Consider the following 72,089-nt stretch of genomic DNA (forward strand, 5'->3'; position numbering starts at 1 on the left):
CCCCATTTGCAAAACCTTCACCAAGTGTTGTGCCTTATGAACCATTCATTAGAAAGCCCCTTAAGCTCATCAATTGATAAGTAGGAGATAATTTCCACAGCTAGTCAAATTGTGATATGAATATCAGGATTTAACTGTGTGATTTTGAGTCAAACTCGATGACCCATGTTTCATGAGTAGTGATTCAACATGAATCCATCTCTCATGAGAATAAATGGAACACTTAGCACTCATTGGATCTAGGTGATGCTCACAGGGGTGAAGCACTGGGACTTCCCGGGAGGTCACCCATCCCAGTACTACTCCAGCCTGAGCGCGCTTAACTACAGAGTTTCCTCCATAGTTAAACCCAAAGCTTGCAACCCCATTTGCAAAACCTTCTAATGAATGGTTCATAAGGCACAACACTTGGTGAAGGTTTTGCAAATGGGGTTGCAAGCTTTGGGTTTAACTATGGAGGAAACTCTGTAGTTAAGCGCGCTCAGGCTGGAGTAGTATTGGGATGGGTGACCTCCCGGGAAGTCCCGGTGCTTCACCCCTGTGAGCATCACCTAGATCCAATGAGTGTTAAGTGTTCCATTTATTCTCATGAGAGATGGATTCATGTTGAATCACTACTCATGAAACATGGGTCATCGAGTTTGACTCAAAATCACACAGTTAAATCCTGATATTCATATCACAATTTGACTAGCTGTGGAAATTATCTCCTACTTATCAGAATATTTAATTTTCAAAATAGTAAGGGATATGATTGATTAGTAATTTTTTTTAATACGGTGAAGTGGAAATACTGTACATGGACATGTTCATGAAACGTATCATAAATAGCTATCAATTTTCAATAATAAACAAATGTGACGAAATTTGTGTCACATGAACATCATTCTTATAAACAACTATACATAATATTAAATCATATCAAATACTATTTTATCATCTTTTTAAAAAAACGAAAGGTTTTTATGGAAATCACGCCAAACACAACATTTTTAAATATCACCCTATGAAGTTTCCCTGACCTTGACCTCAAAGCTATTGAGCTTTAAGTATAAATGATTCATAAAGCTTGTCTAGTACTAATTAGAAGCTCATTATACTCACTAATCCACTTTGCATACATCATATTGATTTTCTATTATTACAATTCAATCCATTTGAAGAATATTTTTGTTGTTCCAAATGAGCAATTGGTAATAATGTAGTTAAGAAGGGGCTTGTTTTAAGCTTGAAATGGAAGCACCATCTTGCCTTTAGTATTTGTGTAGGTAGCTAAATATCTCAAGAAGATTGATGTGCTAAGTAATTTAATGTTGGCAATTCATTTGTATTACCAATATATTAGAAATTTGACACTAATATGTTAGATCTCATTAACAACACTATAATTAACAACAAAATTATTCTCATGCATCTCTTGCTCATAATTTAATTATTATAATATTCAAACTACAAATAATAATATAATGTACACCTATTACAATCTCTTCAACAATATTCTACATATATACCGAATACATTTTATGGAATGATTTGTAGTGTTTAACATGCTCAAACTTAAAATAATAATACAAATATTTACCTCTTACACTTTATGTTGTGATTGGTATTGTTAAGCTTGAGGTAATGTAGTTGGTTTCAATGGATGATGAGAGGACAAATTTTAGCCTTTTCTATGGGAAATCACATGATAAGTTATTTTTAAAGAGGGGTAAATGCCTTGACTTGGAGCCATGAATTAGTGAGACCACAAATGAGGGACCTTATCCCCAATGAGATTTGAATCTTGATGGCAAGAACAACAACATGACAACTTAATCATCACATCATTGACGTGCAATATTATTTTTTTATAATTAGATCACTTTGTGTGACAATCTCAAAGGACTATGTCAGATTGCCATGCTATTTTTATACTAAATTCACAATCCTATTCATTGTACATTGACCCTTCTCTTTCAACATGAATAAACAATTAAGAAATTTACAAAGACTATTATATTTTTTGTTATATATTTTCAAATTAGTTGAATGGACGTGTCTATTTAATTGTGCAAATATGATAAAAAATAATAATTAATTAAAATTTAGAACATATTTTTTGTTATAAAAGCAACAATAAAAAAAGGGTGCTAATTCGAGGTACAAATTCACAACATACCAGAATCTAATTAACAATGTATTAATCACAACTAGCATATCTAAGATGCAGAAGATATACAACATCCATAGTCCACCTCTATCAAAAACCATAATTAAAAAAATAATTAACCATTTGCTAGAGTTATATAACTAGTCATGAGTAGGTGTAAAACTACTAAAATAAGCCTTAAACATAATACTTAAACCATGCCATATAGGGCAATGCCAAAAACATTTAAACACAATATCAATGCCAACAACACTTAAACAAAGTATCAAAGTTATTGGAAAAACTACTTGTCCCATTCTTAGGGCTAATGGAACTTAAAACCTAAAAACTAGTAATAAAACTTCCCAATCTCTTGGATAAGAGAATGTTGGCCCATTCCTCATTGAAGAATTTAAACATATCTCGATTTTGAGCATTATTAGACATCTTCCCTCTAAGCTCCTTCTCCTGCAACATATAAAGAATGGAGGCAAAGGCATACATCACTTTGAGGGAAAACTTGTTAAAATTATCCAACCTATTGTGCAACTTCTCGACAATCTAGAGCTTAAATACTCATGATTCCCCTAGTCCTAATTTGTAGTAGGGGCAAGCTTAGTCTATATGTCTTCAATAGGGGCAACCTTGATCTGAACCTCTTCAATAATGGTCACATTACTTAGTCTCATATTGGAATAGTAAGAGTGTGGGGAGGGGTGGAAGAGGGATTGCAAGAGGGAGCAAGGGAAGTCTTTTCTAGGACTTTTTGAAACCTTGTAGCACAAACCTCTTTTTGAGTCTTTCTTTGACTCCCTAGACTACATTGTTTAGGTTTTCAATTATTTATTATTTTAGTTAAATGTACATTGAATATATACATACATAATGTACAATGGAATGCATGCCGATTATTGATTTTTTTAAAATAAATAAATATAGAGGACTTATAAAGCATGCATGTGCTTTAATCTCGAGATATAGAGTTAGGGCTGGGTGATAAATTTAAAGTTAAAATTTATTAAAATAAATATTTAATACTTTGTAAAATTTTGGGTGGAAGAATATTTTTATTGAAGAAATATGAATTGAATTGTAGTCACACTAAAATTATAGTATTTTTTGTGCATAGAAATGAACCTAAACTCATGGAATGAACTAGCAAGAAATTGATGACTATTGCAAACATGTCTTAGTTCATTGTACCTAGGTTTAAAGTGGAGTGCTACCTAAAGACATTATTTAGGAATATATTAGGGAAATAATTATTCTCATTTGGTCAAGCTCCCATGAAAACCAATTTAGTAATTTAGCAACTCTAATCAAATGCAACAAATAATCATGTGCAAGGATACCTAAGATGATGTATGTTGATATGTGCTCTAATAATGTTTATATGGTTATGGTATGAATGCTTTATCATAATACTCTCCAATAATTCTTTGATGATACATGAGTAATTAATGCTCTTATATATGACACCAAACACACATACACATAAATGTGTGCTAACTTGACCCAAAACAACTAGTAGGAAAGAGTTAAAAAAGTGAGGGTTGAATTTAAATGTACAATGCATAGATTTGAGACCAATTCTTAGAAATGAGTGATGACTAGATGAATTGGGAAAATGCCATGAGCCAAATTTCACAAGGACATGCCACATCTAGAATTTTTGTTATATAAATACCCTAACCAAAGTAGGCACAAACATGAGGTAGAAGGTCATAGGTAGGTGATATCCATCGTATCATTTTGACCCAACTTTGAATGGCATGTGGATTACTTTGAGAATGTGTGATGTGTTTACCATTGGGCCCAAAATTGACTACACACTCCACTTTATCTAGCTTCTAAATAATTGAGTTCAAGATAGAAGTAGGGATGATGTTAGTAGGAACATGATAAACATAAAACAATGAGTAAATATGCTAAGAAGAGTGGTAGGAGAAGTTAGATGGGTATGGAGTGAAAATAAATTACAATATGGAACTAAGAGTGGAGTGAGGAAAATAGATGGATGATGGTAATAGTGGAGGTATAGAGATGTAGCACCAATGATGGAAGAAATATCTAGGCTATGTGTATAAATAACACTATTTAGATAATACAAAAAGTAGGTAAAATGATGATTTGACTAGAGAAATTACTAGTAGCTGTATAAAGCTCAAGATGAGTAATAAGTATAACAATTTTATTCAACCTGGTAAAGGAGGGGGAAGTGGAAAAATGATGTAAACCAAATTGGAGAGCAAATATCACATGAATCAAAATATGGGTGTTGTGTGAGATCCATTGAGGTTGACTTGGGTTGAAATTCTGCATGGGTTGATGTGGGTAATTGGTAATTTATTAGTAGCTTGGGATGTGTGGACGTATATGCAATATGCCTAAGGGAATGACTAATGTTATATCAAGTTTGGAGGAAATGTGCAACCCAAAGAACATAGGATATAACCCATGTTCTAAAAAGTTTTGACAATGCAAATCAAAGGTGACAGATGAGATGCCAGGATGTAACCCCAAAGTGTACTATTAAAATGATACTAACAAGATCAAAGGATCTAAGTGCAAACTAAGTACAAGGTCAAAATGAAATAGATGATCAATAGAGAGGATACATCTAAAATGACAAAATAACGAAAAGGCTAAAGACACTAAATGAAATCTAGGGACATAAACTAGGACAAACGAAATGAATGACAAAGAAAGGTTTGATCTTATGATTTAAGACAATGATCAAATAATGGTATCATGAGAACTCAAAATCTAAAGTGAACGAAGAATATGAAAGTGATGCAATGAAAGGGACACATCTATATGGAAATTTAAAATAAAGCTCAAAACTTTTTGTTTTCTTATCTTTGCAAAGTTTTGATTTGGGTAAGGTTTGATATGACAATTAGTTTTGGATGATTGTTTAAAGTTTTGGGCAAGTGGTTTTTTATTGGAAAGATGTTTTGAACACTCATATAAGACACATTTGGTCATTTTGAACTCCAATAGAAGTGAAGGAATATGAAAGGGCCCATGCAAAACCAAAGTCTTATTCACTAGTCTCAAAAAATTGAAAACACTTAGAAGACAATCATAACCTAGAGTGGAAATGGATACACTTATCGAGGCCACCTCTGCAAAAAATTAACCTAGATGAAGTGGACAAGTAGAGCATTAAGTGTCACTAGAAATCCCTTCTACAACACGAGAATCACTTGACCTCTTACTGTAAAGGTCCAAAGACCTTGACAACTTGGCCAAATATCCTACAACAAACTCATTAGTAGTTTCACATAAAGTCTTCACCCCACATTTTCTAAAATATTGCACATGTTGTGATCAATATCACAAAAATCATAATTATGAGCCAATTGTGCAATAACATCAAATAATTTCATAAAGTACTTGTCAAATGCCAAAAGACTCACATTAAGCAAGTGTACATGTTTTGTCACCAAGTTCACAAGAAGCAGACCAAGTGCACATAATCAATTCTGAATGTAAAAAATAGAGAGACCCATATTGTAGAAGGTTAGAATTAACCAAACTTAGAGGATTTGATTTAGAATGATTGACAGTACAATCAAAATGCTCAATTTATGATAAATTTGACCCCTAATTATGCTATGTAGAAATTGGAACCAATATGAACCCCTAAGTAGGATATATGAAGCATTTTCAACTCATTGTTAGATCACCTAAGAATTTGTTATCAATTTGGACCTCCTAATTAGCCTAATGAAAAGTTTTAGATTACGGTAAAAGCAGGTTTTGAAGGGACCCCAAAACCCTTTAACAAAAAACAGAAAGATAAAGCAAGATAGCCCAACCAGGAAAAAACCTGCAACAAACTGAAGAACAGTATCAAAATCAGGTTTTACAGGGACCTGAAACCACTAGAAAAGTCCAAAAACAAACTAACCCAGGTTTTACAGGGACCTGGAACCACAAACAGTCTAAACTATAAAAAACCAGAAACCAAGACCAGAGTCCCCAACCAACGACCAATACCATACAGGCACCAAACCAGAGAACCCACCCCAGTGCCACTATTGCAGCTCCAGGATCAATTTAGCTGCTTCCTTACCAATTGCAGCAGTCTCTTGAATGGAAACAATATCCATAGTAGCAACAGCTTTCATAGCACTCTTCCTCGAGCTCTGCCTTGTTCTTTTGCTCGGACCCTCAGCCGAAATGATATCTTCATTCGCCCTTTTGCCCAGGCTTGCAGCGGCTGCACAAATACTCGAGGTGACCTGTTCCATCTTAGTGCTACTCTCCTTGATTAACATTGTGAGGTTCTGCTCATAGTTGTTAAGTTTGTTAGGGATGTCTCCCATCTGTCCTTCCATATGACTAAGTTTAGCATTGATAGTATCCAGGTTATGTTGCAAAATTTCCACCTTTTTCTTCAAACCCATTATTTCATTGTAGATCCAAGAATCAACCTTGAGACTGGTGTCGGCTTTCTCCTTAGCAGAATGCAGGAAGGTAAGCATGGTATCCCTCTGCATAGTGTCACAATCATCTTCAACAGTCTCGTGTGGGGGGGAGCAGACATTGTCATTGATATCCTCCATTTCCGTTTGATCCTCCTTTTGACCCTCGACATAGTCCTCAGGATGAGCAGAGTCCTTCCTTTTTTCTTCCTCTATCCCCTTAACAGGAGAAGTAGTAATAGCTGTATGGTCCTCCTTATTCTTCTCAACAGGATTCCTGATAGTGTTATCTTCCACTTTAATACCCCCACTAGAAATAACCTGGTTACCCTCATTGTTAGATTTACTCTGTTCAAAATTACCTTCACTATTGTTTTCCTCTTTTCCTTTTTCATTATTATCTTCAGTCTCCGGATACCCGTCCAAATTAGAACTTAACTCTCCAGTTTCAGTATCATCCTCATCCTCAAGTTTCCAATTCTCACAACTTTTCGAATTATCAGTCTCAAACTCCTTATCCTCAAGAACTTGAGAGGCAGAGGGTTTCAAATTCAGGGCATTTTCTTTACCTTTAACAGAGTCACCCTTCTTGCTCTTAATGGGCTCTTTCTTCTTTTCGTTAGAGGGAGTAGAGGCAATGTGCTTATTTTTACAATATCCCTCAATAAGAAGGATCAGACCTTCATGAAGAATGGGTCTGGATTCCTTTTTCTTATGGGCTTCTAAACTATTAAGTAAAGAAAATCGCAAAAAGAAGGGGAAAGATATTCTATCTTTATATCTGAAATGATTTAGAAAAACAAAATGACATTTATGAACTCTTTTATTTCTTCCATCAAGTATGAAATAGTCACGGATGCAGCATAGAACATCCCTCCAGATCTCCTTTATCTAGTTCGCATCAAAGAAATCACCATTCTTTTCCAAAAGCTTCTCCTCTTCTTCCGTTTTCGGAAACTTCTTGTAGGCTGCATTTGAAATACTAGTTTTCTTAGTGAATTTTATGCCTACCATAGGAAGCCCCGTGATCTCAGCAATAAACTCCTCCGTAAGTTTCACAGTCACACCATGGAGAGTGACTTTGTCATTGGACCAGTTCTTAAAGAAAGCCGTAGTGATGTGTGGCTTAAAACCATTGAGTCGCTCCATGTAACGAGTCACTTTTCCTTTCTGCAGAATTTTCCAAACATCCTTGCGAGCCTTCCATGCCTCACAGTTTTTTGGTTCTTGTTTGCGCGGTTTGCCCCCCATAAGCAGAGAATAGTAAACACATTCAAACCAGAAAAACTAGACACATAGAAAGAGAGGGTTAGAAAGAAATCTTTTTTTCTTCCCACCAAAAGAGACACCTTTGTTCGGAGAACGTGCGAACACCACGTCGCATTCATTTGAGTGTACTTCATAGGGGATGAAAATCTGGCAATAATTTGATCACTCCACGAAATCATTAACTTTCCAATCTTTTCAAATCTTACCCACCTGCGCATGGATAGCTTCATAATGAATAATTGCTTTGAGATCAACTTGATTAGTTAATTCATCGGTCCACCTCACCATTTGCCCCGTTAGGACAACATAGTTGGCAACCCAATCAGCAACACCGTTGGCCTCCCGAAAGGTATGAGATATGACAACTTTTTCAAAATTTTGAATAAGGTATTTAATCTCCTTGATAGTGGCCTCTATCTACCATGAGATAGCACTTTTATTATTAAGGATATTAATAATATTTAAAGAGTCACCTTCCAACCATAATTTTGGACATCCCAAATCCACTGCAATTTTCATAGTATAAAGGCCGCCGTAGTTTCAGCAATGTGAGTATTAGTCTGACCTATAGGGATAGCTATAGCATCTTTAACTATTCCCATATGATCTCTCAACACACCTCCACAACCCGCACTCCCTGGATTTCCCTTAGCAGCACCATCAAAGTTTCCTTTAATCCAACCATTCGGAGGGGAACTCCAAGTGACATTCAACCTTGGGTTATCAGTTTGAGTCTTAGGGTTTTCAGGAAACATAGGATTATCAATAGGAAAGGTTTGATCAGATATTTTCAGAGATCTGAAATTCTCCTTACAAGCTCTGATAATATTCTGACCAAGCACCCATCCAGGAACCTCTCTGTTTCTAAAAATTCTATTATTCCTTTCTTTCCAAATACCCCAACAGAGATGAGGTAGAGTAATTTTCCATAGAAATTGAACATCAGAATTCTTAGACGGGCATTTCTAGCTTTTAAAAGAAGATTCCACATTGTTATGATGAACCCAAGTCAAGTTCCAATACATTAGGATCTCAGTCCAAACCATTTGGGAATAAGAGCAGTTCAGAAACAGGTGGTCTCTATCTTCAAAACCATTCTTACATAAAATACACCTATTCACCAAATTTATACCTGTTTTCTGCAAGTTATCAAGGGCCAAAATTTTATTTTGAAGCAGGACCCAAAAGAAGAAATTAGTTTTAGGAATAAGACCCTTAATCCAAGCCTGAGACCACAAGGGATGATTTTCCTTCTCCTTAGAAGCAAAGAGAGAAGAAACCTTGTATTGCCCACTAGGATCAACATACCAAATAATCTCATCCTCAAAAGAAGGGTGGAGAGAAACAGCATTGAGAGATAATTGGATGTGATAGAAACTTTGATCAATGTCCTTCAAGTTAACCCAGGAATCATTCTGCCAATAATGACTAACAAGAGTGCCATATCTCTGCTTGCATAAGTCAACTTGATTCAGATCTTGAACATCTTCAATCAGGGGGTGATCCTTAAGCCAGACATCTTCCCAAAAACTCACCCTAGACCCATTGCCAATTTTCCAAGAGCACCCTTCTCCAAGCATTTTCTTAGTACCCTGCACAGCTCCCCAAATTGAGGAGGGATGAATAACATCAGCAGAGGAGAAGAAATCAGGAAGAGAAATAGAATTAGGGAGGTACTTGTGTTTCCAAATGGTACTCCATTCTTTCTTCTCATGGAACACACACCATCCTTGGTTAGCTAGAAGAGCTTGATTCATGCTTCTGATTTTTCGGATACCCAGACCACCTTCCCTGACCGCTTTACAAACATGATCCCAGGCAATTAAAGGTATTCTCTTTTTTTCCTCTGAACCAGTCCATAAAAAATTCCTTTGAATTTTATCAATAGCCTCAGCAAATTTAGTGGGGATTTTGAAGAGACTTAAGGCAAAAGTTGGTATACTTTGGAGAGAAGCTCTAAGAAGAATTAATTTGCCAACCTGGCTTAAAAGGTTCCCTTTCCAACCTGCCAACTTCTTGCTGAATTTGTTAATGAGGTCTTCCCAGAAGGAATCCGGAACCTTCAAGCCTAAAGGAAGACCCAGATAGGAAGAAGGGAGAGAACCAATATAACATCCAAGGATTTTGGCAATTTTATGTTGTCTAAGAATGGGGGTATTGAGAAAAAACACAACACTTTTATTCCAGTTAACCAGTTGACCAGAAGCTGAGGAAAAAATATTTAAAGCTTGCTTCAAATTTCTGGCTTCCTTGACTTTGGATTTCCCCATAAAATGGTATCATCAACAAATTGGCCATGAGAACAAATAAGAGGATGGGAAGAGGGTTGCAAACCCTTAATGACTCCTCTACACACTAGATCCCCAATGTACCTCCCCAAACAATCAGCCATAATAACAAATAGGATGGGGGAAAGAGGGTCCCCTTGTCTCAATCCCCGAGAGGGATTAAAAAAGAGAGAAGAGCTACCATTAACCAGGACATCAATAGAAGAAGAAGAGATTAACTGATGAATCAGTCCAACAACCTTCTTATCAAAGCCAAAGGCAAGCAAAATATTAGAGAGGAAAGACCAATCAACTCTATCATAAGCCTTAGCAATGTCCACTTTCATTACAAATCCTTGATTGTTAGAACAAGATAAGGAATGAATATTCTCATGAGCCGAAATAACAGAGTTGAGGATTTGTCTACCTGGAGTGAAGCCATTTTGTTGGTCAGCAATGAGCAAAGGGGTCACCAGAAGCAGTCTTGAAGTAAGAACTTTGGATATAATTTTATATAGAGAATTACAAAGACTGATCGGCCTAAACTGGTCAGGCGAGTCAGCTCCAATTTTCTTAGGGATCAGGCACAGGAAGGTGGAATTATCTTCCTTCAGCATTTGTTTTGCCCCAAAGAATTCCTTCACCGCATCACAAACATCTTTTCCTACAAGTTTCCAAAATTTCTAAAAGAAAAACATGGGAAAGCCATCAGGACCAGGAGCTTTATCTCCTCCTAGAGAACAAACAGCTTTGAAAATTTCATCATTCTTAGGAATTGAGCTTAACAATTTGTTCTGATCCTTAGAAACCAGAGTGGGGATCACTCTGAGAAACTCAGCCTGATGTTCCAAATTGATGAAGGGATCCACTGTCATTAGCCTTGAGAAAAAAATCACCATTTCGTCCATGATGTCCTTATCCTCCTTAATCTTCAAATCTCCCTTCATAAGATGTGAAATGTGAGATTTGGCTCTATGCTTTAGCGTGGATAGATGGAAAAATTTGGTATTTTTTATCTCCTTCAGTCAGCCATATCAATCTAGATCTTTGCCTCCAGTAGATCTCCTCTTTTGTAATGATGTCATGGTATTGAGACAGCTTATCATTTTCTTCTAAAAGAAGGTCAGGGGTGTATCCCTCCTTCTGAATTTTATCCTGAATATTTTGGATCTCCTCTTTCAAAACAGATTTATTCTGAAAGATGTTCCCAAAGCAATTTTTGTTCCAAATTTTAACTTTCTTTTTGACATTTTTAAGTTTAGAGGTCACTCTGAAGAGAGCAGTACCATCAATTTTGATATTCCACCATTCTTCCATTTTTCTTTCAAACTGAGGGTGCTTCATCCACATTTTTTCAAATCTAAAAGGAAAATTCCTCTTCAAACTAAACTTGATAGTAGAGAAGATAAGAGGGAAATGATCAGAACCAATTTTCTAGTGGGCTTCCAGTTTGCAGATGAAATCTTTAGACCAATCTGGAGAGATAAGAGCACGATCAAGCCTAGCCTGAATACAATCATTACCAACTCTCTTATTACTCCAAGTGAACTGAATGCCATGAAGATCCATATCCAATAGGCCCTCTTTGTTAATAAACTCCCTTAGGTCCATTCTTCCTTCAAGTTGGGTAACATTACCTCCCATTTTTTCATGATCATAAAGAGGGACATTAAAGTCTCCCATGATTATCCATCGTCCAGAGTAATCTATACTTTTAAAGTTGGATATAAAATCCCAAACCTTCTTCCTTTGGCTTTTCATGTTGGGTGCATATATATTCACAATATACCAGTCCTCATTTTGATCAGCACTGGTAATTTTAGCAATCATAAAGTATTATGAAAGGAAATGAAAAGTTAAGTGGCAAACAAAAGGACAAGGTAGAAGAGAAGGCAACGTGAAATAAAAATAAAACAAAGGAAAAGTTGAGTAGAAGATGAAATGACAAGGCTGAAGATAATATAATATTTTTTAAAATGACAAATGGAATAAGAAAATGCAAATGGAAGTAGAGTAAAATTAATTATTTTTTCATTATTTAATTCCCCCCACATTAATAATCAACCAACTAAATAAAAAACTTTTTAATTGTGACAAAATGGCTGATTTATGCCATGGAGGACATGTTAGGGCAAGAGAGAAGGGTCAGGGGGAGTCTAAGGAAATTAATGACATTAAATAATTGTCAAAATTATTTAATCAAACCAAATGACAAAGATCAACAAGGGATACAATAATTGTGATTGAGGAAAAAATTGGTAGGACATGACGAGATTAGAGGACATGGTTAATAATTAATTAAATAATTGACATTAGTTAGTTAATGGACAAATTACACAAATTTGATGAATGATGAAGACTAAATGTGTAATACAAAAGACATGTCAAAAAGGGGAGCGTGTTGACCAATTTTAAGTTTCTAGAATGTAGGTATGAAGATGCAATACCAATGATGGATGAGATATGTAGTTTGTGTAGAAATAACAATTTTTGAATCATATGGAAAGTTGGTAAAATGATGATTTCACTAGAGGAATTTGTAGTAGATGTATAAAGATCAAGATGAGGAATAAGTATAACAATGATATTCGACATGGTAGAAAATGAGGGGGTAGTGGACAAATGAGGACATTGAAACAATAGTTGCGACTTTGAAGTTGTTATTGCTCCTAATGTTTAACCCATAATTGAATGCAATGTATCCCTTAGTTTTAAAAGAAACCAACACATGATGCTATGTCATTTGCACAAGTATGAGTGTCCCTTTTGCACAACTATTGGTTTCACATTTTTTTTTTGGTTGAGGATGTTATGGCCTTGAAACCTTAGTTATAAATAAGAGACTTGCCATGTAGCTATAAAAAATAGGAGTAAATTGAAATTTCCACCTAAGATTTTCAAAGAGTGAAAGTAAACTACTAAGTTACTTGACCCTTTCCCTACCATATATATCTATAAATTTTTGTTGTCTTTTTATTAGTCCTTGCCTTATATAAGGCAGGGAACATATGTTTTCATTATACCCCCTCTATTAATTTACTTCCAAAAATAAAATGTTAAAACCTAAAGTTTTTAGACATGTATTTTTTAATTCAATTATCACAATCAAATTCTTGATTTTTGATTGGTCAAGAACCAATTTCTTGGGTATATACATCTTTTTTCGAATAGAGAACAACCAAAAAAAAAATGGTAAGAACGCATTTAATGCTTGTCATAGCATGCCATCAACATTTTGGTTTTCATGGACCCTCACTGCCATGCTCTTGAGGAATAACGAGTCAAGTAGGATACCATTGACTAATATTTACCCAACACATTCTGACCGAAACACACCTGTACAAAATTGTGGAACGCATATTATATTGTGGCATCTGGTGTTGATGAAAGCCACGTACCATCTTTTGCGCTTGATTGAATCATAGTGACTTGCAACGTCAGAAATTGCAGAGTAGACAAATGATTTGGCTGTGTTGATACAAACAAAATTTCATTCTTACCAAAAAATGAAAAAAATTATACAATGGTAAGAAATATATCACTAAATTAAAATAAACCACAAAACACCTTTTTTTCACTAAATTAAAATAAACCACAAAACACCTTTTTTTTTTTTTGGTTTAGTTCAAAACAACAATAAACGAATGAGTCCTTAAAATGTATATTGATTTATTTATAAACACTTTGTTTTATTAGCTTGTGTTTATTATTTTATAGAAAAAAATTATATTCAATATTCTAAAGTTTGTTATTTCTAATTTTATTGAGTTTTAACTTTCAATTCAAAATTTTAAAAAAATTCAATCTAGAGATAGACAGTATAATTGTAAATTAATTTGTCAGTAAACACAAAACAAAAATTGATTTTTAAGAGCATTTAAAAAGAGTAACTACAAATTAATAATTTTTGATAGGTTATCAATATTGTAGTTATGAGATTTCCACAATCCATGAATTATGCATCTATTTTTTTGGGTCAAGATTGTGTAATTTTTTTTTTATCATCAACGTTTTGGATCCATGATCCATTATCAGGATGAGAAAGTGAAAGGATTACAGAAAGAATATAATTATTTTTGCTCAAAATATAATTATTTTTAATATAAAATTTAACAAATAGATAAATAGTACACATAAATAATAATTAATTATAAATAGTTACAAACATTGTCTAACCCAAATATTAGAGAATGGAACTTTTCACTTTTATAATCACACAATTAAATTTTTCTATCTATAAAATTAATTAGTCTTACTATTTCACATAAAAATGATTATTTACAGAAATATCAATTTTTACTAGATCTAAAATAAAATTAAAAAAGTAGTTAAGATTCAACAAAATATAATGAGATTTTAAGGTATTTTATTTATTTTTACTCTATTATCTATCCACTTCACTTTAAAGTTAATAATATATTTATTATCCATTCTATTTACAAACTTTCTATTACTATATATTTTAAAGTAATTTTTTTGAATTTATTAGTACATAGCTCTATGCAATTAACGTGCTAAATATCTTTTCACAAAATATAACATTTTTTCATTCTAATTTGAAAGGAAGGGACTCCACTCACCAAGAACTCTTGTTTAAAAATTAAAAAATTCTAATAAATAAAAGTTAACTAGCTTATATATACTTATACATATATATATAAAATGCCGAGAGTCATCCTTCTCGAGACACCTATTTTAATTTAAATCGTAATGGTTTTTTTGTGTTGGATTCGATTTGAATTAAAATAGGTGCCTCGAGAAGGATGACTCTCAGCAATATATATATATATATATATATATATATATATATATATATATATATATATATATATATATATATATATATATATATATATATATATATATAAGCTAGTAGTAGTCGCCGCGAATATGAAAGATATGATAATAATTTTAATATTATAAGTATATATAAGCTAGTAGCAGTCGCCGCGAATATGGAAGATAAGATATATATATATATATTCTAATTTTTTTATTTTTGATAAAATTAGTATCGATTTATTTGTTTATATATATGATACTTAGTGTTATGGTTAGGGTTAATGAGTGGTTAAATGTTACACTAAAATAAGGGACAGGGTTAAGGGAAGTATGAGATTTAGGTGTAGTGTTGGAGTATTTGGAGTACAACTATGGTCAAATTTGGGATATATGTTATACAAATGACTCAAATAGTGGAAAAATTAATTCATGAAAGGAAAGTTATAAGTCCCAACACAACAATTCAGATGATGTTAAAAGTGTGAAAGAATATATAAGAGTCAATTTTATGAAAATTATTTCTCCATGATGATGTGAGAACATTAAATATTGTTGAATTTTTAATAATGCTAATGCAATTTTTATTGCAATGATTAAGAATTGTAATCAATAAATCTTCCTATCATTAAGGAATCTATTTAGACTTATGATTTTCTTTCTTAATTAATATATTTAGTAGCCACATATATAATCTAATTCAATAACGACAATATAAACTAAATATATGATTCGTTTATTTTAAATTAATCACCAACTTTAATAAAATACAAATTTTATTGATAAGGTGACCTTCTTGAAGTTATTTCAGCCCTATTTTCTTGCGTTCTATTTTTTTGGCCTTATTTTTTCAGGTTCTATTATTTCAACATCCATTTGGCTTAATATTATTTTGGCTAGCTATTATTTTGATAATTTTATTTTATTTTATAATTCAATAATCTTAAAATATATACTAAATATATGATTTATCTACTTTAAATAATTCATTAACTTTAATAAACTATAAATTGTATTGATATGGTGGCATTCTCATCCAGATTAATGATAAAATTATGCTTTGAAACATGAAAATATAAAATACTTAGAAACATGCAAATGTAAAACTATTGTGAAACATTCAAATCTAAAACATGCAAACCAAAACTATTTTGAAATATGAAAATCTAAAACTAATATGAAACATGCAAATATAAAATTAATTTGACACATGCTCTTTTAAATTATGTAGATGAAAATTATTATAAAATATATAAATCAAATAGATTTTGAATACAAATCTAAATTTAAATCAAACATGCAAGACTAAACTATTAAATGCAAGCCTAAATAGTTATGAACAGAATTCTAAATCTAAATGAAATTAATTAAAATTGAAATCTAAATCAAAGTAGAATATTATAACTAATTTTGAATTTCAATTTACATCTACATCTAAATCTAAATGAAAATGTAAATAAAAAATAGAAATTTCACCTGCAAAAATGTTACTCCAAAACTTCAATCTACTCCTATTCAAAAACTCCAATCTAATCCTCTAATAACCTCCACCTCTTCCTTCCTGCAAAAACATAAAGGGCCCGTTTGGTGAGCGGACTAGGAATACGTATTCTGGAATAGAACGTATTCCTGTTCTCCGTTTGGTTCAGCGAATATTTGATGGGAATTCGCGGACCCAAAAATTTATGTTTTCTAAAATAAAAAAAAATGGAATAGGAATATGTATTCCAATACCACCTATTTTGGTGGAATTGCAAAACCCCATTTTTGGGCAAAAAATGGAATACGTATTCCTATTCCACTCACCAAATGCGCCCAAAATGAAAATGAAATGGTGAGTCTTGGTTTTATAACTCCTAAGAGGCTCCTCATATTCCCCAACAAATGTCTCTTCACATTCCACGAATTTGTTTCAAATTCCCCCACTCCCCACAAAAACAAGTATAAATGTGCATGCAAAATTATATTTAACAAAAAAAAAAAATCATATTGAAATTATTTTGCTCCTATTTTTTCAGGCCCTACTTTTTCGGGCCCTATTTTTTCGAGTCCTACTTTTTCGGGCCCTACTTTTTCGGGCCCCATTATTTCGGGCCTATTATTTCGTTTGTAACTCTCACCAAATCTTTTTGATTGCCAAATGGCATTCCATATTTTAATTTCGTTTTTAACTCTCACCAAATTTTTTTCCTTACATGGATTATTCTTTGGAATATTCTTTGTACTGGGAAGTGTTTCTCCCATTGTATATGCCTCTCGGCATAATTAGTTATAATATTCTTTAGGTATAAAAATGTATTTATTTTACATTTATATTTGTTTATATTTTATCATACATCTAGAATTCAATGAAATTCAAACAAGTCATTCATACACTTATTTATATTTATTGCATAAATGTTGTCATAAATGTAAGGATGGTCAACATTTTTGTCAATTTCAATTTTGCATTAATGAGATTTTCAAGAATGAAATTAATTTTAAAAATTTCATAATTTAATTATTTTATTTTAGATTTAGAAATAATATTTATTTCTTTCTCTCTTGAAAATCTTATAAATACAAGGAAAATTGAAATTGAGGAAAATGTTGACCATATCCCTATATTTATGCCATAAATGTAAGGATGGCTTATTTTTATCTTTTTTAAAAGCGTTAAAGCTATAAAGTTGTTCATTTTATTATCCTAAAGATGGAAAGTATATTTTAAATAATTTTTCCCTTTGTTTTAAACTTTTATTTTAAAAGTAATAATATAAAGGATAATCCAAAAAATATATGATAAAGCAAATTCAATGGAGACCTCGGACGGTATGTTGGCATGCGCAGGAACAAGCCGAAAAACACACGTACAATATTGATTGACAGACAATATCTGGGGATTCCATTACAATACATTTTCTCCCCACTTTTCCACCAAATCAGTCCATTACCCATTTACAGAAAACTGTGAAGGGCTTGTCTTCATCTCGCACCAGAGATCTGAAAGCACCTGAGTGAGCAATTTGTACTGTTAAAATGACAATTACAGGAACTTCGAGAATAAACTAGTCTCTGCAATTGATCCAGTGGGACCGCTATCTGTCAACAATTTCCAAAAGGTTTTGGAAAAGACTTTTCTTGCAGCTCTTGGTTAAAGATATTGTCGTTTCTCTCCAACCTAAAAAATTGTTTTAACCAGTAGATTGATCCGTATTTGCTGAGTTTGTTGAGTTGCTTATTAAGCTTGAGGTCGACAGTTCGAAACTAATCATTGACTTTGTGGAAGAAAATTGTGGGGTTATTATAGTTGCTTGCCGGAGTTGATCTCTTAATCGAGTTGCGAAATGACCAATTCCACTCTTGAAATGGTGAAGGAGCAATCATTTTGAGGACCGATCACGGCGGAGTAGATTAATTATAAACATCTACGTCAGCTGACGCGGTCGACAGGGTGTCCTCACTTCGTCAAACGGCCCGGAGAGATGGAATGGGGACAACGGGAAGACGGTTGAAATTCAGGGTTTTATAGTGGTTAGGAACCCTAGTGCAATTTCCAATTGTTTGGATCGCAGATTTCCTCTGTCAATGGTAGCTGTGTGTTAAATTGCGCGAACAATTTGTTTCTGTGCGTTGGATTTTTTTGGGATGTGGAAATTAAGCTTCGTTTCCAGGCAAAATTTCTCCGGTTTGTTTCGAAGGCGGCTTAAAATGTTGGGCTCAGGCGCTTGAATATGTTGAATTGTTTGGGACGAAGGTTTTGAGTGTAATCTGATAGAGCGAGGAAGATGAACGAGCCTCTGTTATCGTCAGGATATGTTCCGAGCCCGAGGCGCAGGGCTTCTATAACGGAAAATTTGCTTTGGAGGCTGCCGGAAGATGAACAGGTGGATATTCCTGTTGCTCCTTCTTCATTGCCTGATAGTTTCTCTGCGGGCCTTTTAAAGGAAAGGCTCATATTCGGCAACGTTGACGATGTGCCGCCAGATTTATTAAGAAGCCCGAGTTTTCCCAGTCCCAGAATTCGAATCCCTGACGATGGGGGCGACATAGGCAGGGAAGAAGAAGACATCTCAGCTCGTCATGTTATTGAAAATATTGATTGTAGGGCTGAGCCTGGTGGATGGGAGGGGGGTAGTAACAACACTAACAATAGATTACAGTATAGCGAGGAGATATTAGGTTTAAATTCTGGGAAGAAGAGGAGTTTGCATAGGTCGAGAACTGCCCCTGCCATGTGGAATGCAGCCAAGGCGAAGCAGAGTCTTCAGAGGCCCGAGTTAGATTCGGCAGCTTCCATAGCCAAGCAGGCTGTTATTTATCTGATTCTTTATCTTTCTGTCGGTGTTTTCATTTATTCCTTCAACAAGGACAAATTCTCCGGAAATGAGACGATTGCCATTGTCGATGCCTTGTATTTCTGCATAGTTACCATGTGCACCATTGGTTATGGAGACATCACTCCCATGACTACTTCTACGAAGCTGTTTTCGTGCTTTTTTGTGCTGATCGGCTTTGGGTTTATTGACATCTTGCTGGGTGGAATGGTGACATATGTTTTGGACAAGCAGGAAAATCTTTTGCTTCACACTGTGGAGGGCAGTCGCCATGATCTTGCCAAGACATATATTGTGGATGTTAAGAAAGGTAGAATGCGGATTCGGATGAAGGTTGCACTTGCTCTTGGAGTGGTAATTCTGTGTATTGGAGTTGGGACCACGGTGCTGCACTTTTCGGAAAATTTAGGGTGGACCGATTCTTTTTACCTTTCGGTAATGTCGGTGACCACAGTTGGGTACGGAGATCATGCTTTTAAGACGTTGCCGGGGCGGTTGTTTGCATCCATTTGGCTTCTTGTGAGCACTCTTGCTGTTGCGCGTGCTTTTCTCTACTTTGCAGAGGCGAGGATTGATAAGAGACACCGCTTGATTGCAAAATGGGTGCTGCATAGAGATATGACCATTGAAGATTTAATGGCCGCTGATATTGACAATAATGGTTTTGTGAGGTTTTTCTCAATATGCCCTGTTACAGCTTTCTTGATATAGGAAGAAGTTTGATGATCTGTTCTAATTTTGAAGACATCCTTACTAATTAGATTAACTTTGAATTTATTTGTCTATGCAAGGTGAACGTAATTTGCTATAAGTTTTTTTAATACATGTAAGCCACCATATGCATAATCGCTAGAATAATTTGCTTACTGAAATTTGTGTCAACATGGATTTCTATTACAAAAAATATTTAACTTCAATAGCGAAATGTGTGCGCTGGTCAAGATCCTGTGTTCACAGAATTCATTTTCGCCTTGAGCACTTATTTTGAGTAAGAAATTTTAAAACAAAAAGAATAGCCTGAAGCTGCTTAGTTTAGTCAAATTGTCTTTTTTATAACGATTTCAAGGGATCGACCCCATGCTTCTTTTAAATGGGCGGTCTGCATACAGATAAGATGATCATTCAACATTTTGGAGGCAGGGCAGTCAACCAAATCGAAAAGTATATTTTCCATCTCTATTTCTTTGAATTGGTCCCAACACTACTAGTCCACTACCCACCAAATGTTGATGCCAAAACTAACTGGAGAAGCTAAATGTTCTTTTGCAGGTTTATGCATATGAACTGTATCCTTGCAACAAAGACTTTTGGGAAATTGAAATAAAAAATCAAATATATTACCATAATTGCCTTGACAGTATACTTAAATAGGAGAAACTATCTCATTGACTTACCAATTGGTGTCATGCTATGTGTAGTTTAAACTCTCCATTGATTGGTTAAAGTTGCTGGAGGAAGCTTTTATCTTACATTCTTCCCCTCCGCTGTTCCATCTGCTGACATCCTATCACCTGCTACCTGATTTGAGATACAATCTAACCCTCTGGTACCCACTTAAGATCTTGTTCTTGTTGCTGCCGTTAACATAAACTGGCTTAAGGGAGATCTTTCAGAACTGTCTACAAATTGTGTATTATCTCTGTAGTGCTAGCTATATAGCCTGTGAAATTAAAGACGTTTGCTAATTTCAGCATCCATAATTCCCTTGGAAGTCTGTTAGATCTGAGTTGGCATCCATACCTCCTTAGAAAAGTATTGTTTTTCCTGTTTTTGATATGTAAACTTATTTCAAAGTTCTTGAAGCTTTGATCTAGATTTTGACAAGATTTGCAGTACCGTTTTGTATTCAAAGTGGTGTCCCTTTCTTGAGATTTTTCTGATTACACTCTAAAGAAGTGAAAGAAAAACAAATATGCTTCAGATCCTTGTCACTCCTTTTAAGCCCTTTAAAGTTAACATTGATATTTCCCACCTCTCAATTTGTTTCTATAGATTCCTGTATGAATTCACTTTCTCTTTAGAAATGTGTATGGTATGCATAAGTACTAACAAATATTACAATTTTTTATCAAGTGGTTGTTCACAATGTGTGGCAATGAGTGAGTTTCATAGACCCAACAGTGGTATTTAATTTATCATACATTTCAATTTTCTTTGCAGTATCCACCATCAGGACAAGAAAGAACCCAATATTGCAAATATATGCATCGTTTACATACATTTCCTTTATGTTCCCATTCCCACATCATTCTAAAATAGCCACATTTTTCAAATTGAAGTATTTTTAATGGGTAACAGTGAGATGCACATCTGACTATGCAGAATTTATCATACATTTCAAGGTTCTTCTCAGTATCCATCATCAGGACAAGAAAGTAGTCAATATTGCAAATATATGTGTCGTTTACGTACATTTCCTTTATGTTTCCATTCCCACATCATTCTAAAATAGCTACATTATTCAAATTGAAGTATTTTTTATAGATAACAGTGAGATCCACATCTGACTATGCAGAATTTTATACTCATAATGCATATTACAAATACCGAAGTATGATTGAATCGAGAAACAAAATGTCAAATATCCTCCAACATCCCAGGCAATAGACATCATTTTAGAACAATTTTTTTGATTTTCTTCAAAAGCAAGTGGCATGATTCCCACGTGCATCATTAAAATGTCAATATCAGATGGTGCTGCAATCCTCATAAGCTATTATTCTCAACCTGTCAGGGGATAAAAATAACAAATCAAATTCACCCTCTCTCTGAATTGGATAGCAATAAATGAACTTTGAAATTGTTTTTATGTGTGGTACAAACAGCAAATCAAATTCACCAAGGACATCTAAATAGTGCTCACTGTTTATTTTAATGTTTTGTTACCTGTTTCCTCCAAGTTCAATTTTGTTCAGTGAAGATGAAACCGCTAGTTGTCATCAGGTGGGGTAGTGTGGAATGCATGTGGTAGTTTTGAGATTGCTGTGGTGGTTTAGTTTTGTGATCACCTACTGTCATAAAGTCTTGTAGACTAAACCATGAGTTTTGTGTTGCTTAAGTGATTATTTTGTGCATTCTCCATGCTGATCATTCTTAGTTGTTGGATCCTCATGAATCACACCTAAGATACTGGTGTGCTCAAGTTAGCCCCGGATGCTGGTGCACATGGATGCCCGGATGCCCTTGGTTTCTGCTTGGGTGCTCTCTCGGGATCCAAATGCGATTGCTTCTCCCTTGTTACTTTCACTAATCTCTTCTTTTCTTTGGCATAGTAAGCTTGACCCTCTTCCACGGGCAGAACTGAATCATACGCCTCTTCCCTGCTCAGCTGACGTCTGAGAAGTGTCTGACCGTATAAAAGTTCATAAATCATATATACACTCACAACCACTGAAAATTGGGCTTAAGTTTCCAGTCAGGAATTTGAAAGGAACAGCTGTGCCATAGTTTTCATGGACAGAGGAATGCAGTATTCACACATTAAATCTCTCGCACAATGATTATAGTATAGGGTATTTTTATAACACGCCTTTAAATATATATGTCTATATAATATATATATTACATATATATAATATATACTTGTGTATATATATATGCTATGTGTTGGCTTCACCTAGATTTAGATCATATATATAATATATACTTGGGTATATATATATGCTATGTGTTGGCTTCACCTAGATTTAGATCAAATTTCTTTCTTTCTTTCCTTTTTCTCCCCTTCTATTAACCTTATTACTTGCAATTGTGTGGTGCCTTCCTGGTTAGTTCCCCCCTGCTTTAGTTTTTAGTTTATTATTATTGTATATATAATTATTAACTTTTTTATCTTCCATTGGTGCTTTTATTTTGTATGAATGTTGATATCGTTGGTTGTGTCCCCCCCCCCCCCCCCCCCCCATTTTTAGTCTTAATTTTATTATTTTTCTTATTTTTCTTGCTTTGGGGTGTGTGCAATCCCTCTCCTCCTGGTCTCCTTTATTTGGTGAGCCTGTGCTAAATCTGCAACTTATTGTTTTACACCTCTTGCTGTCTCATCCTGATGATGGATCATGTAGTGTGATTCAAAACATTGATTAAAAGAAAAATCTTTACACAATCTAATCCAGAAACTTAGTACATAAATATCTCACCAGTGCAAGACAGACATGGTATTAAAGAGTTTGGCGTCTAAAGTGCATTCACTGCCGAGCATATTGGGAGGCCTGGTATTTGTTTTCTTTGCCTAGCTATCCAGGCAGGAAATTTTGCACTTCCCTCCATTGTGATAAACGGTTCAATCTGCATGCATAGTCATCTAAATCTCTCTCCTCATTTCTTCCTGTTAAGCAGTTGCATTTGGATTCCAGCTTGGGCGGTTGGGGTGTATATTTCTTGCATTTCTTTGCATATATATATTATAGTATATATATGTGTGTGTGTGTATAGATGCATCCAAAATCCAAAAAAATAATCGTGCATCCACATAGCAGAACCCTACACCAGCATCACAACCAGATCCAGAATCGGTAACTTAGGATCACACCTTACTTCTTTAGTTTGGCGCTACACAAAGCTTATGAGACAATAAGTGGTGAAAGAGTTTCTTACAGTTTCTTGTTGGAGTGCAATCTTGCTCATTTCCCCTTTCGGTGTTTGATTCCCCACTTTCCAAGGCTTGTGGATTGTGTTAATGGTTTTCCTTGTCTTCCACTGTACCACTACATCTTCTGAAAGCATTGCTTGCTTGTCAATACTTATGTCCTCAGAAGAAGGTAGCTCTTTTTGATATACTCTTTCATATCCAGCATAGAAGGCTCACAAAAATATAAGTATCGACAATTCTCCCCTATATGTATCTTCATGAAATGGGCTTTGATTAAGTCTAAAAGAATGATAACAAATAGACATGACTATGGTAAGTGTCCCACATTGAAAAGGCTTTTCTTTTTGGCTTGTCCTACAATCTCGTTTTTTGCCTAGGGATGGCCACTTTATCTCACACCTTGGGTTTCTTTTTTGTGTTATGCTGTTCTTGTCTATCTTTGCACATATCTTATGTCTTCCTTAATTGTTCTTTCGACCGGAGTTGAATTTGTCTATTCTTCTCAATAAACAGAAGCCTTTGTACCATTGAGTCGCATAATTCCTGATTTCCAGAGAAACCCTCTTTGAGATATAAGTCCTATTCACTTTTAGCATCTCTTTGATCTTGTAGTTCTTTAAGCTTCTCACCAAAATCTGCATCTTGAGCATATTCTTTTACATATCTCTTTTGTAGAAGGTTCTGATTCAGTCACTGTAGCCATAGCTGAAACTCGTTTTGAGATTGGTGGCCTAAATAGCATATCCACCACCACATTATTGCCCTCTTTTTTATGTTTGTTTACAAAAGGAATCAATAGTGATTTACCCTCAATTGGTTATCTGTCTGTTCTACCTTGGAGGCAACTATAATTTAAATGACCTCGTTCAGCCTGACTTAACTCTATCCGACTGCAAGCCCTGTAGGTGGGATATGCAGTTCCAGTGAATTGTTTGGGTATCTGTTCCATTGGTTTAGTGAAAAGTCAACGTATTTGGCACAAAAATTCTATCCATATATTCCTTTTCTTGTTATGCTTCATTTTGTGCGTCCAAATATTGTAGATGTTGGTGATTAGTATGGACAGTAGTTTCTTCACCAAATAAATAACGCCTCCATTTCTTTATATATTGAAGTGGTGCATATAAATTTCTATCATATACTCTTCTAACTGTTGGAGTTACGATTGTGAGTTATAAGTTAGCAAACCTCATTGAAGCCAAACAATACCCATAGCATATTCACTTGCATCTGGCTTTACCTCAAAAGGATTGTAAGTCAAAAAAGAGGAAGCATTGGAGTAAGACAAATCTTATATGTTAATTCTTCAGGTGCTTCATCATATTCTTTACCCAAAGAGAATTTCTTCCCATGGTTGCAAGTTGCAACTTATGATAGAGGTGAAGCTATAGAAGAGGAGGCTAACAAATCATATCATATATTAGTCTTCACATCTAAATAAAACTGCTTCTTTTTGAAATAGTTTCATAGCATGGTTGGAACTTATTGTTCAACTTTTACCTCGTTTTGGTGCCCCCATATGATGCATTTTTAACATTTATGGTAGCTGCGAGAGAGCTACTTCATAGCTGTGTTACTCTTCAGCCTTATCAGAATATGTTATAAATTATTCTTGGTTCTCTGTCGCAAGTCTTCAAGAACTGCTTATCATTTCTTCAGAGAGTTCTTCATGTGAATGTTTGGGTCTACTGTTCTTTACTTCAGATGCATTGTATCATTCTGAAAGTGAATCAGTGTCTTTCTGTTTTAGCACCGCTCAGCTAAAAGCCTTCATGGGCTTCCTATCGTGGTCAGCTGTTTTGTTATCATCCATTCTCCTTTTATTTTATTCATACCTATTTATTCATCCTTCATAACTACTGAGTATGTGATGACTTGGCAGTATGTACTTGTTGTGTATTGCATTCAATGGTCCATGTTTTGGAGGTGCCGTCAACTTATGTTAGCATTTGTCGGTTCATTGTGCTTGTAACTGTTGTCCTTTGGTCTACTGTGTGAGATTCTTCAGTTATGATGTGATGTGATGGAGAAATAAAACAAACTCTCTCACGGCATTTTTACTCCTTCGGACTGTTTGGTCATATTTCATATAGTGTGCTTTCTGTAAAGTTTGGGTGTGTAATTGATGAGAGCAATATTGGTGCAGTATATGCAATCTGTGTGGGATCTTAAGAGTATTTAGCTCCATCCTTGACCTATCTATATTTCATAGCCCTTATCATATAAATGTCTCTAACAAATAAGGGGTAGGACATTTAGCTGTATATAGAAAACATTAAGAGGAATTATATTTTCATCTATATATTGTTCATTTACTCGAGACATTTAAACTTATTTTTAACTTTTATTTTAGCACCCATTTTCACCCATCTGAATGAATATGAGAAAAGATGATCATATATCATTTAGACCAAAAGTGTTACCATGTTTAGCAAAAACTAACTTGCACTATGAATTGTTACTGGTGCATCAATCCTCACTTTCTTTGTTTGCAACATCAGCAAGAAAAAAATGTTCATCTCATTAAGTTGTTTATCCATGTTCTTTGTGTTGGTAGCTATGCATCTGAGCTTATCTTCGACATCACAGTTATACTTTATCTTATAAAGTCCTTTTTAGTTTTGATCCTAGGATTTGATTTCCAACATTTAGAATCTACACAAACATTTGTGTTCCAATGAAAACAATAATTCTGGGGATCCTTACAAATATTAATCTTCCTACTTTTCTAATTACCTTTTTCAATCTATTGCATCTTGTCTTTCTTTGGGTGATTTTGGTTCTGTCATTGTTCAGAAAACTCTGCCTCACCTCTCTTTTTCTCCTCTTCTATATAGTAAGCTTGGGCAGAAGCTTCATCCAATTACTGTGGATCTGTAGTGATTAGCCTCCTCCAGACATCCATGCCCATTAACATGGCTTGCTTTTGAAGTTTATTGCTATTGTCTTGCACACTTAGTCCATTATCTTGTCAAGAATACATTGACTTCTTTGATCACTTGTATGTCCAATTGGGTAAAAATTCCTTTGAAGCAAACCTTCAGATTCTGTCTAATTAGATACTGTAGGATTTTCCTTTCGTCCCAAATTAGTTATGTAACTTTCTTGCTATACAAGTGCTTGACCTGACTTTTTGATTTATATAAATAATAAAAGAAACCTTTTGTGCCACTCATATTATGAGCAATACAATAAATCTCCATTTTCATAATCCAAGAATTGAAAAAGTCAGCATTAACTTGTTGTTCAAAAGATTTATTTCAGCTTTAATCTCAACCTCAAGTGGGCTTTCCCTTTTATCTTCTTCACCTCATATTGCTTATCTTTCAAGAACATCTATCTATTACTTCTTCACTGTCCTGGATACTGAATTTCTTATAAAGAGCTGTCACAATTATATGAATGAAGGTGGATTTTTGGATATTTTCCTTTCTTTTCCTATCACGTGCTCTTCTAGTTGGCATATCCATTGTTGTTTTTGTTACACCTTTGATGTGAATTTCTAAGGCAGACACAAGTACATTTAAATCCTCCATTCTGAGTTTTTTATTCCATTTTTGGGCCTTAATTTCCGGATTGAAAGGCAGCAGCCTCAGCTTTGAAGATATAGTAACTGTCCCATGAAAAGCTATACATTTATCGAACAAACTGGCTAAAGTAGCAGCAACTTCTTGAATGTATTAATATTATGAGTGATCAAGAACAAATACAAAAGTTGGATGCAACTTAGATTGCTCTATCTTACACTGTCAAGTTCATAAGTTCACTTTGAACAGTTGAATTCTTGTTCACTGATCTTTACTACACTGATTCTAGCCTCCCATGATTGAAAGCATGCTCTTCACCCCTATTTATGGATGTTGGAGTGTCCCCTTCATTTACTATAAGGATCCATTAATGGATTCAGAAGTGGAAGTGTCAGCTGTTCCTTTAAGGTCCTATTTTCAACTAGTTGTGACAAAATTGGCAGTTGTCATCAGGCATTGGTTCAGAATTGCCATGGCAGTGGTTTCATAACCACCTCCTGTTGGGAAGTGGCAGTTTTATGCCGATTTCAAAACTATGAATTTTCTGATGCTGATCACTTATAGATTCTTCCCACCAATCACAGTCTTCTTCAGATCGTTATGGATCATTATATATTACTGCTGTCCTAGCAGAATTCTCAGTGGTTCATTGGATACATAAGTTTCAAAATGTGTATCTGTTATCATGGATTTGCATATTAATGTTTCTTTATGAGGATTCTGAATAGCTTGTTAGGTATGAAAATTTCTATGATCTTTGCATGCCTTGCATTTAAAAGATGGATTTGAAATGGTTCTGTTTTGGATCTGCCTTTGGGATGAGAGTACACCAAAGATAGATCTGTGCTACTATGATATACCAGATTATAGAATTGTTGATTATGATGATTATGATCATTGCAACATTTAGTGAAAAGAGAACCCTATTCTATTATGGTGGTTATGCTGTCAACATTTGTTAATTACAATCATTTCACCACATTTATTTAGGTTCTAGTTTAAAGCTGGTGGTATTAGATTATTACGTGTCTGTTGGATGCTTGTCAAAATGCTAACTTTTGTTGTTTATCTACATAATTCATATTTTTTTCTGTGTTATTTCTTTTGTGAAAAGTTTGTTTTTCTGATGTTAATTTTGTAATTTTTTTTGCAGTAAATCTGAATATGTGATATACAAGCTGAAAGAGATGGGGAAAGTGGAAGAGAAGGATATTGTTGAAATTGTCAAGCAGTTCAATCGCTTAGATACTGATAATTGTGGAAAGATCACTTTATCACTTCTTAGCAGTCATTGAGCTAGAATATCATTCCATTCTACACAATTATGAAGGTATTTTTTAATTGTGGCTGATGCAAAGGTGGTGTCATCCTGTGTATTATATCATGTTTATTGATTAATCCATTGTTCTATCATTTTGAAGATGACTGTTCTATACCAATGGCAATGAAATCAGATATGCATCTTTTAAGTTCATTTCCTATCTTTTGAAATTAATACAAGCATCTACTTTTTTGCTGTGGAATCAATATAAATGGGGGAAGAAATTGCCTTCCCAGGATGCTATTTGACCCTTGGGGTTTTAAAAACTGTAACCTGAGTCATAGAATACAAAAAATATACAATCTCAACTAGTCAGCAGCATGAAATGAAGACTGAATATTCACAAAGGCTGTTGGGTTCTCTGCCACCATTGCTCCTCTTAAATTTTAATCAAGCAATGATAGATAATATTTCTCACATGCATGTCTGATACCAGAATACTTTAACAGCTACTGTTGTTTTGAGGCAGAAACTATTGAGGGTGAAGGATAGAAAGTGCAACTAGATCAGTGATTGTATCGACATGCCAAACATGTGGTAGAGCACCATTTTTGTGGTGCAATATTATCTCTAGATAGTCTTTCGTCTCATATGTATGCTTACCCAATGTACTGCAAATATCCATTTCTTTTATTATCTTGGAAGAATGTGTATTGAATTTCAGTCAAATTGCTCAAGAACTATGGCAGAATATGGTGGAATTTGGCGACACCTTTCAAGAGCATCTTTAGCTAAGGGCTTGGCAAAGTACTTATAGGCCATAAATTCCTATTACCGGTCCAATCCTTGTAATGGTTTCTAGATATATTTGAAGCAAAGTTTAGGTTCCTTGGAGCTAACATAGGTGATAGGCTTCTTATAGCTTTGATGAATTTCACATGATCTCTTCTATATGTGGTCAGCCTTTGTTATTTTTAAAATTATGAAATAAACATGTTCTGAAGAACTTGATACAATTGTGCATTACAGTAATAATTTTTTTTTTTTTTTAACATTGCTTGTTGCACAGATGGTTAATGAAAAACCTGGCATGTAGAACAAACATCAGCTCTAGACCCTTTGACAAATTTTTGTTTTATTGGGCACTTTCTGTCTGATTAAATACATGTAATGCATATCAAGCATTTAATGGAAACACAGGATTGATGCCTTTTTATGGTAATTTAGACATTAATTCAAAACTTTATTGCTGCAGTGCTTCTTCAATGTAACTTGATGGTTGGGGGATTTTCTCTTTTCATATCTCAGGGTTATGAGGTTGTATCTGTGGGTAATATACAATTAGTAGGATTCCTCAGGGAAAAACTGTCCGAGTTGTGTCATAATATTTTCCAATTTAAGCTGTTAGGGAGGAACTCTATGGTGAATGCAGTAGTTTCATTCACCGGAAAATTGTCAGGTGTCTGTCAAAATGATTTAGCTGCAGGTGAAGATAGGATGGACTATATGTTGGATGCTATAACTTTAACTTTAGCCGACTTTTTTTTTGCCTCTCCATCCATTAGCCCCAGGGATGTGATAATGAATTTCACATAATTTACCCTTTGATAATAAAAATTATTTCTCAATAAATAAGATGGGGGATGTTTGCAGTCCTGAGATTTCACATTACAGCAAAGACCATATAGGGATAAAATGACACATAAACAATGGTGCCCATCCCTGGCAAGATATATAAAGAAATATTGAATTTAAAGACGAGGTAGCAGACTAAACTGCTGCAACCATGATAGCGATCACTGGGCATCTTAAGTCCAACGATCTCTCTAATTGTTGTAATAGATACTTAAAACAGTCTGCGCATGTGTATGGACATTAGCATGGGGTTTATTTCCTTTCTTTTTAGGAGCTGCAGAAGGTTTGAAACAAATTAATTGGGTGGTCCTGTTTTTAACATTTTTTATGGACCTTTGACTGCTTTTTAACTGCCGAATACCTGGATTGAAATCTCGGTTTAGGGTAAAACTATCCATTTGGTTGCTAGAATATGATTTAGGAATTGGAATCTAAAAAATTTGATTTGGGATTTAGAACTTGAAATCCATATTACGGTTTCTGGAATTTATTTGGGACTGTTTGGTTCAAACCCAAAAATATTTGATATTCGGAATTTGTTATTCCAAACCTGTTTAGTTCAAGATACAAATATCAAAGTTACAGTGAGAGACGATTCATATCTCCAATTTGTTCAAGGTCTTGTTCATGTTGCTTCCAACTATGCACATGCTGAAACTGTCGATGTTCATTGCAGAATAAAAATTCAAAAAAAAATTAAAAGAAGACGAAAGAAATTAGATGTGCGGTACTAGTTATTTTATTTAATCCAAACATATGAGCAGGTGCAACAATAGCGAGAATTTAACTCATTAATAAACTTGGCTAACATGGCCTCCTGTGAAGGTTCCCGCTCATGGTGGATTTCAAACTCCTGATCTTACTTCTCCCGTCCATCGTCTGCTGGTTGATTCAGGGGGGTTCTTCGTTCCCAAGGTGTGGCACTGGTTGCTCCTCCTGCTGCGGCACGGATTGTTCTTGCTGTTCCTCCTTCCGTTGCCCCTAGTGTGTCTGCTGCTCACCATGTTTCCGGGTCTTGGGCTGCTGTGGGGAGTTCTGCTGTTCAAGGTCTGGTTCATGGTGGAAAAGATAAAGTTGTAATTAATGCATTCATTAATGCATGATAGACTTGTTAGAAAATATTTGTATTTTTGTTGGAGAAAATTGAATTTTCTCCCTATCAAAAATAGTATGGTCCAATAGAATGAATGAAAAATGTGATTTATAAAATAATGAAAAAATAGAAAAAAAATTAAACATTTGAAGTTTCTTTTAATCTTTTAAATTCAATGAGTTGATTGGTCAGTTGAATTGAAGGATTCCGAATTTAGGTGTAAATGTTTACTCATAAGAGACAACATTATAAATGAAAATAATAAGTGAATTGACCTTTTAAGTCTTAAACATAGTAAAATAGTAGGTCATGATTAAAGGAAACGTATGTTTTTAAGCTATACGTTGATTTCTACTAAAGAGAGGAAAATATGTTGTAAAAGGTGATAACAAGAGAGTGACCATAAAGTCTAAATACTCTTAAGAGAAAAAGTGGGTGTTGGATGAAAGAAAATCAGTGAGGGATTTAGGTATACATGTGACTTTATTGAAAAGATGAAAAGAATGCTATAAAGGAAAATAACAAGAGAATTGACCATTAAATCATAACGTAAAAGAAAAGTAGTGAAATATTTATGGATGCACGCGATTGTTATTTAAAAGGAAAAAGAAGTGCAAAAGTTTTAAGGAAAAGGTAGACATTATTTTTTGGAAGAACATCTGATCATCCGCGGTCATCCGGGCCGCCTATAATGTCTTAACAGCCACCATTTCAAAAGGACCCCAAATTTGAGGATTTTACAGCAGATTTGTAGGAATTTAGTATTGTACCAAACTACAGAGCCACTAGATCAGATATTTCCAAATTCACTCTCATTTACACCTGACTATTGGACAAAACAAAGGAATATACAAGCGAATTATATTAAGAAGATTAAAAAGATGTTACAAAACGAAAATAGCAAGAGAAGTGACCAATCGTTGTTTACATCAATAAAGAAAACAAGAGTAATGACCATTAAGTCTTTAAACATTTCAATAAGTAGTGGGAATTCTTAATTGATTAATAAAAGATCTTAGTTGAATAAATTGAGATGCAATGAAGAAGCTTTCAAGATTTGGACTGTTATTTTTATTATCATGATTATCCTATAGCATCTTGATGTTCAATTTGTATTCATGGATATGAAAAGTTGTAAAAAAATATATATTAACATATATAACTTTTTATGATTTTTGGTGGTGTTAGTTGGATGGATAAGCAATGGATTGTGGTTCTTTTGTTCACTAGAAAATTAGAGCATATGATAGTTACCCATGTTTTTAAAGAAATTGTTTGGCTCGAGAGACTGAGAAAACTAAAGAAAATAGATGAAAGAAATCCCAACACTAGACATACAAAGAGCATATGAGATTGCCAAAGAATAACCAATTACAAAGGGGACTTAATACAAGACATGGTGAATATGTGAAATCAATGAAAGGAAAGAAACATATCTCCACATAGGAGGAAACAAGTACCTTCAACATTTTCTAACCAAGATGCCAAGGTGGGAACATGCTTCATCTTTTACATATATCCAACATACTCGAAGGGTTGATCAAATTAACATATGAGAAATTGATAACAACTACAAAAATACATTCAAGACACATGAATCAAATATATTACTTATCATCCCTTTGAAAAAGTGTAATTTTAAAAACCCTTAAAGTATGAAGTATGAACATAAAGTTCTCTACAAAATTTTGCAGAGTTTCTCCTTTGTGAAAAGTTCCCCCCCCTTTTTCCTTGTCTAATCTCTTTATTTATAGACATAAAATAATCACCTTCTTTCCAATTAGTAGCCACCCAAGTTAGATTGTGAAAGTTATCATGATTTTACAACAAACTTTTTGACTTTTTCAAAATGAAACCCAAGATTTTAACCCTGTTTGGTTACAATGAGTGATATATCTTCATTTTTACAAAAGAACAACTCTAAAACTTGGAATGGAAGAAGGAGAAAGTAGTCAATTTTGTTGGTGTTAGTATCACATTTTCTTTCAATCTCTAAATCACAAACCTCATTGTGAGAGTGGCACATGTATAGCTTGAAGATATGCACTTATAATTATGATACATATACAAGAATCTCTTATTTGAGTAAATGGATGATGCCAAAGTTATTGCATCTTTAGATAAGATCCATTCTTTACCTCTCTATGACGTAACCTTCTTCCATTCAAGGGAGACTCATTAATCTTTCAATCTTGTGTGAAGAAGTGTTACTTCTTCATAGAAAAGCACCAAACCGCATAAATATAGTATTGAATGCCAAGATGGATATAAATTATACTTCAAATCATACTATATTCAACTTCTCTCATGATGAAGATAATTAATCTAACCTTAGCTTCAATATTATAATCTTTCAATCACCCTTTTATGAATTCTATAGTCTTTGATAGACTGAAAACGGGTTTTGAAGGGACCTTGAAACTCAAGAACAAAGAAGGTTCTAAACCAAGGGACTTGTAACCCACACCAAAAGATATACAATACACTCCACAAAGAAAAATGGAACACAAAAAACACAAAACATAGACAAAGAACAAGGTGCTACACAACTCACAACCTCCATTGAAATAAATTGGTGTTTAAGGAAAGGAAAAACACTAAATCAATAGACCACCGCATAAAGAGAAAAAGATAACAAAATTATGATATTTCCTTAGCTCCCTATTTGTGGGAACAAAGGGTTGTGTTGAAATAAGGAGAGGGATATTTCTTTGAATGTTTTCCTTTGACTATAATCCATTCCTCTTCGATCTTGCCTACCATAAAATACTAGGCCAACGAATCAACATATCTATTAGAACCCATAATGACATGGATAACAGACTCACCCAGAGAGATTGATCCAACACCATCAATAGTGAAAGGGATAGCGAACCCACCAAGAGAGGCAAATCCAACACCATCCATGATGGGGAAAACATGAGGACCAAGGGGAGCAGAGCTAGCACTAATATTGATCATTATAGCAAGGGTAACAAACTCCTTACGATGAAGAGGATCCGTAATAACAACAACATTGGTAGAGTTAGCTAGATCACCATTAACAAAGAGAGTAGACCCACCTTCTCTATCACCATTAGACGCAACAACATTTTCCAAAGAGGTAACACCCTTATTAGAATTAGTCAGGGTATCATTGGCATTCCCATCCGAATGGGGGGAGGCATTAAAAATTGTATAATGGTTGTTAGAAGCACCTTTCCAACACGAAGAAGACTTTTAGACTTCCCTAGCACACAATCAACAACAATATGCCCCATTTCAAAATAATTTTTGCATTTGAAAGGGATGCCCTCATACTCCATAGGTAGCTAAGAGCCCAAAGGAGACTTGATCTCAATCTCTGCAGGTAAACCTTTAGCAACATCAATTTCAAAAAGAATGCGAGAAAAAGGTAGTGTAACATATTTGATGAGTCCTTGTCAATCAGAGTATCACTGATTTCTTCTACAATAGGACCCACCCAAAGATGAAAAGGGAGGAAGGGTAGTCAAACCCAAATAGACACCTTGCTAAAGGCTTCAAAGAAGGGTTGAAATCCTCATGCCATGGCTTCATCAACAAATGCAAGCAATTCTCGGAGCTAAAAATATACTTACAAAGGAAAATTTGTCTATCCAAAGCCCTCTCAAACTAAGTTGCAAAAAACCCCTTGGCCAAAAGGAAGATGTGAATCGTGTCTGAAATAAGAGGCTTCCATTGAGTAGTGATCCATTGGTGAAGTTGAGGAAGAGAAGGCCAAAAGCCTCTAAATCTACAAATGATAACACGTGCAAACAATTCAAAAGCCATAGAATTGATCTCTAGCACATACTCCTTGTTCAATGGGAAAACAACAGAATGACTAACAGGGAAAGACACAACCTTCATGTGTCAATTATCTAACCATATCGTTCGATATGGCTAGATGTATGTCATGCAACGATGTATGTTGTGGCACTGTATTCCTATTCCATGTTCCACACGTCTCCATTGGTATATGTGTAATTGTACATTGCATCGCTGATATACTAATCAACTGTAAATATATATTTATTATATGGTGATGAAGGATTTGGTTTAAATGTTTCTTTTGTAATAAATTGATAATGATTTGAAAGATAAAATAATTTGCATTTTTAAATTTAGTTAAATAAAACATAATAGAGTAACAAAATTTAATTTTTATTATATATATATTTTTAAGTTAAATTATTTACTCATATTACAATAAAGTATTTTTCAATGTTTTATTAATAGAATGTTTTAGTTAAGACTAATAAAGATATAACATATATATGGACAAATATATTAGTATTTTAATTTATTAAATTTATTATTTTTTTAAATTTAAATAATTTATTTTTATTATTATATTTAAAAAATAGAGAAAATATAAAAAACCAATTTTATCTTAGTTACATTTTAATTTTAAACTTTAATTTAATTTAACTAAATCAATTAAAGATGTTTTTCTCATTTAAATAAATTCTAGTTTTATTTATGTATAGATAAAAAATTTCAATAAAATATTATTATAAAATTAATTTTCTAACATATGATTAGTTCACACAAATAATAGAATTTTTTGACATTGCAAAATTTTGAAATAACAAACTTTAGATATTAAAATGCTATACACTTAAGTTCTACAATAGTAAGAGGCAAATAAAAGATTTGTTATTAAAGTATTTTTTAAATGTGTTCACATATTTATGAAATTATCATATAACAAATTACAATTTTAAAACTTTAATCACTTCTTCTACATATTACAAAATACAATTTTAAAACTTTAAAATTGTTCAATTATATTATAAACATTGTTTCAAAAATAAATACACTCAATGCAATATAGTCTATAATCATTTTAGAAAATCTATATGTAAATAATGTTATTTTGAAAATTTCCTAAAATAAATTTTAATTATAGTTAATATAAATCATACATATACATGTACATATACATAAAACCATTAGTTAGCGAGGCCGCTAGTAGCATGAATGGCCTTAGCAAATGGAGACCCAAGTAGCATCAATGGCCTCAGAAAATGGAGACCCAACCATAGTAGGATTAACCTTTGTGTTCCACTGACATAGGATTATCGGGCACAACAGGGGCACCCGCAATAAGAACGGATAAAATGTGCATAGCAATGGATGAACGAGTTTCTGCAACATAGGGGAAGGCGTTCGAAATGCATGGATGGGAATTTGTTTGGAGCGACATGATGGAGGATTTCTGTGAGACATTATGATATAAAATGTGCAGAATAGACATGAATCAATGCAAAAGATTTGGCACCCGTGCATGCCAAATGTGGATTAACAGAAAAAGAATCCCAACTTGACAAAATGCCCTATTAAGATGATGCAACATGGAGCACATATAATTTGTGGAAGCACACAGAAGACAATGAGTTAATAAAATCACAATACATGGAGGATGATGATGTAAGTAGTTTTAAGAGCTTCAAGTTTTTGTAGTGCTTGACCAACATACAAATGTGAGAACATAGCCAAAGCACATGAAATGTTTAACAAAATGCCATTTTTTTTTAAAGTGGTGTTGTCTTAATGAGATTCAATGATCACATGTTGTGCACAAAAAGGATGTTGCAAGTAAGTATTTGAAAGCCTTCAAAATATCAAGACAATGGATATACAACGACTAGATGCATTTTTTTTAAAGATATATTATAGGTTGGAAAGTTCTCTTAGATATATGTATACAAAATGTGTGTAAACAATGTGCATAGAATACAAGGTCAATTCAACAACTCATGATTGCATTACATAATGGAGGCTTTGAAGCAAATTATGGGCATGCCTCAAAGTATATCAGCTACATGCAGATTGCTACATCTTATTACTATGTTTTTAATATTAAAGCAACCAAAACTAGGGGGCTGACCTTTAAACAAAACAATGGTAGTCCAAACAACAAACTACCAACGCCTAAAAACCCTTAATATCAAAATCAAAATTAGCCCACCAAGTTCCTCTTAGCATAGGTTTCTTCTTAACCATAACATTAACACTACCAGCATCCATATTACAATTACCAAAAAAGCCGCAGTTATAATAGTAGCTATACCTCTTAAACCTACATAACACAAAGTCTTAAAAGCATAAAGTTTAAAGCCATACAAGGCCAGTTAAAAGTATCAAGGTTGGAACAACCCAATATAACCAAGTAACCAAAAAAAAAAATAACAACTTGAGAAAGCCTAAATCTTACCATTATCTTTGCCCTTTCCTACTAGTAGCACATTAGCCTAGTCTTTAGCAAGGAACCCATAGTGCAGTTTAGAGACCTTTGTCCCAGGGCCTTCCTCCTCTTTCTATTGCAACAACAACTGAAGGGTAGTGGCCACATCATGAGTCACTTTCACAAAAAACCTTGAAAGGGTTTTGAAGCTTTCATCTAGAGTCGAGAACCTAACTTTGAGCTTGTTTAATCCACTGCTGATATCTGCCACATTGTCAACTAGCTTAAGGAAAAAAATACAATTCCTCATTGGGGGTCTTTCCTCAACATGGAACACATGAGGGTTAGAAAAAACCTTCTATTTTTCTTTTCTAATCATTCCTCCTAGGAGAGGAGGCAGTCATAGGCGAGATATCTTTAGAGCCTTGGATACTTGTGTAGGTATTGAGGATGAAGTTATAAGGCTTCATGGAGAATCTAATAGAGACATGGGAGGGGTCATTACTCACAGTTTCCTTCAATTTTGGTGGACCCCCTCCACCAAATTCGAGGTTGCCTCTCCATTTTTCACATCTCTCTATTCTTCATCTCCTTCCTCTAAATTCCTCCTACCGTTCTCTTTTAATCTAGGATTTTTCTTCCCACTTTCTCCAAAGTGCGACATCTCCTCCATGTCCAGATACCTATTTTCCTTCTGCTTTTATCTAGCCTGCCTTTTGACTAATCTATCTGACCTTCAATGTCCACCACTAATCTCCTCTTTCGAATCTCCAAGATCAACATCTATAGTTTTTTGTAGTTTTTTTTTTTCTAGTTTTAGGCTTTTTACCAACAACCCAACTCCCAAAAATGAAAAGTTTATTTATCTTGGTAATTGATGGGGTGGGGCTAAGTGAGGGATGAGGGCTGGAGGCCTTGGACCCTCCACCAAAACCAATTCTTAGAGGATTCTATGTGGCCAAAATATTCTCAACAGTGACACATCTAGGCGGGTAGAGAGAAAGATAGAAAAGAGAATAAGATCCTAATGGAGAATGGTATAATTCACACCCTTTCTTTTTTTCTTCCTAAAATCTAAAACTTTATCTTCAAGCTTGTGAAGAAGAAAAAAGGGACCAATAAAATGTCACAATTATAGAAATGATTCAATAGAGGAAAGTGATAATAGTGGAAAACCCTAAATCTCCCCTCTAGATTTAAGTACTTCATGATAACTAGACATACCTCATTCCATGATTCCAAAAGATTTTTGAGAAGGAAACCACCTCTATGTCTCATTGACTCCTCACCATCTTTGAAAAATCTGTTCAGGCTTGTCTCATCCAAAACTTTAGTCACTTTTTGTTGTTTTCTTCCTTCCATCGAAAGCCCTGTTGCCATAGCAATGATCTCTTCACTCACCTAAAACAAAATCCCATTAATCATCACTCTCTTATCCATCTAAGAACTAACAAATTGCTAAGAGAAATTCTCATCATAGCTCACTATGACTTCCATTAGAGGAACCAACCCTCCCTCCTTCAACATAATCTAGGTGCAAGGGTTCCTCACACCGTCCTCAATGCTAGTGGGCTCAATTCTTACCAAATTACTACCCATATCTTCCTCCAAGTTAGAACACACTGAGAACTTGAGATTTGCAAACTTGAAATAGTTACATTAAAAGCCAAGATAACACTATGAATCTTCTTCAAAATGAAAGCAACTTATGTATCCTTCATTCCTAAAATGGTATAAGTTGTCATAATTATAACTATGTATGATCATAAAATTTCTGCCCCTTCTCCACAAGACAACCTTGTGTGTACTGCCACCTCTCCAATCAATAATTTACATAAACATTTCTTGAAGATTATAAAAAATGTGATTAATTTGAAATCCCATTAAATTAATTTTGAATCTTTTCCATAAGCTTGCTATAAGGTCTTATAATTATTAGACCTCTCCACTTCCATTTATTAGTCACATCATTCCCCTTTCTCTGCAACTTATTTGAAATCTCCACTCTAGCATGACATGTCTGTAACTTTCCCATAGAGATGAACATTAATGTTAAAAAGAAAATCATAACTTTATACTTCAAATATCCCACCATCATATCTAACTAATAGGCAAGTCACTAATAGAGAAAATTCATTCTTCCCTATGTGAATTATTTTTCTCCCTTTCCATAATGGTGAGGATATTAGCTAGCAGGATTGTCATTATTCGCCAATACCTTAAACCTTGGACATGTAGCCTCAAGCTTGCCATAGTGTCCACCACTACATTGCCTTCTCTATAAGTGTGATTCAGGTCATAAGTATCTAAATTTGAGCAATGACCCATTCAAGTTTCATACACCCCTTCATCAAGTCCACAATCACCTTTAAATCTCCCTCTACACAAGTTTTTCCATCCAAGGTTGACAGTCAAATATAATCCCTAGTAGAGAGCCATAGCCTCTACGACATTATTTGAAATATTTCCAAGGTTTCTTGCATAAACCATTAGCTTGTTGCCTTTCGAGTCCCTTACCACCCCACCACCTACAACACACCATCCTCTAGTAGCCCCATCAAAGTTGAGTTTCAACATTGAGTACCAAGGGGGAATCCATATGGTCTTCTTCCTCGCAATGAATTTTGAGTTGTCAAAATCATGAAAGGATCCCAGGAGTTTCCAATTCAAGGCCATCTTTTGTTCCCCAATAGATGAGCGGTTCGAGGGATTTTTTCATTTACTGCACTTAATGCTTTCCATCAAGAGCTTGAGCACTACGTTACTCACCACCCCCTCTCGTCATTCTTCTTCCCTAAAAATCCAATTGTTCCTCTCCTTCTAGATTCCCCAACATATATGATTGGGGATGAGCTTCCAAAGAAGCCTTAATAGAGGATAAAAAAGGGCAATCCCAATTTAAAACAAGATGTTGCAAATCACTATGAAAAACCCAATCTAGGGGGAACATGTGCAAAATTATGGACCAAACTTTTAAGGCATAAGAACAATCAAGAAAGATGTGCTTTATACTTTCCTCTTCAACCTTGAAAAGGTAACATCTATTAGGGATATGAAACCGTCTCTTTCTTAGGTTGTCAATAGTAGAGATTTTACCATATGGTGCCATTCACTAGAAGTTCACCTTGGGCATATATATAACATATTAATATTATGTTTTGAATTTATTAAAATAAACATATATGTGATCTGCCTCACAATAGGTTTATAATAATCATGCCTAAGGCCATACTTAGGAATAGTGTATTCAATCTAAGGACTATTGTCCCTACCATGAGGTGTATTTAATTTGTCAACCTAGGGACATATACTTGAAATGGTCAGCACGATATGTGCACTAGGTTTTTTAATGAGTCATTATGCTTATGCTGCAGGAAAGTAATATGCAAGGAAAGAACCTACACTAGTGTTGCAGGAAACTAACACATTTAACTTTTCACTAAAACAAATGCTGGAGAATACAATTAAATACTAATATTCCAACTCAATTCATCTACTATAATCATTCTTAGAAATGTTGTAGGAACACTCACAAAGTATGATGCTATAGGATGGAACTTTTAACTTCCACCTACAATACTAGAAATACTAAAAATAAATCTATGCTACTCTAATCTAATCCACCTCTCAAGTGGGCCCCCTTTGTCAGCTTCTGCTAATCTACTAACATAGAGTGTAAACCAAGAGCTATGTCATTATGTTCCAAAAATTCTTTACATGAGAATGATACATAAAACTATAAAAAAAACTCACTACAAGAGTCAATAGTTTCTTTTCATAAACTTTCTTCTAACCTCCTAACACCATTGATCTAATCCCTATAAATAGAGGATCAAAACTTATTCAAAAACAAGAGAGCAAACTAACTAACTACAAATTCGTTAGAGAGAAAGAAGGAAATAGTGCACAGTATGAGTAATAAAGTCTGGGCAATTGATTTGACACAATAGTGAATGTAGAGAAAATATAACAATTCTTCATAGCTCCTCCTTGGTAGTGGTCGTGTCTCTTGGTACTGTTATGACTTCTTCCACTCCACCATGGATGAACCTTAACGTTTTCTCCTTGAATGCCGTCAGCCATCTTCAACGTTCCTCTTGAATGCTTCTAACCATCTTCAGCTTCCTTTGCTAACAAGTTAGTTATAATGTAGAGATATTTGCAAATAAGCATAATCAAATTAAATCCAAATATTAGAACACACATTCTGATGGTTATATGAAACACTACATTATATATATAATATTGGCAAAAGATGACATACTATCTACCCATAGGTTAATGGTTCTATTCTAGACTTTAATCATCAGTTCAAGTAAACATAAGTTCTCAAATGTCTTAGTGGTATTAAAATAGAGTATTATAATTATCATAAAATAGAGACAATAATTAGCATCATCAATATGTAGGGAAATTTTTGGATTTTGCCTTTTTAACCACTTAACTGCATTTTTATAAAAGTTTCTAAAACATTATCCGCAAATCTATTGTATATCCTACAATCAACACCTTCCATTTCTTTACATGAATACTTCTTAATGACTTCTAGTCAACCATTTGAATTGCACTATGTCGTTCCACATTCTGTAGATGGCTTAAACATCACACGCTAAGCTTCATTCCAAAACTAAAAGTGTTAAATAGTCAAAGTTGACTTTTTTTTTCAAACTTAATTTTCTCATTAGCATGTGATGTTTCTACACTGGCTAGCATGTCTTCAAAGGACACTTCTTTGATAACTTTCAAACAATTATCGTCTCTTATGATTCCACATAACATGTGCATGTCGACATAGGGTCTATGCAATTATGTTGGACTTAACCAAGACACTCAAATGGTTCACTTCATCGACTAGCTAGTGTGGGTTGCATTGAACTTTCTGTTTCCATCCAATTTTTCATTGGGTTCCTCAAATTCTGCTCTAACTCTCTACCATAGTAGTTACTGTTGTGCTTAGTTTGACTTGTGTTTTGAATGGATCTCGCCCAATCTTTTGTGAGCACATTTTTACTTCAAGCATTACCTAATGCATGTGGAGCACCACTGACATAAAATTACAAAAAGATGGCAATGTCTGTATTTTATTACCCTCCCCATCGTTCTTGTGTTGTATTGCCTCACCAAAGCTACCATCTTTTAATCAAAGGATTCCCAATTTACCGTTTTCATCATTGTCATTGCGAAGCAGAAGGAAATGTCTAATTGATCTAGTGTTTTCTCTGATTCCCACATTAACTGATATTAAGCTTCTTATTTTCTTTCATATTTTAATATGAATGTTGTAACTTTGCTCTTATGTTGGCAGAGACATAAAGTCTTGTAGCATCACATATTCTAACATTTTGGTAGAACAAGCTCTTGATCTTAGAAAATTTTGCAAAAGTTTTGGTGGATTACGAATCTTCTAATTGCAATGCATGAAATCTTTCTGTAATTTTGTTTTTCTTGTACAAAATGTTGTCAAGGTTTTAGTATTTCGCAAATCTTGTAAACGGAATACATAAAATCTTTATGTAATCATAATATTTCTGTAGATTGTAATTATACAACCAAGTTCAATTTGAGTTTCATTGGCTACTTTACTTTTAAAAACCATACTTGTATATTGATGAAATTTGAGAAATTATGATTGATGAAAAAAAAAGCAATTCACTATGACGAAGCAGCACATAGATTCAAAATATTATTTTAATGAAAACTTTATGATTGATGAAAAAGAAAAGCAATTCACTATAACGAAGGAGTGCACCAATTCAAAGTATTTTTTAATGAAAACTTCTTGAAAAATTAGTGTTTGAAAAAATACCATTTTGATGTGAAATACAAATGATGAGAGTTTTGGTTAATTTGTATTTCCTTTTCCACTTTAACAATGTATTTTCTGAGTAGATTTTTACTTACCTATTTTACATGTTTGTCATGTACTTTTCCTTTTAGTTCTGAACATTCTGAACATCTTGTACACTTTATAAAATATTTTTCCTTTTAGTTCCAAATATCTTCTATATTTATAAGTGAAAACAAACCCTTTTTTAGATAGCCATTAATTTACATTGATTAAATAAATTTATTACTGATTAAATATAAGTTCATATGATTTTTTGTTGTTAATTTAAGACTTCAAAAATTAGATAAATTGTACTAGTTATTTAAAGAAAATAAATGTAATTGTGATTTTTTCATTCTTCAATCATTTTTCTAGAATGATTTTACAAACTTGGTTAATTAATATGAAAATATGATTTGTTTGTTTGTACTATTAATGCTATAAAACTTTACTTGATTTTGAATATGCAATGTAATCAAGATTAGTCTAGATATATTGGCAAATTTATGTAGTCCATTAATCATTAGCTAAAATCTCTACCACTAGAGTGTTGATAAGTAAAATAATATCTCATTGTAATCAAACACTAGATATTGAGTAAGCATATAAATTACACAAATATAAATAAATAAATAAATAAATAAATAAATATATATATATATATATATATATAAGAATAGGTGTGCTTCTAAAATAGACAAAGCATGAAGAAAGTTTGGCATCATAGTCTATGTAAGGATCGTGTGAACTCATTACAAGAGTAATGAAATTGAAAGATAGAATTATAAATGTAAATGTAAAAAATATTGAAATGGAAAGAGAGAAGGAACTTATGTAAAATTATGCTTTATTTCAATCCTAACTATAACCTTATATTAAAAGTAAAAATATAATTTTCCACAAAATATTTGAATTAAGGCTCTAACAAATAAGTCTAAAGGAAAAGAAATGAGGCAAAGAAGTTGGACAATCCCCTATCCACCATCACCCCAAAAGAAAATCCTTCTCCCATTACTCATTTAGACCATTTCAAACCTTTATAACTAATTGTATAGGGAGAAATGTGGATCAAGGATAAAAAAGCCTAAGTTTATCACATAACCCACTATCACAACTCAAAGAGGGAGTTAAGGAGATTTATCCTCTCAATCCCACCTCTAAGGTAACTAGATCTAGGATGATTATTCCCAATTGAGTGATAAAGGAGAACTAATGAAAACAAAGATCTAATGGTTATAGGGTTGGGGAAAGGATACAAAGGTCTTTAAATCCTTACTTTAGCAGGAGGCTATGAAAATAAGCTAAGTAGATGTGTAATGTAGGATTGAGCAATGATAATGTGTATTGAAATAAAAGAGGGGGAAAAGATAATCCTTGTGAAAAACATGAAAAAGGGGCTATCAAACTGCATTTGAAAGGATTGATTCACACAACTTGGAAAGAAAATTGTGTTGCAGACAAAACCCATAAATCATTTGACGAGAAATCAAGGTCTATCTAGTCAAATTAGGGGTAAATTTTGACCCTGATTATCCCAACATGGGTGAACATGATCTCTAGGGGAAGACTAGTTCTTCAGGGGAAAACTGGATCATTGGGGGTGCAGGGCACCCCTGATGACAATGTTTGACTCTAATTCTGATTTTACAATTTCAAAAAAAGCCAAAAATGGTACTCATATCTACAACCTATTTGTTAATTTGAGATCTATAACTTGCAGTAAAAAAGGGTTTTTGTTGTTGATGGGGGATTTTCCTTGGACAAACCCCAGTTTAGGAATTAACCTTGAATTGAAATAGCATTTAAAGTAAATATTCAAATTCATCTTACAATAGTAGGACCTCTTGAATCAAATGTAGTGTGCTTACTTCACCAAATATTTGGATCAAGAAGATGAAGATGAATTGACATAAGAGATGCAACAAAGGATCTTGAAGAAGATCTTCCTAGATAAACTTCTTCAATGTCTTGATTCTTGAATCCTTGATTTTCATTGAATGATGCTTGGAGACTTGAATGCTTGAGTGTTTTAGTGTGAATGATTGATAATAGAATGCCTAGATATATCTTGATGTCATGTATTCTTGATGTGAAAATTAAATGAGAAGACTTCCTTTTATAGAGATCTCAAAGTGGCCAATGCCTCGAACTTTAAAATGAGGTGAGACCCATCTTATAGTGGAGCAATAAATGAGATTTCCTAGGGGAGTAAATTAAGGATTATTAATTTGAATTAATAAAGGTCTACTACAATTTATAAAATATGAGGAGGCACATACTATTAATTTATAGAGGAGATAAAATATTATCTAGGATAGGACTATTTTAAATATTAATTAAATTTATTAATAAATGAGGACATAATATTTAAGAAAAATAAAGGTCTAACCAATTAATATTAATTCTAAATTAATAAAAGGTGCAATGAGATAAAATTAATTATTTAAATGAAGGAAAAATAGAAGACAAATGTAAATAAATGATAGAATTGCATTAAATGGGTGCTAAAGATCCATTATATTGGATTTATTCCAATTTAAGATGATACATTTAGCCCAAATTTAGTGAGAGTATGGACTCGATCCAAACTCTTGGTAAAGAAGAACACAAGACATGAGATAATCTTATTGTGATGAAGGAGACCAAGAATCACCCAAGCCTCCGAGGGATTAAGCCCTTGATAAATCCAAGATTATAATAAGAGAGAAATCACTGAGTGAAAAGAAGCAAATAGAGAAGGGGAGTGATTATCTTGCAAATTAGAGTGCCCACCCTACTTTAAATCACTAAAATGAGTTGTTGCAAAAGATGTAATTGAAATTGTCTAACAGGGTGGTAATCCACTAGTTAACCCATCAGAAGGCCTACCCATAGATCAACATTCTTTGTATTAGCACGATAATGTCTAGTAAGGATGTGCTACCCATGAATGGGACTTTAGCAAATTGTTATGTGTAGCCCATACATGATATTTTGGTACGTGTTTGTAAAGGGGGGGGGGAGAGAGAGAGAGAGAGAGAGAGAGAGAGAGAGAGAGAGAGAGAGAGAGAGAGAGATCCAATGTCAAGGATTCTCTCTTCCCAAAAAGAATCCATACTTTAGGATTATGCCTAAATAAAGGGAAAATATGTGTGAAAAGGAGAAATGAAGTAGAAATACATAGATTTGAGGATAACCTAAGAAGCATACCAATCCCATAAGACTAAAGTACCCTAAGCAATACTCAAGATCCGTATTTACTATTCGATGAGAATGATTTGAGAATGTGCAAGGATAGGTCAAATGGTCTAGAAAGTGTGTGTGTGTGTGTGTGTGTGTGTGTGTGTGTGTGTGTGTGTGTGTGTGTGTGTGTTTGTGTGTGTGTGTGTGTGTGTGTGTGTGTGTGTGTGTGTGTGTGTGTGTGTGTGTGTGTGTGTGTGTGTGTGTGTGTGTGTGTGTGTGCATGTGCGTGTGCGTGTGCGTGTGCGTGTGCGTGTGCGCGTGTGTGTGCGCGTGTGATGCTAGTAAACCAAATCCATGAAATATGAAAATAAGGGGACAATGTATGCCCCCCTTAAGATAAGAAAATAATTTCTTGTTTTGGCATATTATGGAAGTGATGAAGAAGGATAAAACAATTTCAGCATCAAGACAATTTCCACAAGCAACACATAGTCCAAACCAAAGAGGTTAGATATCCTATGAGGTCATGAAAGGGTAGAGTGCAATGAGAGATTGTGAAAGAAATTAAAAAGTAAATCCTTGTAAAGAATAACACACTATTATGAGTCTCCAAGGTAAGTGATATGTTTACCATAAAAAACCACTTGCTAATAATATAAGTTTGGATGTGACATGATAAATAAATAACACTCAACCAAAGGAAATAATGGACCCTTAAAAGAATGAAAAACATGGATAAAATTCACTTTCCCCCTAAGTGTAGGAACAAAGAAAAAGAGGACCTATTCTGCTACTCACAAAGTGGACCATGCATGACAACAAACCCCCAAGAGAGAGGCTAATAATGTTACATGGGGCAGAGCAACCTAATAGGGACCTAAATGTTATTTAAAGAAATGTGGATTAACATAGACATCATCATAAGGAGATATATGAATAACCTTATTATCAAAAAGTTGTTGAATCTTGTAATGTAAAGCTTGACAATCATTAGTAGAGTGATCACGAAAATGATGATACATGCAAAATGGAAGGTTCATAATTTTTTGACTATGTTTCTTGCGATGTTTAGGTCTAGTAATAATTTTAGCATGAAGAAGCTTAGGGAAAAGGAGCTCTTGCTCAGTTGAAGATGATAATGTAGAGGATGTGGACAAATAATCACTTTGTTTCACACATCCTAATGTATGAGCAGAAACGGTGTTGAAATAATTATTAACCCCAATTACTAAAGGGCATACTAGGTTTGATAGGTTACTCATGACTAGAAGTAGAAATAAAGATATTAAAGAAAGGAGGGACTCTATTTCTCATGAATGAAAGATAGTTAACTTTATACTCTCCAATAAAAATTGGATTAAAATCTAATGTACCACAATCATATTTAGATAGAGCAAAAGAAGGGTCTTCTTTAGGTTCAGATTTCTTCACTTCCTATGTAGGAGGAGAAACCTAAGCACAATTTTCATTTAGACAAGGATTAGGCACATCATCAACATAAAGGGTATACAAAATATTTTTATAAATAAATATAACCTTGTGATGAAGAGTTGAAGGAACAACATACATCTAATGCAACCAAGGTCTCCCTAAGAGAAGGTTATAATTAAGAGGTTGAGACATAACATGTAGAGGAGTATCCAATATTATTAGACCAACTTTCACGGCCAATGTTATAATACCCAGAGTTCTCTTATCAATTTTATCAACTCCTCAAATAGAAATGTCATCTAGTTGAATAGTAGAAAGAGAAATATTCATAGCCTTTAACATATCTATACTAAAAATATTCAAACTATATCCATTATCAATTAAAATCAATCGTATAGTCATTTTATTAATAGACATGAAAAACATAAGAGGTTCATGACAATCTTGAATCTCTTTACAAGAAAATCCTCATGAGTGAACACAATCACATGTATAATAAGAGTAGTATGTGTGCATTGTAAAACATCATTGATGTTATTATGGTTAGGAAGTAGAACAATGGGATTAGATAAAGCTTTTTTCAAGGCTCATAGTATGTAGGAGATGTTCAAAGAAGTTCTCAAAGAGAAATCTTGGCAGGGGTATTACATAATTGTGACACCAAATCATAATCCATCCCAAGATTTTGAGAAAGACAAGGTAGATGAGGAAGAAAAAGTTGAGAAGGTGGAAAAGAGGTTGTAGGTTGAGGATTATTCTTAGTATGACAGGTGTGAGACACCAAATCATAAGCCAAAGGATCACTAGATTTTCCCTTAACGGTTATGGGAGGACAATCTTTAATAGTGAGAAGAGGGTAACCTTTAACACTAAGGATAGGTTGAGTAACATTAAGTTGATTAAGATCTTGCTTCTCCATAGACTCATTTCTAGAAGCATTAAGGATGATTCCATTATCTAATTGTTTCAAGGATTCCTTAGAATAGGAATGATGGGTTTCCATTAATGTTTCTACTTCACTAGGAGTTTTAAATGAGAGCAAGGTAAAATTGATAAAAGTGTTTATAATATCTTCTTCTTTCTCTAAAATATCACTAGGATATGTGTTAAGAGAAGAAGAAAATCAATCTTTCCATGTTGAAAAGAAAAGAAATCAATCATCATGGTAGCTTTTTCACAAGGACGACAATAGTTAAATCCTTGTCTAGAGGTTCATCCCAAATAGTGACATTATCAATAATTGAAACTTCTCTATCAATAAATCATGCCATATAAGATGAATAATCATGAGTTAAAGGAAGGTGCATAAATATGGGAGTGTTGAAAGAATATATTGAAGAATTGTCAATCAATGTGTCCCCATAGTTAAGGCCTAAAGGTGAATAAAAAATCTTGATCTCTTTGGTGTGGATCCATTTTGTCAATCTTATTAGTGAAAATTTTCCTTTAGAGGGCCTACTATTGGTGGAAAGATACCAATAGGAATGACCCAAAGTGGGAACAAGAAAAACCCAGCCAATCTGACCCACTATAATCACAAACCCTTTGACAAGGCCAAAGCCTTGGGGGTGGGGGGTGTAACACTTGTCTTCATCTAGGGAGAGTATTTGTGGCATTATGACCATGAAGAAATTGCTAGGTGAGAATGCTTAAGGTACTTTCATGGCCCTAAGGTCTATTACTTATCATATCATAAGGTGTCCTATTATTAGGTGTGAGATGAGTGTTGCAAATATGTCCCTTACTAGATACTCTAGGATTTAGAGGCCACCCTATTTTGTTGATCAATATCTTGGTGCAAGGATCGATCCTAGTGGACTACCCACGTCACCCCAATATTTGACTCACAATATTTTTTCCTTTAGATATGGGTAACCTATATATGACAAAGCCAATAGCTATTATGGGCAACTAGTTTGTGTGTGGAAAAGGAGCATCAAGTTGTGGGCCAAGTTATTGAGTAATAAGTTGTGTCCTTTAGGTAGAATGTGCTTAATGTGTCTTCATTTGTGGTAGACCCATGGAAATAATTTGAACATACACATACAGTAGTTCTAGGTCTTTCCTTTTGAGATCTCACATATGCTTTAATCATGCAAGTTTACTTTGTACCCTTCTTGATTGTTTGAATACTACTCCCTTTCTTAATTATTTGAAGACTACTCCATGTGTCACTATCTTTCTTGAAAAATTGCTTTTGAACATGAAATTAGCTATGCTATAAGCTATTGTCAAACCTTGTCAACCAGGTCAAAACATTTTCTTATGTTTCTTGCTAGGAGGTTTCATCATTTGACTTTTTCTTTTCTATGTCTCTAGTGTTTGAACATGCTTAAAGTGGCTTTTTGGTCTTATCATTCTTGGTCTTTTCTACCTTCTTGGTCTATGTCATCTTTCTAGGACCCTTTTTTTCTAAAAGGTTACCTTGATCCCTTGACTGCACTACTTGATTGGGAAAGTTGTTCACTTGTCATCTCTCTTTCTTTATCTACTTTTCTTACTGGGCTTCTTGCCTAGCTCTTGACTTGGGTCACTAGTGTCTTAAGCTTCTTGGACACTTTTCTTGACAAGTGACTCATTCATTGCTACCTTCCTTTGACAAGTGAAAACTCTACCTCTCTAGTTTGGACATCAAGTTTGTAGTGCCTACCCCTAGTTTACTTTTTAGTTATTATCACTGTACTCTTTTAGGCCAGATTTATGTTTATGTTTGATGATTAGTGGTATTTGATTTATTTCATAGTCAGTTCATTTATGTGATGAGTTACCTAGTTATTTCATGTATGCATGATTATTCTTTCGATGATGATGCCAATATAAAATGTTTCTAGTTATTTCATGATGATAGTTAGATGGATTATTTATATATATTTATTATGGATACTTACCCCATACTTGCATGTGTATGATGTACCTATATGTTTTATTTTATGTATGATACTTTTGATATGGTTGAGGGAGGGAGTCATAGTCACCTACTAGTTGGGATTTACACAATGCACCACTTCTCGCCATTGCTTGTTTAGTTCAGAATATATGTGTATGTACATGCATGGATTTTATGTAGATTACAGGTAATGGGTATTGACTTCTCTGAATTTCCAAGATGAGCATATCCCATAGCAATATCTTAATGGTAAGAGAGGGGAGATAACTCTTGAGTCCAAATACTAACCTTAAATCATTTTCCCTAAAAAGCATGGCAAGAATTTGAGTTCTTTAGCTTCCAAATTTGTCAAGTGACGTAAATTCGTGATTATAACCCTTGAGTTTGATCTAGTTTTCTGTACATTATTATGAGTTTTCATTTTTAGTCTTCTATTATAATTAAATTGATTTAAAAAAATAATTAATGATTTAATTTAATGGAAATTTTATGAAGGAAATTTGATATTTAATTATATTTAATTAATTGAGAAATTGATTAAATAAAAGAATTAAATTTAAAGATTTAATTAAAGTATAATTTTGGGCATAATAATATTTATTAATTTTAATAATAATATATTTAGGAGTTCATTTTTAAATAAATGCTAAATATTATTATTACTTAAGTTAATAAATATTTTTATCAAAACGTCTCAAGAATTAATTAGAGAGAGAAAGAAAATTATTTAATAAAGATATTTTAATTAAATGGCTAAAAGGTTGTACATGAAAATTAAGATATAACTAAATAATAAAGGAAAAAGGCTTTTTTGCATGATTGCACAATCAAAGCCCTGAATTTGGGGAAAAACATTTTATTAGCAATTTAGAGTTTATTTCTCAAGAACTGGGTTTTGGAGGAGCAAATTTCTGAGAAGAAGGGTTTCAAAAGGAAAAGGGGAAATACTTGTGTACTCTATGTGTTGTCATATTAGTATCAGATCAAGGTAGAATCTTATGGGTTATTTGCATAGTACTTTTACATTCTCCAATTTTCTATCTTCTTCGTGTCTAGATGAATATGTTTTCAGAGTTTTAAATTGGGTTGAAACCCTCATTGTAAATTTATTGTTCTTCGTGGTTGAGATTTTTTATATATGATTTGTGAATTAACAAACCCTTGTTGGAAAGATTTTTGAGAAACTTTATTTTGATATGAGTAGGGTTTGAAAATGAAATTCTAATTGTTTTATACAGATATGATTAAATTATGCATTTTTCTCCTATAAGATTTTTGGGGAAATCCTTAAAAAAAAGTGTTAATAAAATTACCGTAGTATAACTTTTATTGTGATAATTCTATCAAAAAATAAATTAAAAAAATTGAATGAAATGTGGGGGGGAGCAAAATTGTTTGTTTTAATTAAAAATAAAATTAGAAAAATTGTGAGTGGGAGGCCGACCACCACACCACACCTCCCCTCCTTACCTCATCCCCTTTCTCTTTAGCGTGATAGTTACTACTACTAATGCAACAATACTTTGCTATGACTATAGCAGGGCTACTATGGCAGCCATCATAAACGACAGGCTAATGGGCCTTAAAATCACGCTTTGTATTATTTATTTTTTAAAAATTATTTTAATCAAATTTATTAAATATAGTTTTATTAATAAATTCAATTAACGTATTTAATAAATATTATTAAATATATTTTTGGCTAATTAGTTTAATTAATATATTTTAAATTATATTTAATTAATTAAATTCATATTAGATGTTGTTTAATAAGTTTAAATAATTTTTTATTAGATTTTAAGTAATGATTATGGGTATTAATAAATTGTATTATTAATAATTTGATAATTATTATTTAATAATTTAATAATTGTTATTTAATTTGTTTTGAAGTTTTAATAAAGACATTGATTCTATGAGCTAGTGTCGATTGTGTGATCAGATTTAAGAAGTGAAAATATGGTCATTCATATGGGAAAATTGTAAACATTTTTATGATTGAAAACTTATAACAGAAATGCAAACTTGAACCCTACTATGTGTTTTCAAAACCAAACAAAAACTTTGAAACAACATTGTTAGTTGTATTCTTTCTTGTGTGTTGGGTTTATGGTTGGCTTAGTTCTTTGACCAAATTAGAATTGTTTACCAAAGGCTTGGGAAGTTTGTTTTGTCACGATGATGTTTTGTATACGATCTTTTAAACTTGACCATGGGATGTGTCCATGTGTTTTCTATGAATTTTTTTTTCAGATGTTTGTTAGTATTTTCTAGTTCTTGTGTAGAACTGAGGTGGATGATATGTTTCTTCTGATATAACCTTTGAGTCTTTGAACAATTACCTTTGGATTGCTTCCCAGTTGCTTGTATAGGACTGAGGTGATTATGAGTTATTATTTTTGGGTGATGTCATGTGATGTCATGGTTTTGTATATGTGTACTTGATTTTGGATCAGTCCTATTAGGATGATTGTATTGGTGAAATCCGTGATTTTGATCATTGATGTTTTTAGTACTTTCTAGTTTCTTGTTTAAGAATTGATGTGTGGTTTATTATCATATGAGACCTTCTTCTTTTACTAAGCTTAGGGTATATTATATGTATGTCATGTTGGGAAGTGTCTTGCAATGGAGGCTGGAGCCCTAAAGAGGCTGCCTAGATAACTCATTGTAGGTTATTTTAATAAGTGATAACACTACATTAAATGAGAGTAAAATGAATTAATAAGAGTCATTGTTTTTCCTCGCCCATGCCTCAAGTGCTAGTACAAGCCAGGATGGGAGTAGAGAGGGTGCTTGGTTGCAACCTTGCTTCATTAGTATGCATTGTCAATATGAAAGGCTACTAGTGCCACATAGAGTCACTAGGGGGCCAGAGTCTAGACAGGTTGTTAGGTACCCTTAGAGTTGGCTCATGCAATGACACTTGCCCATTTACATAGTAGATTTCCTATGTGTCATTGTTACCTCTAGATTTAGATGTCATTTCTATCTTGGTACCTTGAGTTAGATTGCTTTTAGGTTTTCCTTGACCTAGATGTTGATTTTGACTTTTAGGACTGTTATCCTATTTGGGACTTGAAACTATCTCCTCAGTGCAGTGGGAGTGGACCCTTTTCTGGCTACCATAAAGTTGGGTGGTAGTGCTTTTAACTTTTACCATTGAGAACTGACAATTCCATGCCATTGCTAGAGTTCCTTGTTTTGTATTATCTTTCATTCTATTCTTCTATACTATGATGGGTGGTTATACTATTCTATTGTATTTGATTTCATAGATCTTATGAGATGATGCAATCTATTTTATGATGTATATTATTTCAACCTTTCATACCTTGTGATCTGTACAATGGATGATTGTGCATTCTGAATTTTTCCATGTGGTATTTGGGATAATTGTATATTACTTAAATGGATTCATACTTGTAGTTATTCTTTAATGTGGATGTGTTATATATTGGTTTTAGTATTAGTTAAACTTAAATGATGTAATCTATTTTGTGATGTATATTCTTTCAACCTTTCATACCTTGTGACCTGTATAGTGGATGATTGTGCATTTCGACTTTTTCCAAGTGGCATTTGGGATAATTGTATATTACTTAAATATATTCATACTTGTAGTTATTTTTTAATGTGGATGTGTTATATATTGGTTTTAGTATTAGTTAAACTTAAATCTGATTCAACATCATGGGACCCTTAAGAATTGTAATATGTTTTATGGTATGTGTTTATGTGTATGTTATTGCTTCTGTTATATTATATCTATTTTTATTAAGTTATTATGTTTCAAAAAAAAAATGTTTGGAAAACTTAGTGAAAAATTTAGGTTAATCTCTTTTGGGTTCTCTGGCGAGGCATTACAAAGTTATCTTGTGTAACCTTATTAGCTTCTTTTGGTCTCCTTCATGCTTGATTTTCTATCTACCACTATGGGCTTCAAACCTTGTACTACCAAACATCAACCAAGTCTAGATGGTCACGAGTTCTTCTATGCTACTAAAGAGTTTCAAGATCTATAGGCTTGATATAAAGAACTACAAGAAAGAGACGATCTTTCTTACCTTCATCTCACTAGGTAGATGATAAAAATGAAGTCTAAAATTGAGAAAAGGTTAGAGGCAAGAATGAAATCATCACATTAGCGTCCCTTAAGCTCTCAATATGCACATGAGTCATCTTCTTCAAGATCATATTCTTCCTCTTCTTTTACGTCTACACACTCTATCTCTCCAAGATATTAGTTTACTTTGTTTGTTGGATCTAAAGACCTCTTTAGAGAGCAAGCAAGTGATACCTTCTTTGAGCCTATGTCAATATTTCATGATAAAACTATCTTTTATGTAGACATTGATGCATCCTATGCACTTGATAAACAATGAGAAGATCCTAGACATACTCTTGAGAGAACTTTTACTCCCTTGGAAGATTCTTATGATGCCATCTTGCAAATACTTCTTGATAATGAGCTCATCACATTAAGAGACAACTCTAGACCTTATGAACCTAAAATTAAACCTCCATGGTGGAGAGATGATCACTTTTGTAATTATCATAGAAATAAAGGTCATAAAACTAAAGATTGCATAGAGTTGAAGCATAAAGTCCAAGATCTTATTGATGACAAGGTAGTTGGAACTGAAAACTCTAATGACTCATTTGATGAGGACACTTCACTTGAGAAAGATCATATTGATCAACCTATGTCTAGTGATGGTCTTCTTGACAACCTAAATTTTTCCAACATGTGTGAACTTCCTAAATCTTCAAATATTTTTAACATACCTCCATAAAAAAAAGAACCTAATGCTTTCCATGTTGACTATGCTTACCCTCAAGGTCTACCTCAAAAAGAAACTCAAGTTAACCTTCACTTGGCTTCAAACCTTTTCCATCCTACTAAGACTAAAGATTCTAAACCATCATGTGATGCTATGCCTACTATTCCCACTTTAGCTAATCCTTCACTATCTCTTGAAGTGACTATCATGTGAATCTCATATTCTCCCTTGTCCTTAAAAGTGGCTCCATGTCAAGAGGGCTCTCAAAAAGATAAATGTATAAACAAAGATCAAGATCAAGCACCCTGTCATCTCCTTCAAGAGGCCACTCTTCCATATCCTATGTCTTACCCACCTCCTAAGTATGATGAAGGCACTTCCATTATATACATTGAGATTATTGAAGATAAAAAATAAAATCACTATGACTATGCTATACAAAGAAACTTGTCAAGATCAACATATTCTCTCTTGTTCTACCTCTTCATATCTACTTCAAAACTTAGCTCAAGCTTCAAATGCTCCTACCAAAGGTTTTTCTCCTATCAAAGATATTCATGGGCCAATTTATGGCCTTGGTTATGTTGCTCACTCTAAACATGCTGATATCCCTTTTCATTATTTCTTTGCATCTCCTAAATCTATCCTTGGTACTTATCCATCAAAGATAAAACCTTCAAATATTCCTTCCATATTGTGGCCTTATGTTCCTTCATCCCATATATTTTCCACTCCTAGTGCTCCCATTATGCCTCAAGATCAACAAAGACACTCATCCTTGATGAATTTAGATCCATATATCCATATAAACCATTTCTTATCAGCCTTATTCATCCAAAATCTTAAGTATTTTGGAAGGAATTTGGATGGTCAACTTACGAAAAAACACAATAATCCATTTACAAATAAAGATCACTATGTCCTATTTAATCGATACATGAACACAAAGAAAGACCAATTATGGGTATGTGCAGGATCATGGTATGCCAAAAAGTGGCGATGTGAAAAAAATAGAGTTTGAAAACGTCTAAAAGTGTTTCAAAATTTGCTCTGACTTTTTTCCACCCATCCTGATACCAAAGCTAAAAAGTTAGGACCATGCCTTTTCGGGTATCCGATTTCATGATATAAAATCAGATACCTCAAACCTGTAACATAGATTTAAAAAAAAAAAACCCAAAATGGATGATATCGAGTATCTGATATGAAATCAGATACTCGAAACCTGTAACATAGAATTTAAAGAAAAAAACCTGAAATGGATGCCCAAAAATTGGAAGGAAGTCAAAATTTGGAAGGTGTGGGAAATGTGAACAAATTTGTACAAATATTATTATATATTAGTATTTTATTAAATATAATATTTGTATATAATAATTATTATTCAATTATTATTATTAAATATAATATAGTAATATATATGATTATTATGATTCTTATTATTAATATTATTATGATTTTTACTATTATTATTTAGTAGATGGGAGAGAATTGATATTTAGGAAAAGCATTCCAAATTTAAAAAACTTTACCGTTGAATTTTAAAACAGGTTACCATTGTAGATGCTCCATTTTTTAATAGTTATATATGGGCATTGATGACAAGTCCCACGAATAAGAATTTCAATGTGAATTGTTCTAGATGAGATTGGGTGCTAGAAATCTCATGTCTGTATTAATTGTTCGAGGATGTTATTTGTAATTAGTGATCGATTTGGGCTGACTGAAATAGTGGATGAGAAATTGATTTCAAATGAGGTTTAATGGCAGATCCAATATCCATTTGTATTGGAGTTGCAAAAGATTTAAATGTTTTGGTTGATTAGAAATGTATAGTGAGTGGATGTCATGAGGGGATGTTTAATTTTTGAAGCCTGGGGACCTCATCATCTTTGAAGAGAAGAACCTACATCTATGTGAGCTCTCAGACCATCTATCATATATGGTCTTGAACATGGTAGATAACGCCTCATATTTGTCCCAAAGAATGGCTTCTCTCCTCCTATAAATACCTCCTTTATGTAACTCTTCTCCAGCCCCAAGTTTAGGCTTATTATCTCCAATAATCTCTTTGCAAGTTTGTAGATTTCTTGTTAATTAAATTCCTCCATGGTTTCCCTACATATAAACCAAAACCCATTAATTGGTTCTCCAAAAATCTATAGATTGCAATTTTATGTTCTCTTATGAAATTTGGTTGGTTTGAGGGGTTATAGGTTAACCTATCACCCCTTTTGATGCATTTGATGACAACATATGTCCCTAGGGTTCCTAGGACCCCTAGGGACCTATTTGGTCATGAAATACATCAAAAGGGGTGTTCGAATGCATCAAAAGTGGTCATAGGCTAACCTATGACCCCTTTCGATGCATTTCATGATGACTCTAGGTTTCTAGGTACCTATTTGGTTGTTTCAAATGCATCAAAAGGGGTCATACGATAACCTATGACCCCTTTTAATGCATTTCATGACAACACATGCCCCTAGGGGCCCTAAGACACCTAGGGACCTATTTGGTTGTTTTGAATGCATTGAAAGAGGTCATACGATAACCTATGATCACTTTCGATGTATTTCATGACAACATATGTCCATCAGGGTCCTAGGACCCCTAGGGAGATTGAAAGGGGTCATAGGTTAACCTATGACCCCTTTCGACACATTTCATGACAACATATGTCCCTAGGGGCCCTAGGACCCCTAGGAACCCATTTGGTTGGTTCAAATGCATTGAAAGGGGTCATAGGTTAACCTATGACCCCTTTAGACACATTTCATGACAAGATATGTCCCTAGGGGTCCTACCTATGACCTCTTTTGATGCATTTCATAACAATTTGACACATTTCATGACAACATATGCCCCTAGGAGTCCTAAAACCCCTAAGAACCTATTTGGTTGGTTCAAATGCGTCAAAAGGGGTCATACAATAACCTATGACCCCTTTTGACACATTTCATGACAACATATGTCCCTAGGGGTCCTAGGACCCCTAAGGACCTATTTGGTTAGTTCAAATGACACATTTAATGACAACATATGTCCCTAGGGGCCCCTATTTGGTTGGTTTAAATGCGTTGAAAGGGGTCATAGGTTATGGGTCATAAGTTAACCTATGCCCCTTTTTGATGCATTTCATGACAACATATGTCCCTAGGGGCCATAGGACCCTTAGGGAGCTATTTGGTTTGTTTGAATGCATCGAAAGAAGTCATATGATAACCTATGACCCCTTTCAATTCATTTCATGACAACATATGTCCCTAGGGGCCCTAGGACCCCTAGGGACCTATTTGGTTGGTTTGAATACATCTAAAGGGGTCATACAATAATCTATGACCCCTTTTGATGCATTTCATGATAACATATGTCCCTAGGGGCCCTAGGACCCCTAGGAACATCAAAGTGGTCATAGGTTAACCTATGACCCCTTTCGATGCATTTCATGAAAACATATGTACCTAGGGGCCTTAGGACCCATAGGGACCCTTTTGGTTGACATATGTCCCTAGGGGCCCTAGGACCCATAGGGACCTATTTGGTTGGTTCAAATGTGTTGAAAAGGGTCATAGGTTAACCTATGACCCCTTTCGACGTATTTTATTGCAACATATGTCCCCAGGGGCCGTAGGGCTCCTAGGGACCTATTTGGTTAGTTCAAATGCATCAAAAGGGGTCATAGGTTGACTTATGACCCCTTTCAATGCATTTTATGACAACATATGTCCTTAGGGGCCCTAGGACCCTTAGGGACCTATTTGGTTGGTTTGAATGCGTCGAAACCTATGACCCCTTTCGATGCATTTCATGACAACATATGTCCCTAGGGGCCCTAAGACCCTAGGGACCTATTTGGTTGGTTCAAATGCATCGAAAGGGATCATATGATAACCTATGACCCCTTTCAATGCATTTCATGACAACATATGTCTCCAGGGGCCCTAGGAGACCTATTTGGTCAGTTTGAATGTGGTGAAAGGGGTTATGGGTTAACCTATGACCCCTTTCGACACATTTCATGACAACATATGTCCCTAGGGGCCCTAGGACCCCTAGGGACCTATTTGGTTGGTTTAAATGCATCGAAAGGGGTCATAGGTTAACCTATGACCTCTTTCAATGCATTTCATGATAATATATGTCCCTAGGGGCCCTAGGACCCCTAGGGACCTATTTGGTTGGTTTGAATGCGTCGAAAGAGGTCATATAATAACTTATGACCCCTTTCGACATATTTTATGACAACATATGTCCCTAGGGGCCTTAAGACCCCTAGGAACTTATTTGGTTGGTTTGAATGCATCAAAAGGGGTCATACAATAACCTATGACCCCTTTCAACACATTTCATGGCTACATATATGCCTAGGGGCCCTAAGACCCTTAGTGACATCAAAAGGGGTCATAGGTTAACCTATGACCCCTTTCAACACATTTCATGACAACATATGTCCCTAGGGGCCCTAGGACCCCTAAGGATCCATTTGGTATGTTCAAATGTGTCGAAAGGGGTCATAGGTTAACCTATGACCCCTTTCGATGCATTTCATGATAACATATGTCCCTAGGGGTCCTAGGACCCCTAGGGACTTATTTAGTTGGTTTGAATGCATCAAAAGGGGCCATAGGTTAACTTATGACCCCTTTCGATGTATTTCATGACAAAATATGTCCCTAGGGGCCCTAGGATCCCTAGGGACCCATTTGGTTGGTTCAAATGCATCGAAAGTGGTCATAGGTTAACCTATGACCCCTTTCAATGTATTTCATGACAACATATATCCCTAGGTTCCCTAAAACCCCTAAGGACCTATTTGATTGGTTTGAATACGTTGAAAGGGGTCATACGATAACCTATGGCCCCTTGCAACACATTTTATGACAACATATGTCCCTAGGGGCCCTATAACCTTTAGGGACCTATTTTGTTGCTTCAAATGATGTATTTCATGATAATATATGTCCCTAGGAGCCCTAGGACCACTAGGGACCTATTTGGTTAGTTTGAATGCATTGAAAGGGGTCATATGATAATCCATGACCCCTTTTGATGAATTTCATGAAAACATATGTCCCTAGGGGCCCTAAGACCCCTAGTGACATCGAAAGTGGTCATAGGTTAACCTATGACCCCTTTCAACACATTCTTACCAACCAAATGGGTCCCTAGGGGTTTCATGACAACATATGTCCCTAGTGGCACTAGGACCCCTAGGGACCCATTTGATTGGTTTGGATGCATCGAAAGGGGTCATAACTTTTGGACACATTTTATGACAACATATGTCCCTAGTGGCCCTAGGACCCCTAGGGACCTATTTGGTTGTTTCAAATATATTGAAAGGGGTCATACGATAAGCTATGACCCCTTTTGACACATTTCATGACAACATATGTCCTTAGGGGCCCTAGGACCCCTAGGGACATCAAAAGGGGTTATATATTAACCTATGACCCCTTTTGACACATTTCATGACAACATATGTCCCTAAGGGCCCCAGGAGCCCTAGGGACCTATTTGGTTGGTTTGAATGCATTGAAATGGGTTATGGTTTAGATGCATTTCATGACAACATATGTCCTTATTGGCCCTAGGCCCCCTAGGAACCTATATGGTTGTTTTAAATGTGTCAAAAGGGGTCATATGATAACCTATGACCTATTTCAACACATTTCATGACAACATATGTCCATAGGGGCTCTAGGACCCTTAGGGACCTATTTGGTTGGTTTGAATGCATTGAAAGGGGTCATAGGTTAACCTATGACTAACCTATAACCCCTTTTGATGCATTTCATGAAAACATATGTCCCTAGGGGCTCTAGGACCCCTAGGGACCTATTTGGTTGGTTCAAATGCATTGAAAGGGGTCATAGGTTCACCTATGACCCCTTTCGATGCATTTCATGACAACATATGTCCCTAGGGGCTCTAGGACCCCTAGGGACCCATTTGGTTGGTTTGAATGCATTGAAAGGGGCCATAGGTTAACTATGACCCCTTTCGATGCATTTCATGATAATTTTGTATTTAATAATAATATAATATTGTATATTTTAATATAATAATAATTTATTACTAGATTATATAACAATAACAATCATATATTTTACTGTATTATATTTAATAATAATAATAATCATATATATCACTATATATAATAATAATCATATTTATTACTATATTATATTTAATAATAATCATAATAATAATATATATTACTATATATAATAATAATAATATAATATAATATAATATTACTATAAATATTATAATAATAATAATCATAATCATAATCATATATAATAATAATAATCATAATCATATACAATAATAATAGTTAGTAATAATAATGCCCACACTTCCCAAATTTTGGTTTCTCTGCAAAATTTCGGTGGTTTCCCTCGAGAATTTCAAAAATTTGGGCTGGGCTATGAATGCTTGAAAGAATTTTGGCCGCCAATTTTCAGATATCCAATTTCATATTGGGTATCTAATCTGGTATCAGATACCTGATTTGAAATCAAATACTTAACTAGGCTTAATATTTACCAAACCTATTTGGTCAACTCAAAAAATGTGTTTGAGAAAGGTTTCACTGACATTCAAACTTCAAGTAGCCATTTGACAATATTATCTTCATTGAAATTCAATGAAATGAAAAGGGTTTTTTTTATAACACTCTAAAGATTCCATCAATATAATTGCTGTCAAATTCTGAGTTCAATAAGTATTTATTGGTTAATTTTTTATGAAGATAACTGTAGAGTGCTAATTGACATACTAATTGAAAAATAGCCATAACTTTCAAATGGTATAACATTTTTGAAATCCAAAAGTTACGTCACATTCTATGCTTCACCTAGTATAGGGGAAAAAAATAATAATTTGGTAAAGTTTTCAATTAGTTAAGGTGGTCAGACATGAGAGTTATTTTATTTTGGGAAAGTTATAGTAGAAAATTCATATTTAATTATTTATTTGAAATAAAAATACCCAAAAATATTTGTCACATCCGAGCATGAGTCTTCTTTTTATATCTATAATTATATTAAAAAATATTATCATTTGATTTTGATTAAGGTAGTTAGACATACACCTACTTTTTATTTTTTCCTTAAAATTTTTGTAGTACTACATTAAAATCCAAACTTTTGACCAATCAATAATTTTTTTTCCAAATAAGGCCTCGTAGTTTAGAAACTACATTCAATTTTCTACAGATTTTTTTTTACAACTTATTGATATAAAGTCCATAACCACTTTAAAATTATGTGTCAAGTTGACATAACCTTGATTTGCTAGTTTTTCACTACCACTTAAGGCCATAGTTTGGTTGACCATGTTCTTGCACATACCCTTATTCAAGAGGCTACAAAGGTCCACAAACCAAAGAGTTATATTAAAGAAAATATGGGTTCCTAAACCCATTATTGAAGAAATATGTTCTAAAGTATCCAAAGGAAAATCTAAAGCTATATAGATTCCCAGGTTTCTCTTCAAAGACTTGAATATTGAACATAAATCTAAGTTGACATTTTCTTCAAAACATCTTCCTCAAAAGCTTTCAAAAGATTCCACTCCATCTTCTTCTAAAATTTTCATACCAACTCATACATCTAAACCTAAATCTATTTCCTCCATGATCCCTCCATCATTCCACAACCCTTCAAGGTGTGCGTCAATGCTGATCTTTCCCACTTTCTCACCTACCCTTATGCAATCTTTTCAATCGTACACTTGCTATCCATCGTCTTTCTATCATTCCAAGGCATGAACTCTTATCCTCCATATACTATTTCTACTATCATCTCCCTTCCATCACCTTATCAACATCTTTGAGCATTCCTTTCTATGGTCTTGGCTTATCATGACTTATCCTTCCTATAGGAGAACTATCCAAATTGAAAAAGCTTGAGTTGTTTCTAAAAAAAGAAAAAGAAAAAAAAAGAAAAAAAAGAAAAAGAAAAAGTGCCTTGCTGAAAACCTGGTAAACAAACACCTTAGTAGCAAAAGTAAAGATAAATAAGTTCATCCTATGGAAAAAATTGCTTCTTATGGCACCTTGGATAAATTTCACGGCAAATACCTAGAAAACAAGCATCATACATCATTCTTCCATCTTTCATATATCCCCTCTTCTCTCTTTGATCTCAACATGTTGAGCTATCCTTCATATTGGCTATCTTATCCATCAGCTTCACTATCATTCTTTCTCATTCACTCATAGCCTACATATTGACCTTCATTCTTATTTCTCTCTTATCCAATCCACCCCTTGATCTTGATCACAACAAGAAAAACATGGTTCTTAGAAGCCTCTTGACATATCTACTCTTTTAGACTACATGCTTTCATGCTATCTCGCTTATTGGATTCCATTACTTCTCTTACATGTTATGTTTCTTATTAGATTTCACTAGTTATCCTATATTCTATCTTTCTTATTGGCTTCCACTTCTTATCCTATATGCTATCTCTCTTATTGATTTCCACATATAATCCTATACATTATCCCTCTTATTATCTTTAAATCCTTATCCTACACATCATCGCCTTTCTTAGCTTTCTTTTCTTATTCACAAACTACTCAATATGGTTGTCTTTCCCTAGCTTGGGAACTCTGGAGGAGTCATTCCTTGAGGATCACTTTCACTCTATTCACACTCCTTACCTATCCATCTCTTCTTATCTATCATCTTTCTACTCCATTATGTCCTATAGCTTACTTGACACTTAAACAAAATGATGTGATCTTGCTTAAGAGCTAGTCAATTTGATCGAGTGGTGAAAACTTGGAAACATGTGCTACTTGAGACCCTTGCACCCATGTCTATCAATATTTTTCTTTTCACTCATGAACCTATTCACTTCATTTTTCTTTTCCTTGCCTAGCTTGGAGTTGACTATTGTGTCTAGGTCTAGGGGGCATGAATTTCTTACGCTTGCTAGGGTCTCTTTGTTGTGTCAATTCTTCTTTGGAAACTCATTAATATAGTGTTTCTCAACACTTCCTTGACATTGAATGTTTAAAAAAATTTATTGGATACCTTGCTATAGCCTAGGATATTTTGATATTTCTCACATGCAAACTTGGGTTCTCAAGTGATAGTCATGTGATTTAGACACATGCACTTAATTGTCAAACTTGTTGAGACTTCTCGACTTGATTTTTCTTTACATGTTATCTATGATGGCCCCTTTTCTGAGTGTTCCCTCCCTAATATTCTCTCAAGGATGTCATGGACTAGAAGATTAGGGACATGGGGCATGTTTTCTCTTTTTTATTTCTTTTTCTTGTGGGTATACTTTATTGTTCTTAATTTTCATGAGCATGCATGCTTGTCCTACTTGACATTTAGGATCTACAACACATCATCCTTGAATTTTTTTGCAAGATTGTACTCAGGGGTTATCTTGGAATTTGTGCCTTGATATAGGTGTAATCTTTCTATATCAAAATTAGGGATATAGATCATATTCATATCCTCATAGTTTATGATACTGATGATTGCATGATCTTCCAATGTCCCTAATAAGGCTCATTGATAAAAACTAGGACCTACTTATATAACCCTTCCAGTTACACCTTTGCATACTACCATGCATTTTTAGGGTTCATTTTAGCTTAGTTTTGGTATTTGAATGTTGAGAGAGTTTTCTTTATCTTCCATGTGCTTGTCAGCTAACTGCATTCATTCTTCTCTTGCTTCTCCTTGATCATATCATGTCATCTCCTCTTTGATTTCACTCACCTCTTTGCTATCCTATTAGCATGAGGGGTTAATATTATCATCACATCCATTCCCCCTTTTCAATATCTTATTTATTCTTTTTGACCCTACCTAATTTTGACATCTTGGATCCATTTTCAGGATCAAAATCAAAAGCTGGGTTCACCTTGATGGTCAAAATTGTGTTTTAAATTTATTCCTCCTTCTATGCAGCTGGCTAACTAGAGGCAAGGTGCACCATAGAACAAGAGATTCAAAGAGTAGAAGAAATGGGTTCCGATATCTAAGAATTCTTAAATGGGTATGAAATACAAATGCAAGATAAGCTAAATGGAGTGCAAGATGCAAGCTAAGATAACAAGAATGAGGATTACAATCCTTTCTACTTAAACTATGTGATTTATTCCAAAGCATAAAGAAAGGCAAGTTAAGAATGTCATAATACAAGTAGAATGAGAGATAATATAAAATGCAAGAATGCAAGAATTCCCCAACTCTTCAAAGCTCCAAAGTAACTAGAAAAACCTATAAAATAACATTACCACGAGAGTCTAAGATTAGAGAATGAGGACATAGCATTCTCTTTTAAAGAAAAATAGATGATAGGGATTAAGATGAAAAATGGGCAGAATCAAGGGAGGAGAATGCATCTTGAGTGATCCATGTGCACAAGCATATCCACCAATCACAATCAACAATTGACTTTTGAGAGAGAAATAAATGTGCAGAGGAGAATTAAAGTTATTTTAAAAATAGAAGATTCCTCTCACTTAGAAAATTGTGCATTCATGTGTAGACAAAAATGTCTTTTCCTCTTATTTTAAAATAGGAATAATGCTTTATATGTGCACACTTAGGATAAGTAGGAAGTGGGGTTTTTATTTAATTGAAGAGAGCAAGTTCTTTTAATTAAAAAAAGACAGGATAAATTGGTCAAACCATAGGTTAAAATCAAACAAATTATTTTTGATGATTTGATCAAAGATAAGAAATGGAGAAATTGTGCAAAAATGATAGAAAGGGGCTCATAGTCTAGCTGACCATTTTTGAGTGATTAATGTATACAGAAAAGAGTGTACTTCTATAAACCCTTCTATCCAAGGAATTTCATGCATTGAGAAGCTTGGATGTTGGCTTAAAACTCCCTAGTCATGACGTGTAAAGGGTTTGAAAATAGGTATAGAAATGCAACCCCTTGTAAGGGGGACCCTAAAATGGGAGGTTTAAGAACAAAAGCAAGAATGCAAGTGTTCAAGAATCTCTATGAGAATGCAATGCATATTAAGGCTAAAATAGATGAAGATGTAAAATGCAAAATAAACTAACAAAATGAAGTATTACAACCTCCTATTTATGCTAAGTGTGCTATGCCAATGCATAAAAGGAAACTAAGCTAAAATAAGTATGGAAATATGCTAATGCTATGAAAGAAATGGTGTGATGCAACAAGTCTCCAAGAAGCTCCAAATAACACCTATGATTATTACAACATAACATTAGTAAAAAGATCTATATTATGATATGAGGAGAGAGCTCCTCATTTTAAAGAGGAACGAACAATGTAGATCATGAGATAAAATGCATCTAATCAAGGGTGGAGGATGAAAGTGGAGTGATCCATGTGAAAAAGTATACCCACCAATCATTGTCAAGAGTTGACTTTTTGTTGACATTACATTCAAGTTTGTTTATTAGTAACACACACACTTCTTTAGATGGTTTGTAGCTATCGAGCTTATAGTACAGTTAACAATTTTAACCAAGTAATTTAGGCTCTACCAAGTTCTATAGTTGCTATTGAGTTCCAAGAATAATATTCAGTTCACACCAAGTAGTATCTACCAAGTTGGTGATTATTAGTATAAATCGAGCTTCATAGTGTTTATTGAGTTTCTGAGTGCAAACCAAGTTCTCTAGTGCTTATTGAGTTTGCAACTTCAACAATGAGAATCCAGTATTGACCAAGTCATATAGTGTCAACCAAGTGCTTCAATTTATACTGAGCTCATAGTGATAGTTTTGACCAAACTATGCAATGTCAACCAAGTGACTCAATTTATATGACGAGTTTCGCAATGTTCACTGAGTCACCAGTGCAAACCGTGTTCAAACTACTTGGAAGTGATTTGTATGAACTGAGCTTCTATGTCTACCAAGTGCATGACAATGTTAAGTGTTGACAGTGGTTGCCGAGTATTAGAACCTCACTGAGTCTATCTTTAGAACCTGAGTACTAGTAGTTGGGCCAACTTTATGTATTTTGGTGAAACTTGTATTGTAGCCAACTTTGATGAATTGTAAATTGGATTGGTATATATGTAATGTATTGCATCACATCCAAAGTATGATATAATGTATAATATGAAATAAAAGATATATAAGAGCAGAAGTGTGAAGTAGAAGGCTACAAGTAGTATAAGGAACAAAAAAGATTTATCTATCACAACAAGATGATCATCACACTCAAATGAATCTCATTCAACAAATCAAGGTTGCAGATCAGAGATCAACTGCTAGTTCATCCTCACAAGTGGAATAGTTAAATCCTTTTACAAGGTAGACTTAACAATCTTTTATAAATCTCTTTACCCAGTGTATACTATTAGAAATAGGGATTACTAAGAGGGGGGGGGGGGAGTGGGGGTGTGAATCAATAATCTACAAACTTTAGTCATCAACTAGATATTATTTCTTACTTTAAACCATACATAACAAAGTAATAAAGTAATGCTGAATAGTAATAGTAACCATGCACAAAGATAACTCATAACACCATATTTTTTTAATTAGGGAAACCCTGGCAAAGGGAAAACCCCAATGGGGATGATACCCACTAGGTAATATATTGATATATAAGTTCCTTGTTAGAGGATGGACCCTGTTAGGTTTAAATGAGAAAATTAAATATAAGGAGTCCCTTTTAGGATATTTCGAATCCCTATTAGGAGATTCCAACCCTATTAGGAGTTGTAGTATAGTAGATGCAAGATGAGCCCATTGCCTAGACATGCACTTCTAATTACAAGAAGAGCTCACTACCCAAACAAGTAATCAGAATTATGGAGTATAGGTACTGTAACTTCTTCCTCAATTGATCTTTGATCTTCATCTTGATCTCAGATCACAAAATAGCTTTCACAAAACTTCACATCTATCACTCTAACAAAAGTTCACATACAATTGCTCAACATCACAATTAGCATATATGGTCACGACTTCTTATCGCATGATGTCCTTTGCATAAATACCATGCCTTTACACAAACTATTGTTAGGTTAGCTAAGACCACAATATACTTTTCCAACTTAGAGTAAACATCTAGGATGTCGACCCTAAATGGACAAGTAATTATTTTTAAAACAAAATAATCATTTCCTTCAATTATGCTGTCCTATTTCATTAAAACACAAATATCTCTTTTTCATACAGTCTGTAATAACTTCTTAGGTTATACCCACCATCATCAACATGTACATTATCTCCATCTAACTTGGCTAGTCATAATATGATATCAGGAACAAGTTATAAACAAAACAATACACTATCGTATACCAAATTCCATACTTAGACAATTTTTTGATTACCAAATGCTAAGTATCTTTATTTCTGAGGTTTCTTGTAAGCATGTACATCATGTGTCACAATAAATGACAACAATTACATACCTCTATTAGCCAATTTTCAACAATCCCCCCTTTGGCATTGATGGCAACAAAATAGGAAAAATTGGCTAAGTAACAAAAACTACATAAACAATATAGTAACATTGCATCTATGAATATGTTTTGTTATTTTTTTTGTCCATCTTTACATATGCTACCCCTTACAATATACTTTACAATCCTTTTTACCTATTGTATCTATCCCCTTAAATATACTTCTCCCCTTAATAATCTTAACAATTTTCATGTGTACTTCTCCCTCTTTGACATCAATGACAAAGGTCAAAATGTCAAAATTTGTCCACAAACCATCCATCTGCTGTCAAAAATGCTCTCCTTCTACCTTAAGCTAGTAGAATCTTCATGTAATCATCAAAATTTTCCTTAAGATTATCCATACCTTTTTTCCATGTCTACTTGGGCAATTCAATAGAGGTGAGAATTACACATAAGGCATATGATGTAATCTCAATTACATTTGGGTTTGAATACGAAAAGTTAGAATAGGTGTCCTTGGCCTTGACACATTCTTCCTGCTATTTCTCAACAAAATATTTTTCACAGTAATAGAATCTCTAAAATCCAATATTTTCTTCAAAATTTGTTCCTTTCGAATTTCTAGTTTCTTGATATCATTGTGAATACTAGCCACTTGTCCTTCAAAATCATCAACTTTACAAGATGGATGCTGTATCTAACTAGATATAGCCACTAGTTCACTCATCTTACCTCCAATCTAACTATCAAAATCCTTAGTCAGTTTATCTGATAGAGTACACTTAATATACAATATCTTCCCATCTTGTTGACATTTTTGAAGTTTCTTGATACAAGTATCAAACTAACCAAATCATTCTTAATATTCTGACAGGTGGTGCTAAACAAGTTAGAATCATGTGAAATCTATGCTTTTGCTTCTACAAAATTCAACAAGTTAGTAAATTCTTCATCAAATGACTTTAGCACTGCATGTGCCCTCTATTCTAGATTTGCTTCTATGTGCTGCACTATTAGAGTACTGTATATTCTGTTAGTAACCTCTATCAAGGTCTTTTCTAGTCTTTTTAGTATTCTATTCTTATAAATAAGCTTTGGTAAGGATCAGATCAATTCAGTTTGATCATCATCATTGGTTGCTAAGCTAGCAAGTGAAAGTAGAGTAGATGAACTATAAGGTTTAGTGTTATCCTTCCTTTACTTCTTGGCTACCTCTTTTACTCTTCTCTCTTCTTCTTCTTTCTTTTCTTTTTCCTTTCTTTCATTTTCTCTCTTCTCTTCCTCAAGCAATTTTTGTTTGACCTCTTCCATTTTCTTCTTTTCTTCTTCAAGTAACCTCTTTTCTTCTTCAATTTTCCTTAGTTTGTCTTCAATATCCTCAGTATTAGGTTCATTAAGTTTGGAACCTTCAAATGTATTAGTATCATCAATGTTAATGATAACATCAATCTGATCTGTCTGCATAGTGTCACTACTTGCTAACATTTTTGAGGTTCTGGGTGCTAGTGGAGATGTTGTCCTAGATTCTATCAACATCTAGTTCATTACTGCTGTAGTTTCACTTCTTAATTTATCTTTCTCAGCCACCATAAACAAAAATGGTCTTACTTTATTTCTCAAGCAAGGTGCAAGATTATTCAACAATCTCCTAATCTCTTCTTTGTCATTAGTCTTGCAAATATTTCTTAGCGTATATTTCCAAAGTTCTATATCTTCTTCTCTTGTAGGTACCTTATTTTCAATAAGTCTATCATAGACTTTCTAGTTCACTATCCCCTCAACATCTTTCAATTTTAGATTATTGGCTATAATGTATCTCATAGTAGAGATATCAATCAAATCTTTTTGAAAATTATTATACAAATCATAAAATTTGTTCATCTAAATAAAGTTACCTTTAATAGCAATGGTTGAGTTAATCTTTTCTATCTTTGGTTTCCAGAGTTGCGAAGATTTTCTTGCTGATTTATTTGATGTTGTCACCTTCTTCTTGTTCTTTGCTAGATTCGACAATTGTCAACAATGTCTTTTGCCTCTTTCTTGGTCTAGTGGCTTGTTTCTTGACCCTTTTTGTCTTTGTGGTCATTTCTTCTACTAATCTCTCAGATTTTCTCTTTGGCTCACTAGGTTGTACATCTGACACTACTGTATACAGAATGCTCTATTCTAATGATGTTTTTGCAATCGATATTGACAAAGGTTTCACATTTAGTATTCCTTGTTTTATGGTTTTCCTGATCGCCTTAGACTCACTCTTACTCATATCGTCCTTTGATAAAGCTTTCTTCATGATTGATCCTACCTTCTTGTGTGATGCCTTCTCCAAGGATGTCTAATGAGTTGACAGGCTAATCTCATCATAGGTTCCAAATCTATATTCTACTTTATCTTTCTCTGATTTCAATAATAATTCAATATAACCAACTGCTATATCATCATTCAATTCATAACCCAAGGGATCAATAAATATTTCCCAAGGTTCTACTACTTGAATATAAGTATAATCTATATCAACCATAATGCAAATGTCTTCTTTAAATCTATCTATAATTTTAGGTGTAATTCTAAATCTTTGTCTCATTTCATTATGAAATGTCTTCATTATCAAGTTCCTACTATCTAATATCTTGTTTGCAGGATGTCTTCTACATACTTTTGTGATCTTCTCTATTGTACATATATCATTGCTCATTATATTTGTGACTGATACATATGGAAATATTTTAAGCACATGAAAGAATATGTGATTGATTAGTGACTAAAATCTAAACACACTATTCGTGGTCCTCTTGATCTTTTCTAGGTTCTCAAGTAATTGCATTCTTAAAATCTTACTGAGGTTTACTTGTTCCTTCTCTACAAATATCTTATACACTGCATAGATGAGTTTGGCTGATAATTCATCAATATTTGAGCTTGCACATACAGAGTAGGCAATGATTCTACTTAAGAGTCTCATATCATCTTGCTTAATGGTGTTGATCAACATAGCCTTTCTATTATACACTGCTTTTATATAACTTTCAACTTTCTTCTTGACCATTTTCTCACCTATAGGTACACTACCTTGTTTACTAGACTAGTTAACTCATGAATAAGGTTGGTAGAAATAT

General features: G+C 34.0%; 1 protein-coding gene across 5 annotated transcripts; it reads left to right on the forward strand.

Moving 5' to 3' along the window:
• Positions 1–17,664: 17,664 nt before the first annotated feature.
• Positions 17,665–31,461, forward strand: LOC149578627 (two-pore potassium channel 5-like). 5 transcript variants are annotated; one of them, XM_089830333.1, is made up of 3 exons: positions 17,673–19,866; positions 28,464–28,640; positions 31,032–31,461. In XM_089830333.1, exons 1-2 carry the CDS (start codon positions 18,647–18,649, stop codon positions 28,603–28,605), a joined length of 1,362 nt encoding a protein of 453 aa, XP_089686459.1. In that variant the 5' UTR covers positions 17,673–18,646; the 3' UTR covers positions 28,606–28,640; positions 31,032–31,461. The 5 variants fall into 5 exon arrangements, with proteins under 5 accessions (XP_089686470.1, XP_089686453.1, XP_089686459.1 ...); XM_089830342.1 differs by having other exon boundaries at positions 31,102–31,461; XM_089830337.1 differs by lacking the exon at positions 31,032–31,461 and adding an exon at positions 29,101–29,587.
• Positions 31,462–72,089: the final 40,628 nt, after the last annotated feature.

Source organism: Cupressus sempervirens, chromosome 1 (genome assembly GCF_028749045.1).
Source record: "Cupressus sempervirens isolate cs-2001-9-10 chromosome 1, ASM2874904v1, whole genome shotgun sequence".
In the NCBI taxonomy this organism is placed as follows: Eukaryota; Viridiplantae; Streptophyta; class Pinopsida; order Cupressales; family Cupressaceae; genus Cupressus; species Cupressus sempervirens.

Bases quoted from the DNA above. Each gene is read 5' to 3' on its own strand.
- LOC149578627 (XM_089830327.1), top strand. From the start codon at position 18,647: ATGAACGAGCCTCTGTTATCGTCAGGATATGTTCCGAGCCCGAGGCGC. The intron at 19,867-28,463 runs GTTTTTCTCAAT...TTTTTTTTGCAG, and splicing joins GACAATAATGGTTTTGTGAG to TAAATCTGAATATGTGATAT.